The sequence below is a fragment of the Rhinoderma darwinii genome, chromosome 6 (assembly GCF_050947455.1).
Source record: "Rhinoderma darwinii isolate aRhiDar2 chromosome 6, aRhiDar2.hap1, whole genome shotgun sequence".
Lineage (NCBI taxonomy): Eukaryota > Metazoa > Chordata > Amphibia > Anura > Rhinodermatidae > Rhinoderma > Rhinoderma darwinii.
This window is the reverse complement of record NC_134692.1, coordinates 19,492,185-19,564,273: the sequence shown is the minus strand read 5'-3', so window position 1 is coordinate 19,564,273 and position 72,089 is coordinate 19,492,185.

Here is a 72,089-nt window from a genome sequence, read left to right as displayed (position 1 = left end):
CGACCATTATTCAGATATTGGTGGCCTATTCTAAAGATAAACCATCAATTTCTTAAAACTGGAGAACCGCTTTAAGGGGTTATCCGGGATCAAGAAAAAACAAGGGGGAACATGGTTTAAAATAATAAAAAAATGCATTACTTACCCTTTAAATTTCCTTCCGCTTCATCCCAGACAACCCCCTTAACATGTACTTTTTCTTCTGAATGTCACTCTAATCATGATTCATGATGGAGCACAAATTTCACATTGTTTTCACCCAGTTATATACTTTCTCTAGTGCTCAATATCACCCCATGCTGAGTAACAGTATTGTATGTCCTACTAAACAGGAGTATGGGGAGGAAAGTAACAACCGCTCTGAGCATGTCTGCCTTAAAAAAATTGATCGTTACTTTCCAAGCTCATTCAGTCACAGACCAACACTTGCTCTTATAATACTGCCCCCTATAGACAAAAATACAGATTGGATTGCTAGAAGAAATTTCAAGTCCAATTTACGTATATAAAAAAGTTATTATCACTGAAATCAATAAAATGTGTATTCTTACATTAACTCCCTTAATTATTCTACCGCCGTCAAATTAGCCAATACTAATAACCGGAGAGGGAAATGACTAACAATACTATGACCGGCTTATTATACATGCCACTATTATAGCTCAGGTCAGTGTTGTGGATGACTGCGTCGCTATATTCCAACTTTTGCTAAGTTCTTGGTTCCACATTGGTCCTCGGAGTAACTGAGAGCTCAGACACAGTAGGTCCTAACTGAAACCACAAGACATTTCCATTGTTTTTATGTTTACTGCATGAGCTTTTCCTTTCTGTTACAATAACTGCTGATTTCAAGCAGTTTATCCCCTAGCTGCATTTCAGTTTACACTCAAGAGCCAAAACAGCAGGGGAACCAATGGAGCAGTCAAGCAGAGTGGTATTAACAGGAAAATGTGTTAGAAGACGCGGCTCCCTCGGTCCTGTGTAGTTCTCCTGGCATCTCACATTATAAGCCTTTATCCTCTCAAGTGTGGAGCAAAACTCCATGTACAGAGTCTTCCTCTTCCCAGTCACACCCTATGGTCTACACCGTCCAAGGGCTCCGGAGGCGACTTATAATGCACTGCGCGTCGTAATAGGTTTCTTTATAATAAAAATGTGTATGCTGGGAAATCAGACAAAGCGCTCGGAGAAATCATCGTAGCACTGGTTTGTGTCATCTAGACCTGTAACTTTTTATCAAGTCAATGAGTCTGCCTGCAGGCTTACTGATCATATATATTAGGGAATTGCCTAAATACCAATTCCTATAATGTAGTCGTATGGGTCTCTTTAGTCACTGGATTGTAATCCCCTATGCTCACGAGCGTATAATGGCTGCATACAACCTCCGAGCTGTACAGGGCTGTAGTACGGTGCCCATAGAAGTCCATGTGGTCCTTTGTATGCCTCTGAATTTATAGGGAGGCATAAAGAGTTTTTCATCTATCTGATTCCGTAAATCCGGCAAACATGCCCCATTGGATACCGTATAGTGGCGCTATTCTACCCCAGATGTATTGATTCTAGCGGTAAATAATTCTGCTGTATGGCACCTTTCAGGGCACTGTATGGCGGCACACATACTGCATTCTGTAGTACAGTGCGGCAGGGATTGCTTTTGCCGCCATGCAGCCTCCTGCACACGGCTTGAAAGAAAATGATCTGTTGGTGGGCGGTTCAAGGATCTATGATCTAGTTAATGGTTAACAAATAATGATTTGCCCAAAAAAATGACTTCGCTTCTCTTTCCCCAACAGACAAACTTCCTTTTACTGAGCCATATTTTCTTCTTATAGGACAATTTAGGACCCATGCACACGACTCTAAAAATCATCCGTAATTGCGGGCCGCAATTACGAACCCATTCACTTCTATTGTCCATGGACACCTTCCCGTTTATGTACGGGAAGGTGTCCGCGCCGTAGAAGTGTACCGTAAAAGATAGGACATATCCTATCTTTTGCTTTCTACGGGCTGCGCTCCCATACTTTGTATGGGAGCACGAAAATGCGGGCTCACAATCGCGGCCCGTGATTACGGGCATGGGCAAGTGCATGGGGTCTTAGACTGAAATAGGGATCGTATTAACCCCTTTAGCATTGGCTTATTTTTGGCCTTCAGTACTAAGCAGTTGTTTTTTCATCGCCGCAATCCAAGAGCCATAAAGTTTTCATTTTTATTTTTTTACTTTTTCAAAGTTTTAGCTATAATTGGCTCTATTTTGGGGTACATATAATTTAATGTTTAACTTCTATAATTTTTTTTAATAAACATAAATTCTGCCATTGTTGTTTGCGATTTTTTTTCAATACACTGTTTACAGTGCGGTTTAAATAACATGATACATTTTTTTCTGCGGGTCGGTACAATTATGGCAATACTAAATATGTATAGTGTTTTTTTAATGTTTTGCACAATAAAACTTTCCCAGGCTCCTGAATGCCAGCTCTGTTTAGGTATGTAATGATACATGTCCCAACTCTATTGAGCTGCAAAACTCAGATTTGATTTTCATGAACCTGAAATTCTGGGAACTGAAATGCTGTAATTTGGTTGGTTGTTACCCAGCCCTTCCAGAAATAGCTATAATACACAGACACTTGAATAGAATATTTTTCAGTAAAAATTAGAATCCGTTTTTTTTAAATCAAATGTTTCATATAATAAACATTGTTCAGGACTGAAGTCAGGAGTGAGTGCACGGAGCCACATCTACTTTGGCTGAGACTCCTCCAAGTTACAGTGCTAAAGAAATGGTCATTTTCCAGTAAGTTAACCATTAGCAGGGTGAAATGAGTGAGAAAAAAGCATCTGTCTTCTCTCAGTCTTGTATTTGTTCCAGCGTGAGTCTTCCAAAAGGTTCAGAGCCTTGGAAAGAAACAAAACAGGCAGACGGCCAAGCTGCACGTAACATACGGTAACCTGGTCAGCTCCCGCGAATCTACCTTGTAGACAATATTATCAGCAGAAGAAGAAGCCAGCTGTATATTATTATTATTACTATTATTATTATTATTACTATTATTATTATTATTACTATTATTACTATTATTATTATTATTGTTATTATTATTACTATTATTACTATTATTATTATTATTATTATTACTATTATTAGTATTATTATTATTATTATTATTATTATTACTATTACTATTATCAGTAATATCACACTCTTCCCTTTTTTTGCAATTTCTGGTACCAGCAGTCCAGGCTTTTGACCGAGCTGATTTTAATTAAGGAATGTTTCTGCTCTCATTTGGCCACTAGGGGCGCATCTAAAGTTGAGCTCATTCCATCTTTTCACTTGTTGTGGTGCCGTGTGGTGGTGTCCGTTGCTGCACTTGTGGGGTACGTGACCCAGATCCAAGGTTGGCTTGGCCTGGCAGCAGGGGTGCTTCTGGGCCTCTGGGTTGCTCCCTCGGCGGGTGCGGTATTATGGTGGCGAGGGCGCCACCGTGTGGTGCTGCAACCAATAGAGTAGGGACCCACTTAAAGGTGGTCGCCGTGAAGTTGCAAGTGGGCTTATGCAATTTCATCAAAATGTTAACAAAGAACATCATGTTCATGTTTATATATATATATATATATATATATATATATATATATATATATATAAAAAATTTTTTTTTTTTTTTTTAATAAAACAGTGTATCAAAGAGTTTGGTGGAACTTTGTGTTTTATTTTTACTTTTTGAGATACAACTGCTTTGTATCCTGTATCCGCGGAACTGACGGGTTCAGTGACAGCGGGTCCTGTGTGTCTCTGACATGCAAGATCGAGCTGTTACCAATCAGATCTAAGTTCATAACTTAGATGTGATCGATAACAGGTGGATCCTGTGACTCGCTGTCACTGAACCCGCTGTCAGTTTTAAAGGTGTACATAGCCTTTAAGTTGTAAATGGCCCTTTGCAGGGCGTAGTTGGAGGGCATGTGTGCCAGGTTCTAGCTGCCAGGGGTGAATGCGCTAACAAGCCAGGGTATTTATCTACAATGCTAAGGCTCAAATTAAATATTTGCCCCAGGTGAAGGAAAGCCGAGCTAATGTACGACACTGACCCTTCTGGAGTAGCTTTGTAGCCATACAAATAATATGGACATTGGGCAAATATTAGGGGATAAATGGGAGGTTTTTGGCCAGGCACTGAGTGGTATAGGGGAGCTTAGTGTAGGAGCCCTATTTTGGCTTTGTAATCGGGCCCCTTAACTTTTCTCCTCAATTTACACACTTTTCTTGAAGACTTGAATGCAATGCACATTACATCATGCGAGTCGAGTCACCCAGTACTCAAAAACCATGTTACACAATATAAAAATTTGTAATTTACTAGATATTGGGTTTTTTTTCTAACTTTTTCAATAAAAATTAAGAAATGTTGTATTCCACTTGAAAGTTATATTGAATTAAACTGTCATTGAATGCGCTTTAGAAAATTGCCAGAAACTGCCTCTCGAGGTCCCACACTTCTATGTAAAACACAGAGGCTTGATCTTGACATATTAAATAACAAAAAAAGCATAACCAAGAGGTCACAGCCAAGTGAGATACGTACAATGTACGATGTATGGCATAAATGTAAGACAGGATAAAGTAAGATTCTGCTAACACTGGCGTTAGGTCCAGAGTAAACAGAGCTCAAACCTATCTTAGACCTCATTCTCATCTGCGTTTTTGTTTTCCGTTGTTCTGCTCCGTAATAGGAGCAGAACAACGGAAAACCGGAAGTGCCGGATGCGTCGCATGACAGACACTTACAGCGTCAGATGGAAGCAATTAACTTTAATGGGATGTGTCGGGTTTCCATTATGATGTCCTTTTACCGGACAAAAAAGTGCAGCATGCTGTGCTATTATGGTCGCCATTTTTCACCGGATCTGCAATGGAGGCTCCTAATGAAGCCTCGACGTAGAGATGAAAACAGCCTTACATCCTTCTAATCAAGGTGCAACAAGTGTCTATTTATCTACCTATATATCTATCTATATCATATTTCTATCTATCTATCTATCTATCTATCTATCTATCTATCTATCTATCTATCTATCTATCTATCTATCTATCTATCTATCTATCTATCTATCTATCTATCTATCTATCTATCTATCTATCTATCTATCTATCTATCTATCTATCTATCTATCTCATATCTACAGTGAAGGAAATAAGTATTTGATCCCTTGCTGATTTTGTAAGTTTGCCCACTGTCAAAGACATGAACAGTCTAGAATTTTTAGGCTAGGTTAATTTTACCAGTGAGAGATAGATTATATAAAAATTTTAAAAAAACAGAAAATCACATTGTCAAAATTATATACAGTATATTTATTTGCATTGTGCACAGAGAAATAAGTATTTGATCCCTTTGGCAAACAAGACTTAATACTTGGTGGCAAAACCCTTGTTGGCAAGCACAGCAGTCAGACGTTTTTTGTAGTTGATGATGAGGTTTGCACATATGTTAGATGGAATTTTGGCCCACTCCTCTTTGCAGATCATCTGTAAATCATTAAGACTTCGAGGCTGTCGCTTGGCAACTAGGGATCTTCAGCTCCCTTGATAAGTTTTCGATGGGATTAAGGTCTGGAGACTGGCTAGGCCACTCCATGACCTTAATGTGCTTCTTTTTGAGCCACTCCTTTGTTGCCTTGGCTGTATGCTTCGGGTCATTGTCGTGCTGGAAGACCCAGCCACGAGCCATTTTTAATGTTCTGGTGGAGGGAAGGAGGTTGTCACTCAGGATTTGATGGTACATTACTCCATCCATTCTCCCATTGATGCGGTGAAGTAGTCCTGTGCCCTTAGCAGAGAAACACCTCCAAAACATAATGTTTTCACCTCCATGCTTGACAGTGGGGACGGTGTTCTTTGGGTCATAGGCAGCATTTCTCTTCCTCCAAACACGGCAAGTAGAGTTAATGCCAAAGAGCTCAATTTTAGTCTCATCTGACCACAGCACCTTCTCCCAATCACTCTCAGAATCATCCAGATGTTCATTTGCAAACTTCAGACGGGCCTGTACATGTGCCTTCTTGAGCAGGGGGACCTTGCGGGCACTGCAGAATTCTAATCCATTACGGCGTAATGTGTTACCAATGGTTTTCTTGGTGACTGTGGTCCCAGCTGCCTTGAGATCATTAACAAGTTCCCCCGTGTAGTTTTCGGCTGAGCTCTCACCTTCCTCAGGATCAAGGATACCCCACGAGGTGAGATTTTGCATGGAGCCCCAGATCGATGTCGATTGACAGTCATTTTGTATGTCTTCCATTTTCTTACTATTGCACCAACAGTTGTCTCCTTCTCACCCAGCGTCTTACTTATGGTTTTGTAGCACATTCCAGCCTTGTGCAGGTCTATGATCTTGTCCCTGACATCCTTAGAAAGCTCTTTGGTCTTGCCCATGTTGTAGAGGTTAGAGTCAGACTGATTAATTGAGTCTGTGGACAGGAGTCTTTTATACAGATGACCATGTAAGACCGCTGTCTTTAATGCAGGCACCAAGTTGATTTGGAGCGTGTAACTGGTCTGGAGGAGGCTGAACTCTTAATGGTTGGTAGGGGATCAAATACTTATTTCTCTGTGCACAATGCAAATAAATATATATAATTGTGACTATGTGATTTTCAGTTTTTTTTTAAATATAATCTATCTCTCACTGGTAAAATTAACCTAGCCTAAAAATTCTAGACTGTTCATGACTTTGACAGTGGGCAAACTTACAAAATCAGCAAGGGATCAAATACTTATTTCCTTCACTGTATCTATCTATCTATCTATCTATCTATCTATCTATCTATCTATCTATCTATCTATCTATCTATCTATCTATCTATCTATCTATCTATCTATCTATCTATCTATCTATCTATCTATCATCTGTCTGTCCATCTACAGATGTAGCCAAGTCTATCTTGACTGATAACTTTCTGCAGCGTGATATCACAAAACAAAAGCAATTGAAAAGCCATTTTAAAAGTCAAGATAAAGATGGATACATCTGTATATCTATCTATCTATCGATCGATCGATCGATCTATCTATCTATCTATCTATCTATCTATCTATCTATCTATCTATCTATCTATCTATCTATCTATCTATCTATCTCATATCTATCTATCTATCTATCTATCTATCTATCTATCTATCTATCTATCTATCTATCTATCATCTATCTATCTATCTATCTATCTATCTATCTATCTATCTATCTATCTATCTATCTATCTATCTATCTATCTATCTATCTATCTATCTATCTATCATCTATCTATCTATCTATCTATCTATCTATCTATCTATCTATCTATCTATCTATCTATCTATCCAGTGGCGGACACAGACTGCAAAAGGCCCCTGTGCAGATAATGTGCCAGGGCCCCCCCGCCCCCCCCCCAATACCGACAAAGTTACCTAAACATATATATGCATATAAAAATAAACCTTACTAATAAAAATTATGAAGGAAGATTTATATTGTACATTTTATTACCAGTTTAGAACACAAGTAACACATTTTTTTCCGGGTTAAATTCTTATCTAAACTAAGTCCCTAAATGTGGGCAAAGAAAATGAAAAACCTATACTCACCTCCTCCGGCGCCTCCGTTCCCCCTCCGCAGCCCCTATCCCTTTCTGTGTTTACAAAGCTGCTGTGGTGACGCGCGGTCGATGGCACATGACCGCTGCAGCCAATCAATGCCCTCAACAGCGATTTGCTGTGGAACTACTGTCCTCAGCAGCACACCAATGAGGAGTTATTGGCAGCAGCGGTCACGTGCCATCGGCAGCGCGTCACCAGTGCAGCCTTGTACACTTGTAACACAGACCGAGACAGGAGGATGGGGGCTGCGGCGGGTGAACGGAGGCGAGGGAGGAGGTGAGTATAGTTTTTTTATTTTCTTTGCCCACATTTAGAGACTTAGGTTAAATTGAATCATTGAATATAACACAAAGCACTCATGCAACTGAGATGCAATAATTTAGATGATCTTATCATGCTTAGCTTACTGCACTGTTACCTATCAAGCAGGACTGAATCTCAAGATATCTACAGAGGGGGCTGTATGGCGTTATCTACAGGGGGGACTGTATGGCGCTATCAACAGAGGGGGCTGTATGGCGTTATCTACAGGGGGGACTGTATGGCGCTATCTACAGAGGGGTCTGTATGGCGCTATCTACAGGGGGGTCTGTATGGCGCTATCTACAGGGGGGACTGTATGGCGCTATCTACAGGGGGGACTGTATGGCGCTATCTACAGGGGGGACTGTATGGCGCTATCTACAGGGGGGACTGTATGGCGCTATCTACAGGGGGGACTGTATGGCGCTATCTACAGAGGGGGCTGTATGGCGTTATCTACAGGGGGGCTGTATGGCGTTATCTACAGGGGGCTGTATGGTGTTATCTACAGGGGGGACTTTATGGCGTTATCTACAGTGGGGTCTGTATGGCGTTATCTACAGGGGTTCTGTATGGCGTTCCCTACAGGGGGGGTCTGTAGGGAAAGTCATACAGCCCCCCCCTGTAGGGAACGCCATACAGACCCCCCTTTAGGGAACGCCATACAGACCCCCCTGTAGGGAACGCTATACAGCCCCCCCTGTAGGGAACGCTATACAGCCCCCCCTGTAGGGAACGCCTTACAGCCCCCCCCTGTAGGGAACGCTATACAGCCCCCCCCCTGTAGGGAACGCCATACACCCCCAATCACTCAAAAAAATGCGACCTACAGTGTGAAAAGACAAAAGACATGTATCCCCTATCCACAGGATAGGGGATACATGTGTGATCGCTGGCATTGATAGGGAGAGCGGGGGACCGAAAGTCCCCCGAAGTTCTCCATCACTCACCTCTGACTTCCGGTGTCTGCGCAGCTCAAGTGTGACCGGCGCTCCATTCATTTCTACGGAGCTGCCGACACAGACCCCGGAAGTCCGAGGTTTGTGATGGAGAACTTCAGGGGACTTTCGGTCCCCCGTTCTCCCTATCAATGCCAGCGATCACACACGTATCCCCTATCCTGTGGATAGGGGATACATGTCTTATGTTTAATGGCAGAGCGGGGAGATACTCCCTGCTCTGCCGTAGTGTTCCGTGGCATCGCGCTGTAGCAGCCATAGCGGCAGCTAGCGGAGATTCCGGCCAAGGTGGGGGCCCGTGCCGGCAGGTGACGCGGGCCCCCTCATGCCGCGGCCCCGTAGCAGCCGCTACGGCTGCTATAGCAGTAGTTACGCCCCTGTGTTAGGGGGAGTTCACACTGAGGTTTTTTTCGCGAAAAACGTCAGAAAGTGCCTCCCATTGAAATCCATGAAATTTTTCCTGCGAGCAGTAAAAACCGCATGCGGGAAAAAGAAGCGCAATGCCCTTTCTTCGGGCGTTTCTGTCTCTGACTTCCCATTGACAACAATGGCAGGCAGAAAATGCGTTTTTTGCTGCGTTTCCCTGCCCACGGCCCGATGGCCGAAAAACGCCACAAAAAAACGCAATGAAAAACGCGGGAAGTGTTCTACCGGCAGGTCAAAATATGCCTCAAAATTCCGGAAGGAATTATGAGGCAGATTTTTCTACATAAAAACTTCTCCCTTCTGACATGAACTTTTTAACTTCATCTACCTGTCCTCTGCAGTCTGCACGTCCTCCACTCGTCCTGTGTCTGTCCTCCGCTCATCCTATGAGTTCTCCGGCAGTCCTGACTGTACTGTCCAGCCGCCCGAAGTCTTACGTCGCACCGCCCCCTGTCCTCTCCCCTGCCTGAGCGCTCCTCCTACCACCAGCATCGCCGTCCTGTCCTATTCATCTGTGCCAGATTGGCAGTGCAGTGTAGCGGCTATCACCGGGCCCGGGCACCCGCCCCCTCCCTCCCGATTGGTAGTGCAGTGTGGCGGCTATCACCGGGCCCCCGCCCCCTCCCTCCCCTCATGCCTAGTGTTGTGATGCTACTAGGCATGAGGGGGGCCCCGTAGCAGCTGCTACGGCTGCTACTGTGGTAGTTACGCCACTGAACGGGCCCCCTTCCCACGCGGGGCCCTTGTGCAGCTGCACCGGCTGCACATGCGGTATGTCGGCCCCTGTATCTATCTATCTATCTATCTATCTATCTATCTATCTATCTATCTATCTATCTATCTATCTCATATCTATCTATCTATCTATCTATCTATCTATCTATCTATCTATCTATCTATCTATCTATCTATCTATCTATCTATCTATCTATCTATCTATCTATCTATCCATGTCTGTCTATATTATATGTTTATCCCCATGGAAAATCCCAGGAAACACGTGTTTTGTGTATGTATGTATGTATGTATGTATGTATGTATGTATGTATGTATATATATATATATATATATATATATATATATATATATATATATATATATATACAATGTATTACCTGTATCTGTTATACTATGTAATGTCACAGAATATGATGGTGCTATATAAATTAATAATAAAAATAAACCGAAGTAATAATCATTGTGCCAAATAAACACTCAGCTCTGCTTCTTCTGTATATGATGACATTTACTAACTGAACTACCTCCTCCCCAGGAGTCAGTCACGCGCCGTATTGTAACGCTCGGCGTACTATTACCTCACACGATTATTGAAGTGCACTAACCCGTGGAAAGATTGTCAACAATGTCTAATCGCCTGGAAAGCCACTTATTATTTGTACCTGCGGGGCCTTTGTTTGCTTTTATCACAAGGTAAATCTGCTCGGATTACAGGTACTTGACGTTAATTAGCCGTATTACCTGTCGCTCTGTCCTATTCTGCAGCAAATTGCTGCCTTACTACAAAGAGCTAATTGTTGTGTGCACCTTACAAGGTAAAGTGATAGTTGACTCAATGGCAAAGCCACGCGGCCGCTCTTATCTCCTCAGTACGATGAAGAGGTAATTATTACTACAAGTCAGCAGTGTTTACTTTCTTAAGCTCTTGTCAGATGTTATCGAGAGTTGTAATTATACGATTAGACAGCGAAAATGGCGGAAGAAGTGTCTCCAGGAATCAAAGGAGCGACTCAGGTTGTACTTCTGGCTGTTAAACAGGTGAACATCAGGGAAGTAATTTAAAGGAAAACTCCAGAGGTGGGGAGGACGTTCCTCAAGGTCAAAAACACCCCCTCATCGCCATCTCAGAGCACCGCTCTAACCATTTATTTTACCTTGCACTCTTCCATGTAGGTCCCAGTGAAGCCTTCTTTAACAGAAAAGACAAAAAAAGCAAGTTCAGCTTCTATGGTGACCCCGGCTATAGCCTGTAGATCCAAGGGACGCCCTGGTCATCACCCAATATTGCTGGAGAAAATACATGTTTTTCTATAGACCCCATGTATATACAGTAGCTAGTACTATCCTTCAGGTAAGGGTGAGTACCTCTACAATCCAAAAAGTTAGTTCAAAAAGTGATTGGTAGATTATTCCGTATGTTACCCAAGCACAATGGGGTTGTATGTATGAAGTTGGTCATAGATGTGATCTGAATAATATACTGACCTCCAGTGAATCTCTCAAGTTCTTACTAAAAAAAATTAGATTCCTGAGTGACCAATCTGACAAGTAACGCAGTAATATATCCCCTACATCTGCATTGCTGTATATCGAAGCTAGATTGACTCTAGGAAAGGTGGGTGAAAATTTTGTGGAACTGATCATATGACCTAGTGAATGCAGTGTCTATAGCACTATACGTACTAATGTTATAAATGAGTGAGCTATGTTAGATCATTCAATAGAAAAAAGGGAATGTTTTAAAGTTTATTTATAGTTATAATCTACATAAAAAGTGGACTATTTTCTAAATACATTACATTACTTATCTTGTACTCATCCTGATTTGCATTCTAGATTTTACTCCAGAGCTGCATTCACAATTCTGCTTAATGTTGGAAACAGTCAAGACACACCCAAGACACAACCCTAACAGCTACGATAATGCAGGGGGCAGTTAGCATTTCCTAAATCAGATTACTTATAAATCTACACTTACCAGAATACAAATCACCAAAACAAGCACCGTGCAGACATACTAAGATTTTTAGCTCCAAGGCCCACAGAATTCTGAATGCATCTCTGGGCTATAATACAGCCTGTAACTCAGTACAAGATAAGTAAAAGAAATACACTTTTTAGCCATGAAACAAAAACCACCTACCTAATATTTTGTAGATCCCCCTCGCACCACCAAAGTGGCTTGTCAAGGCAAGGGCAAGACCTCTGAAGATTGCAGGGGTATCTGTCACCGAGACATTAGCAGCAGATCCTTTAGGCCCTCTAAGTTGCAAGGTGGGGCCTCCATGGATCAGACTTGTTTTTCCAGCACATCCCACAGATACTTTATCGGACTGAGATCTGGGGAATTTGTAGACCAAGTCAACACTTCAAACTTTTTGTCATGTTCCTCAAACCGTTCCTAAATTTTTTTGCAGTGTGGCGGGGGGTATTATCCTGCTGAAAGAGTTTACTGCTATCACGGAATTATGTTACCATGAAGGGGTGTACTTGTTTGCAATGTTTAGGTAGGTGGTAGGTGTCATAGCAACATTCACATGAATGCTAGGAACCAAGGTTTCCCAGCAGAACATTGCCCAGGGCATCATACTGCCTCTGCTGGATTCCTTCTACCCATACTGCATCCTGGTGCCATCTCTTCCCCAGGTAAGTGACGCACACGCACCTGGCCGTCCACATAAAAAGAAAACATGATTCATCAGACCAGGCCACCTTCTTCCATTGCTCCATGGTCCAGTTCTGATGCTCACGTGCACATTGTAGGCTATTTTGGCAGTGGACAGGGATCAGCATGGGCACTATGACCGGTCTGTGGCTACGCAGCCCCATATACAGCGAGATACAATGTACTGTGTGTTCAGACACCTTTTAATCATAGCTGGCAGTACCTTTTTCAGCAATTTGTACTACAGCATATTTTCTGCGGTATTGGACCAGATGGGCTAGACTTGCAGTAATGAGCCTTGGTCGCCCATGACCCTGTCGCCGGTTCACTGGTTGTCCCTCCATGGCCCACTTTTGGTAAATACTAACTGATGTATACCGGGAACACCCTACAAGACCTACCGTTTTGGAGATGCTCTGACCCAGTCTTCTAAACATCACAATTTGGCTCTTGTCAAAGTCGCTCGGTTCCTTTCACTTACCCACTTTTCCTGCTTCCAACACATCGACTTCGAGAACTAATTGTTCACTTGCTGCCTAATATATTCCACCCACTGTACGCCGTGGTAACCAGATAATTAGTGTTATTCACTTCACCTGTTGGTGGTTTTAATCTTATGTCTGATTGGTGTTTAGTATTTACAAAGTTAGTCAACTTTTTATATAGAATAATTATAGTAAAGTAAATCTATCAATTGAGTTAAATTGTGTTGTTGGGACTTTAAGTAGAGGGGACCCGACCCATACTATGATGCCCTTACATAGGGCAACACATTCAGGTGACAGATCCCCTTTAAATTCACAGAGTATGAGTCTACCGAGTAAATCAAATAGGAAAACTTTTTATTGTTACTATTTACTGGCATTTCGCATCACATGATGTGGGAGTTATTTCGTAACCTTACAACGTTCCCAGGTATTGCATTAGCAGGAAAGTCATTTCTGGCTTTGCAGCTTCCTGAACATAAAGATACGTTCGACCACAAACACCTGGTGTCCCAACAAGAAATGTCCTGGATGATTAGTTATTGTTTGTAAACCATTCGAGCAGGCAGTGTATGGCTTCTGTACATTGAGTGTTTATACATTCCCTTTCCTATATATATATGACTGTTATATCAACAGAAATACACCTGTTTCCTGAGGCTTAAAGCCCACACAAAAACAAATGTAAAAACAGCAGATCCATTCGTGATGTAAAGATAAATGTACTAGAAAATGATACAGAAAAAATCCTTTAATCTGGCATCTGAAAGTTTAGAAATTCAGTGCTGCATAATCGAAAGACTGAGTAATAGAGTCCTCTGTTTCAAAAATAAAGTGTTAGTAGCAGATGTTTTTGGTTTATTTTGGAGGCCCTCAATCCTTACAAATAACATTGTATATACTTTTTCATGATCATATGATAATCCATGACCTATGACCTGGGGCAAACTAACCATTTGGGAGTCAAGGAAATTCCGGAGGCTCCCTGACCCAAAGTTGGCCCATGGCCTGTTTTTCAATTACAATGCTCCTCAATGTTTAAGTATTCCTCAAACCAAGTATATCATGGCTATATGGTTGGTAAGAGCCCCATGATCTTTAATGCCCATTGGCTCGGATCACTCTGTGTTTGCCCCTGCCGGTGGGATCCTGTTTATACCGGATTAAAGGAATTTGACAATATATAATTTACAATGAAATTGGTTTAGTCCCAACAAACACTAAGACAAAACTTCATTGTAATTCTGAATTCAAGTGTAGGTTCACTTGAAATTAACTATTTTGAATGTGTAGGAAATTTCCTAACTGGCAAGTTTATAATGTAATAATGTAATTTTTGGATTAATCCAAGGCAGCCAGCAATATTGATTTCTATTAAACCCAAATATGAGGGGAAACTCCTAATGCCACTATATGGGCTATGACCTAAGATGAGTCTGGACTGTCCCTGATGGATAAACATCCCTGTCAGAAGAATAGATGGGCACGGTTCTCTCACTATGACTGACTGCAAGAGAGACTTGTTAAAGAGAGTGGGAGGAACCTTTGGATGACTGGGTGACTAATAAATTAGCCTCATAAGAGCCAATATGGCTGATATTGGTAGATGTCAAAGTCTGGGACGAATACTGCTAAGTTTACTAGAAAAAAGACTGCTCACAGTTACTACATGTGACCACACAAAGATTCAGGAGCACAGTCACGTTTCTGATTCTACTTAATAAAGAAAATATGTCTTGTTCCAGAACTCTCTTCATTTAATGAAATTTGTTAAAGATTTTTTGGGATATAATAAAACTATAGAGTAATACAATATAAAATATAACATATAAAACAATATAATATAATAATAATAATAATAATGTATGAGATTACAATTAGATATAAATATAATATAATGCAATATATAATACAGTACAATACTAAATTTAGACATAAAAATAATACAATATTCTACAAAATACTATATAAATATACACTATATATACTGTATATATATATATATATGTATATATATATATATATATATATATATATGTATATATATATAAAACACAATACAGTACAGTACCTACAATATATAATACAGCACATAATACAGTATATAATTTAACATAATATAATACAATACATATTACGATATAATAATACATTTAAATATAAATATGATTTTTTTTATATCTATATATATATATATATATATATATATATACACATATGTAGTTAGAATATATACTACAATGTAATATAATTAAATTTGTAATACAGTATAAGATCACTAGATAACTGTGCAGAACTCATAAAGAATTAATGGGCAACAGAAATAGAGGAAAGAAAACAGTTGCCATTGGCCATGATGTGGTTAAATGGATACTCTGACTAATAAAGGACTCATTTCCAATTCTCTAATTTTACATGTACCTATTTCCCCTACTTCCTTTGTCGTCTTCCTTATTCTGATTCAAGTTCATATACAGTATATATACAAATGTATCCTGAAATCCCGGCCTAGTGCTTAATAGTTGCACATTTCAGATCTGTCCTTTACAAGTTACGACACCTCAGATCACAGTCCAGGATATATGAATTTGTCAGTATCCGGAAGAACAAATGCTGTGATTAATGGCAATTTTTGAGTTGTATGAATAACATGAATAGTAATAAGGGGACCATTAGGAGGGAGAAGCAGATGCACTTTACATCAGTAACTTGTCGCAAGTTTCTCTTTGTATTTATTTTTATCACCCACCTCGGGCCGAAGCTCTGTTGCTTTTCTTCCGAGCCCATTTCGAGAACAGAACCGCTCTCTTTCTTTATGGTATTCTTACTTAACATACTTTTTATATGAGACTCCGAAGACCAATATAGAACAGAGATTTTCCCAATTGCAACATGTCCTTATCACTTAATGCAAGTAGGTTATAATATCTATCTGACTAAAACATTACTAATTCCCTTTTTGTAAGGTATTTGTCCTTGAAAAGGTTTTGATCAACTGCACTTATTCTGTAGTGGATGTAGGTTTAATCTAAGATGGGGCCTAACTTTCATTAACTCATATAATTCTATCTATGCTTTATCTCATATCTATCTATCTATCTATCTATCTATCTATCTATCTATCTATCTATCTATCTATCTATCTATCTATCTATCTATCTATCTATCTATCTATCTATCTATCTATCTATCTATCTATCTATCTATCTATCTATCTATCTATCTGTCTATCTGTCTATCTGTCTATCTATCTATCTATCTATCTATCTATCTATCTATCTATCCAAGGAGAAAATTCAGCAGCACTCCAACGATCAAGGTGAAAAAAGTGAAATTTATTGTGCCAACATGGCAATGCAACGTTTCCGTCCCACCTTGGGACCTTTCTCAAGCATAGTGATACATACAAATTCAGTGGTTTATATAGTGTGTATCCAATCAGTGTCGTCAATCTCATTAAGAAAATGAGGTTGGTATATACATCTTAAAACAACGTGATATAAACAAAGAAAGAGTATCGAAGTGACATAAGTCGATACATATGGTGAAAACAATAAGTTGATGTTAAAAACAACATAAAACATACATTACTTATGCAAGAAAATACAAAATTCCATAGATCGCAATATTCACCAGCTGGGTGAAATACGGAGACTGCACGACCACTTAACCAATCAGAATGCAGGTATTGTTGTTAGACGTATAACACTTGTCATTCACAGCCCGTGTCTGTCCGGCTCCACTGCGCATGCGTCGGATCAGTCCGGACCGGATATGACATCTCGTAACTAGGATACCGATCGTTAGTAAACAAAGTCCTCTCAGCATTCAGTTTGGTCGATCAGTATAACCCGGAAATGACATATCGCTTCAAGAGTTAAACATATCGATCCTCCGAAAAGACCATTGCGTATAAAATAGGTAGGAAATATAAATCAAATAAGAATATTGCTCATCTTGTCTTTACACAGCACCTACAGGGTAAATATACCCAAATGTTATACCTGCATGAAAATAGGCAATTTACCGCACATCATAATTAGAGTATCAAAAGCTCATTCATGGTAATATATATAAAAAAAATAACCAATAGAATCCACACGAGGAAGACGGGATCCCGATCACATTCCGTGTACGGCGATCTCCGTCATTCAGGTTCGTGGAAAGAAACGCACACAACATCGTGTACGCGGTCCCAACCATATCGCCTATAACACGTGTAACGGACTCACAATATTTAAAATCATAAAAATAAAAAAAGAAAAAGGAAAAAAGATGTGCCGTAAATACAACCCAATCATGGGAAAGGAAGAAACCAATAAAAAATCAAATATGCTGAGAAACAGACACCTTGAGCAAGAGAATACTTCAACCACCTCTCCATCGCAGACATAGCTAATATTGGTTTATCATAATATCAATGAAGTCGATCTGAAGTGGTCCTGCAGTCCCATGTTTATCTACAATAGAAGAATTTTTTATTAAAAACATGTCGAATTCATGTATCACACATTTTCTTTTTAAAGAGGAGAACATCACCAGAAGTTAAGACAAAACAGAAGGTAACAGATTCAGGGAGCAATTCTAGATACATTAAATTCAACGTTAAGGCCATTAGGTCGCAAAGAATTCAATTGGAAAATCCATTTAAGTTCACATTTATGTAGTGCCCTATGTCGATCACCACCCTTATAGGATAAAGGGATATGGTCAAGGATCATAAATTTCAAATCCTTTTCAGTATGGCCATGATCAGTGAAATGTTTTGCAACAGGTAAGTCACATTTCTTTTTTCTTATTGAGTACCGATGGTTATTCAACCTCGTTTTAAAATCACATGTAGTTTCCCCTACATACAATAAATGGCAGGGGCACCAAAGTACATAAATAACCCAGTCTGTATCACAGGTTACATGATGTTTAATCTTAAATGATTTATGTGTCACAGGATGTTCAAAAATATTACCCCTCTGCATAAGATTGCAGTTGATGCATCTATGGCATGGGAAATTTCCTGGTCTTAAAGACTTTAATAACGCTTGTGTCCCTTTTAGCTGTTGTTCACCAACTCTGGTTCTGACAAGATTGTCCCGCAGATTCTTAGCTCTACGGTAAGACATTAAAGGCGGATTATTAAGTTCACAAATATGGTTATAGCTATTTTTAATGATAGGCCAGTGTCTATTCAAAATGTTGGATACACTACCACTCAACACATTATATGTAGATATGAATGGTAATCTATTATTTTTAATACGCTTACATGGTTTAGTCAATGTTTCCCTCGGGATACTCTTAATCTTCATTTTGTGAGTATATAATAAATGTTTAGGGTATCCCCTTTGAGCAAAATTGGAAATCATGAGGTCTAGGGACGTATCTAAATCATTCGGATCATCCACAATCCGTTTTGCTCTCATCATCTGACTTAATGGCAGAGACCGTATCATGTTCTTAGGATGACAGCTCTCAAATTGTAAAAGGGTGTTACGATCTGTATCCTTCGTATATAACCTAGTGGTTAGGACATTGTCCCTCAGTATTACATTGACATCCAAACACTGTACCATTTCATTGGAATAGGTCATAGTAAATCGGATATTATGATCAATCTGATTAAGGAACTGATGAAAAGACTCCAAATTTGCTACAGTATCTGTCCAGATGAGGAAGACATCGTCTATGTATCTCCACCACCCCAGTACATGGGTGAAGTGGTGGGACACATAGACGTATGTCTCCTCCATCATGTCCATGAAAATATTGGAACAATGCGGAATGGCACAGGAACAATGCGGAATACAGGAACGGTAACAGGGCACGGGTAACAGCTGGAACCTGCAAATTGAATTAGAGTGCTGCCGTTTTTCTACTGGTATCTATCTATCTATCTATCTATCTATCTATCTATCTATCTATCTATCTATCTATCTATCTAGCTATCTATCTAGCTAGCTATCATCTATCTATCTATCTATCTATCTATCTATCTATCTATCTATCTATCTATCTATCTATCTATCTATCTATCTAACTAGCTAGCTATCATCTATCTATCTATCTATCTATCTATCTATCTATCTATCTATCTATCTCATATCTATCTATCTATCTATCTATCTATCTATCTATCTATCTATCTATCTATCTATCTATCTATCTATCTATCTATCTATCTATCTATCTATCTATCTAGCTATCATCTATCTATCTATCTATCTATCTATCTATCTATCTATCTATCTATCTATCTATCTATCTATCTCTCTATCTATCTCATATCTATCTATCTATCTATCTATCTATCTATCTATCTATCTATCTATCTATCTATCTATCTATCTATCTATCTATCTATCTATCTATCTCTCTATCTCTCTAGCTAGCTAGCTATCATCTATCTATCTATCTATCTATCTATCTATCTATCTATCTATCTATCTATCTATCTATCTATCTATCTATCTATCTATCTATCTATCTATCTATCTATCTATCTATCTCTATCTATCTATCTCATATCTATCTATCTATCTATCTATCTATCTATCTATCTATCTATCTATCTATCTATCTATCTATCTATCTATCTATCTATCTATCTATCTATCTATCTATTGTCACGGACACTGGGTTTGTGGACCCACTAGGCTGCTCCGCCGTAGCGGGGAGGCAGCTGACCAGGTCACAGTCTATGTGAAAGTAAGATGGCAGACAGTAATGCTTAGGTACCTGAAATAGTCCGGACGGTGACTGTGGCTTCAGCACGGATGGAGGCAGGTGCGGAAAGTGGCGCCAGACGTGGCGGGAAGTATCCGATGAGCAGATGGCACTTGACGTGGCAGAAGACACTTGACGTGGCAGATGGCACTTGACGTGGCAGATGGCACTTGACGTGGCAGATGGCACTTGAACACGGGTAGGCACAAGAACAATGCGGAATACAGGAACCGTAACATTGCACGGGTAACAGCTGGAACGGGAGACACTAAGGGACCATTTGCGAGACAGACAGGGAAAAACTAACAACGCTCAGGCAAGGATCAGAAGGGCTGGGGCATTCTTATAGAGCAGGAAATCATGTGGGTTAATGATCATTGTTTTCATGTGCGCGCGCTGGCCCTTTAAGAGCGGGCGCGAGCGTGCGCGTGCACCCTACGGGACCCGGCCGGACGGAGCGGAAGTGAGCGCTGGCATCTCCTAGGAGGGAGACGGAGGCCAGCGCTCACAGATCCATGGCTGCGGGCGTCGGGAGGTGAGTGAACCCGACGGCCCGCGGCCATGGGCGCTACAGTATCCCCCCTCTTACACCCCCTCTTCTTGGGACCAGAGTGAGAGAGGAACTTTTTAATAAGAGCAGGAGCACTGAGGTTCTCTTCTGGCTCCCAGGACCTTTCCTCAGGACCAAACCCTCTCCAGTCCACCAGATAGAAAGTCCTTCCTCCTACCCTCTTGCGGTCCAGGATCTCCTTTACCTCGAATACATCAGAAGGACCGCTGGAAGCAACTGTGGAACTAGAGGTCTTCCTGTAGCGGTTCAGGACCACTGGTTTCAGGAGGAAGGTCGCGGGCTGCCAGTTCGTCCTTGATGTGAGAGGACAGTCCCTTCCAGAAGGTCGCCACCAGTGCCTCATTGTTCCATGCCAGCTCGGCTTCTAGGGTACGGAAGGAGATCGCATACTCCCCTACTGTGGAGCCTTCTTGCTTGAGGGTCAGCAGAGTGGCTGCGGCAGAGGATGTTCGACCCGGCTCCTCGAACACGGCACGAAAGGACTGCAGGAACAAGGCTAGGTCCGCGGATACAGGTCCTTGTTGCTCCAAGATTGGGTTCGCCCATGCGAGGGCCTTGCCAGCGAGGAGGGAGATAATGAACGCTACTTTAGCCTCCTCGGAGGGGAAGAGATGAGGCCATAGCCTAAAATGCACCGTGCATTGATTAAGAAATCCTCTGCATGCTCTGGGATCACCGTCGTAGCGAGGAGGAAGAGGCAGAGGGACTGAGGATCCGGAACAAACAGGGGGAGCAACAGGCAGTGGCACGGCAACAGCTTCTGGAGGAAGAACCGGGGGTGGAACAGCGAGTAGATCCAGGCGGACCAGAATAGAATTCACCGCCTCAAGGAGTTGATCCTGACGAGTGCGTAGGTCAAGCATCTCTGTCTGAATCTTCTGTACTGGGGTCTTGGGCTGAGCGTACTGTCACGGACACTGGGTTTGTGGACCCACTAGGCCGCTCCGCCGTAGGAGGCAGCTGACCAGGTCACAGTCTATGTGAAAGTAAGATGGCAGACAGTAATGCTTAGGTACCTAAAATAGTCCGGACGGTGACTGTGGCTTCAGCACGGATGGAGGCAGGTGCGGAAAGTGGCGCCAGACGTGGCGGGCAGTATCCGATGAGCAGATGGCACTTGACGTGGCAGAAGACACTTGACGTGGCAGATGGTAATTGACGTGGCAGATGGCACTTGACGTGGCAGATGGCACTTGACGTGGCAGGTGGCAGATGACACTTGACGTGGCAGATGGCACTTGACGTGGCAGATGGCACTTGATGTGGCAGATGACACTTGACGTGGCAGATGGCACTTGACGTGGCAGATGGCACTTGAACACGGGTAGGCACAGGAACAATGTGGAATACAGGAACGGTAACAGGGCACGGGTAACAGCTGGAACGGGAGACACTAAGGGACCATTTGCGAGACAGACAGGGAAAAACTCAGGCAAGGATCAGAAGGGCTGGGGCATTCTTATAGAGCAGGAAATCATGTGGGTTAATGATCATTGTTTTCATGTGCGCGCGCTGGCCCGGCCGGACGGAGCGGAAGTGAGCGCTGGCATCTCCTAGGAGGGAGACGGAGGCAGATCCATGGCTGCGGGCGTCGGGAGGTGAGTGAACCCTACGGCCCGCGGCCATGGGCGCTACATCTATCTATCTATCTATCTATCTGTCTGTCTGTCTGTCTATCTATCTATCTATCTATCTATCTATCTATCTATCTATCTATCTATCTATCTATCTATCTATCTATCTATCTATCTATCTATCTATCTATCTATCTATCTATCTATCTATCTATCTATCTATCTATCCCATATCTATCTTTAACGTCCGTGGTCGCTGACTATTTATCTACTTTTATTTGTTATATGTACATCTACTTGTGTATTTTATTTTTATTGTCTGGAAGGAAAATAAAAATAAACTTTTCTTAAGAACAAGCATTTAAAATCCCAAAAATTGGCACATGTTCATTGAAGTCGTGATGGGGGTTGTAGTGCTGGAAGCTTTGCCTGAACAACATTGTGAGTGATGTACATACATGATGCACCTACCCAGCAGCAAAGTGTCCTTAGAAATCAAACTCAAATGTTGGCACGTTAGCCAAAGGCGAAAGTTTTTTTCATCTAGTGTACATTTTTTTCAACCTGAAACCTTCTTTAATAATCCATTTTCAAAGGACTCAGCTGGTTGGACATGCTGCAACTTTTAGTACCACAGTTTATGTAAATCTATAGCCTGTCTGTACTGTCTGTTTGATACTTAAAACCATCTCATTACTTTCCATCTATAGTAGATAGATAGATAGATAGATAGATAGATAGATAGATAGATAGATAGATAGATAGATAGATAGATAGATAGATAGATAGATAGATAGATAGATAGTTAGATAGTTAGATAGATAGATAGATAAGATTGATTAGATAGATAGATAGATAAGATTGATTAGATAGATAGACTCTAGTGGCAATTCAAAATGCATCCATATATATTAACTACATTTTTTTTTTTTTACGGTTTTTCCCCTTTTATTAAGTGACTTCTATAGTAATATATCATTTTTACACATTATGTTTTGCAGATTTATTTGCCTGTGATTTCTATTCTTTCGTATTTTTATTTAATAATCTTCAAACATTCATTTTTGTCATCATCATAAAACTTTCGGAACAATCATCTGAAGACAGCATTTTGGAGGACATCGCATGCCTGGGGGTCGTATTTATTTGCATCAAATCAATCTTCTCCCCTGACTGTGTTTTCCCAGGCTGATGACTATTAAAATGGTTTAGAATTTTATCAATTGCTTTTTGTCACAATAAAAAAGGTGCTCATAAATACGGTGATCGATACTTTGTCCCAAGATTTTCTTCAGGTTCTTATCTCTTGGCGTGTGTGCCTAAGAACTCTGGCTAAAGACAGTTTAGACTAAGTTTGTTTATTGGGTAACTTACCCTAAAAAAGCAAGTTTTGCCATCATCTCTCTTATATCATCATCTCTCTTTGCCATCATCTCTCTATGTATTACAGCTGACACCCGGGACTAACGGTCAGGAACAGGGATCGCAGCATCTAAGATGTTAAAAAGAGGGGGCCGCCCCCTCTGACAGCTCATTGGTGATTGCAGCCCAGGGGCCTAGAGAAGGGCCCCAGGGCTGCCTTTCTTCATCTCCCGTTAAGCCCTATCTCTGGCAGGGCTTAACAGGAGCCTATAAAAATGACAATATACTGCAATACACTAGTATTTCAGTGTATTGTACCAGTGATCCAAAGATCGCTGGTTCAAGTCCCCTAGGGGGACTAATAAAATGTGTAATAAAAAGTTTACTAAAGTTTTAGTAGTGTAAAATAAATAAAAAATATTAAAAGTTAAAAAAAAAACTTTTCCCATTTTTCTTCTAAAGTAATGTAAAATATAACGTTTTTTAAGAAAATTGGTATCGCCGCATCCGTAAAAGTCCAAACTATTACAATATACCATTATTTAACCCACACAGTCATTGCCCTGAAAAATAAAACAACTTAAATGACAGAATCGCTGTGTTTTGGTCACTTCATATCCCAGAAAAAATGGAATGAAAAGTGATCAAAAAGTCTCATGTAGCCCAATATGGTACCAATAAAAACTACAGCTCGCCCCACAAAAATAAGCCCTCATACCACTCAATCGACGGAAAAATTAAAAAGTTATCGCTCTGAATGTGGCGACAAAACACAAATGTTATTTTTTAACAATTACAAGTTTCTTTCTTGTAAAACTATTAAAACGTATAAAAATCTATATAAATTTGGTAACGCCGTAATCGTATTGACCGGTAGAATAAAGTTAACATGCCATTTTTACCATACGCTGAAAGCCGTAAAAACGAAACCCCTCAAAAGATTGAGGAATTGTTGTTTTTTTCTTATTCCACCCTACAATTAATTTTTTTTCCGTTTCCTAATACATTATATGGTACAATAAATGGTGCCGTGAAAAACTACAACTTGTCCCGCAAAAAAAAAGCCCTCATATGGCTTTATAGATGGAAAAATAAAAAAATTATGTCTTTTTGGAAAATGAGGAGGAAAAAATGAAAACGAAGATCCCAAAAATGGCTGTGACGGGAAGGGGTCACGCTGATTCCGAATCTGTAATTTTTATTTTACTAGACCCTATTCCCCCACTGAAAGCCTGCAAATGGGCCGTGCGCTGCATGCTGATGACAAGTCCAAGTAGTCTTCTACATTATATCGCCGAGCTTAGGCGTCTATATGCATCAGCATGCAGCGCAGAATTTGCGGATTTACAGTGGAGGAAGGCAAGTGAGTAGTGAGACAAAAATTGCAGATTACAAATCAGCGTCTTTTAAGCTATTTACTGTAGTTTCGTTTTTTTTTCGGAGGGGACAAAGTCTCTTTAAGACAGTCCAATCCTTTGATTTTGCATGGGAAAGAAGAATCCGTTCACTACATGGAATTCCCATGCTGTATCTCTCTCCCACCAAGGCTCAATCTTGAGAGTCGGCAACAAAGGAGCACTTTACACCTGCAGACAAGTGAGCTGTGAAATGTAGCGGAAAGTAGAGAGTCTGCTGGAAGCCCAAGTGAACATGGTGAGAACAACTGAGCTACCCACTGTGAACCACCCATGTGCCAAACCCAACCTGACCACTTTTCATGGTGTAGCAGTTTGTTTTTTTATCAGCGGCTGACACAGACAGCCTCCGTGCATGAGGAGTATATGGGCCCCTTGATCTCCGATTGCACACTATAGCGTACCCCATTATGTATGTCTAACAATCCACCAACAACTGTGAGCCACCCTCTTTAGCTCAGTCCCATACATGCAGTGGCGGATTATCATTAGGGCGGTTGGGGCGGCCACCTGGGGCCCAAGGCTCCCGGGGGGGCCCATGGCCGGCCGACCCACACATGATCGCACGGCCCCCCTCATGCCCGGTGGGGCGTCGCTAGCACCCGAGGGGGCCTTGGTGCTAGCGGCAGCCGCATTCACACATCAATGAAAAATTACTATAGTAACTGGGGCCTATGTAATAAACTACACGCGCCCCTGTTACTATAGTAACTGACAGTACTTACCCCTCCTCTTCCTGGAGCGCATCGGAGGCTATGACATCACAGCGCTGTGCGCAGCTCATAACGTCACGATACTTGATGGAGTGAGGACCTGCGGCCGAAGAGGAGGTAAGTTTAATTCTAGTGTCTTGCTGAAGCTGATGGGTTGGGGTCCGACACCCGGGACCCCCGCCAATCAGCTGTTTTGAAGGGGTTGCAGCCGCTCGTACGAGTGCTGCTTCCCCTTCATTCCAGTCACTTTCTCACACTGAATCGCCGACACGGACGTGTCAGCGATTCACAGTGTGAGCAAGTGAGGGAAATGAAGGGGAAGCAGCACTCGTACGAGCGGCTGCAACCCCTTCAAAACAGCTGATTGGCGGGGGTCCCGGGTGTCTGACCCCAACCCATCAGCTATTGATGGCCTATACTGAAGATAGGCCATCAATGTTTAGGGACTGGACAACCTTTAAAGCCTACCATGTGTTAGGCTTAGATACAGGGCCCCAGCTAATACTGCATAAGAATACCGTCTGCTGGACCCTGTATCTAAGCCTACCTTAGGCTTAGATACAGGGTCTAAAAAACAGTATCACACATGCACATGGGCCCTCTTCACATGATTGCTGCCCTTCCGTTGAGGGGTTCCGTCTGGTTAACCCCTCAACGGAAAGGCAAATGGAAACCTTAGCTTTCGTTTGCATCACCATTGATCTCAACGGTGATGGAAGCTTTGCTAAAGATTTCCGCTTGGGGGGATAGTCATTTGTATCTATAGGAGGCTGTGTGAGACGCTCTCTATGGGGGGGGTGTGTGATATCTACAGGGGGCTGTGTGTGGCACATTCTATGGGGGTGTTTAATATCCACAGGGGCTGTGTGTGGTGGCACTATGTACAGGGAGCTGTGTGTGGCACTATCTATGGGGGTGTGTAATATCTACAGAGGCTGTGTGTGGCACTATGTACAGGGGGCTGTGTGTGGCACATTCTATGGGGGTGTGTAATATCCACAGGGGCTGTGTGTGGCACTATGTACAGGGGGCTGTGTGTGGCACATTCTATGGGTGTGTGTAATATCTACAGGGGCTGTGTGTGGCACTATGTACAGGGGGCTGTGTGTGGCACTATGTACAGGGGTCTGTGTGTGGCACTATGTACAGGGGGCTGTGTAAGTGGTGTTTTACAGTGTGTGGTATTATTATATTCAGGCGCGCAGTGTTTGGTGCTATTATATTTAGGGGTACAGTATGTGGCACCATGATAACTTTATTTTCATTTACAGGTGTGGAAATGTTGGAAAAGTGAGGAGTTGAAGACATCTGAGTGGCAAAAACTGCAGAAATGGGTCATGGCCAGGCGAAGTCGTCATGTGCTCTGGACCGGATGGAGAAGAAAAGAGGAAAAAAAATTACTAGAATCTGAGACGTCGTCACCTGTGAGTCACGAGATTTATAGAGAATCTGTCACCTCTCCTGACATGTTTATTACAGGAAATTCTTGTATTTCACAAAAAGTCTTTCTGCAGTCCAGGACTGATAGACAATTCCCCTTGTCAGGGGGATGTGTCCCTGCACAGTGTGATACTGTCAGGATGTAGGGACACAGCCCTGTGACAAGAGGAATCCGTAACACCCATTTGTTAATGCTTGCCCAAAAAGGTAGTGTTAAAAATAGTTACAGCGCGGCAGGGCGGCAGTGCGCAAGGGGGGCCCAAGTTTGGGTAACAGCCCAGGGCCCATCGTCTACTTAATCCGCCACTGCATACATGCACCTTAATAGATAGTAAGAAGCTGCTTTAAAGGTGCCAGTGGGCCCCAAACCTACTGAGCCTCTGTGCAGCTGCACAGATTGCACATATGTTGATTTATATGTATGCCCTACGTCAACCCCATCCCTTATCATTTAGGCCAAACCAAACCTATGTATAACTTCAGAACAGTCCTGTGACCTGAGCTAGGGACACCCCTGAATTGTTCCAAATATTCGTATCCACAACAGACTGTCTCCATATTAGGGTCCACAATACCTACGTAATAGCGTCACCTTACAGCTCTTCCCACTGTTGTGCCTATAAAGTGGTGTAAGACAAATGGTGTGCCAGTGACATAACAGTGCCAGAAATCCAGGACTGCTACACTGAATCCTGGACACCTATTAAGGGTTGGTTATTCAGTAGCCACATGAAATAGACCTTCTAGACATCTTGAGCTCTTGAGGCCACATTGTGGCCAACCTGCGTATATAAACAAATATATGAGAAAACTTAACCCCTGGTTGTATTGTTTCATTGAAGCAATTGTAATCACTCTTTAATGCCCAACAGATGTTTTTGTATCGAGAGAGAAGAGGCAACCAGACACATCTGATGCTGCTTATCCAGGGGAAACAAAGGGTTGTGTGGGATAAAATCGAATCAAATAGATGGCAGGGGAATTTCTCCATACAGTAGGCATGAGATTGTCTGGGGATCCCGTAAAAAACAGCGAAATCTGCCAACAAAAAATTGCTATGTTTGGATCAGTCAATCTTAACCCAAATACCACTTTCCCCTTAGGAACAGTGGCCAACATGGGCCATAAGGATAAAAAATTTTGACCATGCCTGACAATACCATCCGTGACATGTATCTCCGAGAACTCATCTGTACTTTTTAAACTACCACAAAAACTTAAAGATAAAGATTTTCTCCATTGAAACATCACAGTGAGGTATTTGTTGATTATTATATCTTGAATGCTTCGAGCACACCTAGGGAAATGGTAAAGCTTCTCATTTTTGTTATGTCTTTTTGTTACTATCTATACACATACACACATGGATTCCTCTTGGTTCACGATTGATTTTTCGGGATAAACAAATGGTTTTAAGCTATTGCTTGCCTGGAGCAAAAACATCATATTCTGCATTTCAAAGTAAGAGTACATATCTTTATAGTGATAGTTTCAGATCCCCAGAAGGCATCGCATAGATAAATCATTCTTTTAAAAGTATTTTGCTCACCTTTGTAGAAGAGGAACTTAGGGTTTATTTCGTGTAGAAGGCTCCATTCCCATAGTAACCACGGCTCCAGTGATATTGATCAGTCGAGTCAAAGGCATTACTGACTGACAGGAATACATAACGACATTTCAGATCCTCGGAAGGGAGCTCCTTCCATGCCGTTCCTGTAGGTAATACAAATATTGTTCATTTGTTGTAAGAATATCTGTTCTTCCGTTTGTCTCCATTTAGATGCCTTGCGGGTCCTTAACTGGGGACTTGCTGTATGAATCAAACTGTTTGCGGTCTCCTCTCGTTAAGAATTTCAAGTAGAAACTGATGAAAAGTCGCGGAGCAGGAAAGTGATCACAGAGGTTTTGTCTTTAGATGAAGAGAATTCTGCCCATGTATAAGACCGCATACTCCCAAATTTTTTTTATACATATATATATATGTATAAATTCTTTCTGAATTGAACAGGCCATGGCTGTATATAACCAAGATGGCTGCAGTGATAGGTGGTGATTAGTGAGATTATGTCTAGGCAATCACATTGACCTGAGATATGGAGGACTGCAGACTCCACTGAAATCAGATAATATCCATCATGCCTCATGTGTGTCAGATGGGGAACCTCTATGAATGTTTTTTTACTTACCAATGTACATTTTTTAATAGGAGTCTGTCACTAGACAGATCTCTCGGTGCAGATGCTCCAGAGTCCACGATTGCTATGCGCGGCACCTGTTAGGGTAGGTCTACACGTAGCTTAAATACTGCGTATTTTCCGCAACGGATTTTATTGCAGAAAATCCACAGCGTAATACAGTAGCAGCAGAGTGGATGAGATTTAAACAAATCTTATCCACACGCAGCGTAAAAAAGTCCCAGAAAAAAGCGTTCATAAATTTACCTGCGATGAGTTTTTTTTATTCCGTACCATGTCAATTAATGCTGCGGAATCGCTTTTTTTTCTATTGCGGGTTTTCCTCTTGAATTCACTGTAGAGGTATAACCCGAACAAATAGCAGATGTTGCAATTTTGGCGGTGGAAAAGCTGCTATTCTGCTGCAAAAATCGCAGCTCAGTAAAATAAAAGCCTATACTTATTGTCACGATCTGTGGGTATGTGGACCCTCTGGGCCATACCACCATAGCGGGATAGCACCTGGCCAAACAGGGTACAACGTCAATGCCTATTGTTCGGATAAAGGTACCTGTGGCAATACAGACAGTAGCGATGGTTTAGGCTCGGATGGAACTCTGGCAGCAGGCAGACAACTCTGGGTATAGTAGCCGGCACAGCACGACTCCAACTCTGTACAGCACAGGAACACAGAAGCACGGGATACAGGATACAGGTAGCAGGAACAGGAACACTGGGAACTGGAGAACACTCAAGAGACAATTTGCAAGACTAACACGGGTACGAACAAACAACGCTCAGGCAATAAAGGAAGGGGGAGGGCCCTTCTTATAGTCCGGGGTGATCTGGGAGCAATCAGCTCAATCTCACACATGTGTGCGCTCTGTCTCTTTAAGATGGGACTGAGCTCGCGTGCGCAACCTAGTGGTCACTGCGGGACAGGACAGCCGCATGTGCTGGCATCTCTGGAAAGAAAGGCATCGGCAGGATGAGAGGAATTTGTGGTCAGAAACCGCGGACGTTATACTTATCCAGATCCTATGCTCCTGCCCGGCCTCCAGTGATGACGTTTCATCCGATGTAACTGCTGCAGGACGTCAGAGGGACGCATCGCCAATGCTACGAGTAAGTATAGACTTTATTTTTACATGCTGTTTTCCGCAGAGGACATTTCGGCAGAAAAATTGCACCACAATTTTTAGCGTTTTTTTAACCGGAATTCCATGTGGTTTCCAGGGTGAATATGCTGTGTACCGTTACGCCACGTATATGCCCTGTGTGACCATACCCTTAGGCCCCATGCACACGACCGTATTTTTCATCTGTAATTCATTTCTATGGGCTACAGACACCTTTCCAAGATTTTTATGGATTGGTGTCTGTGACGTAGAAATGATAGAATATGTATTTGTTTTGTCCGTAATTGTGGCACGGACTCCCCAAAGTCTATGGGCGCTTCCATAATTATGGATGGCTGCAGATATGCATCCGTAGCTGTCCGTAATTACGGAAGCATTGCTATGCAACGCCAGGGGATTACTCCATGTTTTTTTGCGGTTCTGTAAACGGGGATGATTTACGGATGCTTTAAAATTATTACGGATCCGTATTTACGGACAGTATTTACGGTTGGATGAAGAATACGGTCGTGGGCATTGGGCCTTACTGTTTCAAATTAATTCTTTTATTTTTTAGGGTATTTAAAGCTGATTTTGGGGCTCCTAGTTGCCATACCCCATGGTCAGTTTGTCTCCTAAAGATCAACAGACTCCAAAAGGTTCTGCAAATACCTTGTCTAAGCCATTTTAAGACAACATTTACTAACATTGGTGGATGGTGGGCTCGCAGTTTGTAGGATTCTCAGTCACGCATTGTTATTCTTTTTTACTGAAGGAGGTTTTTACCATATTCGTCTGTTTTTTTTTCAATTTTTTTAAGTTTTTTATTCTCAGTTCGCTCTATGCGATGATATTTTGCATGTCTTTTGATAGCAATGAAAAGGTTAAAATATTTCCCACATGAAAATGAAATAATATCAACACATTTTCCCTGTAATCCTTTGAGTCCTTAATGTTTTATCCATCGCTTCAAATACACCACGCTCATTATGTTTTATCCTTATCATAAAATTTGTTAAAATGAAACACCTATTTTTTTAATGTCCTGGGCTCTATTATGCAGGCCTATACCTGCACCAACAGCAGGATCCCTTTCTCACCTCATATTGCCTCTTGCCGGAGAAAAGAACTCCTGGGGAGTATTTGAAACGTAAAATTTTACAGAAAATAAGTCTATGGCCGGGGAAATGAATACAAATTTATATTTCATCTTTATTTTGATTCATCTCAGTCACTGCATAGAACTTTAATTTATAGGTGGAATTAGTGTCCTAATGTTGTTACTCGGCAAAATCTTTTGTGAAGTTCCAGATTTTATATTCTTTAAAGTTGTTATATTTAAAAGGTTACCTCTGTGGTGGAACAAACTTTTATCTTGTAATTTGGAGATTGTCTATAGATGGTGGATAATTAATTGAAATGCCATATAAAAGTTACCCAATGAATACCTAAAATACTCAATTTCTAACCTATTGGTTTTCCAATATTTTTTCTTTCCTGTGCCCAAATTTTGCTTTTATCACCCAAAGTTTACTCTCCGTTTAAATGTTGCCCGCTATTTATTTTGATGTTGGCCTCTATTCGGAACAAGGGGGCATCCATTTTTAGTTTATTTTAGTCTATAGTTCCATTAGATCCTGATCAAATATTTACTTAAATGTTTTATCTCCAAGAAATTGGATTGATTTATAAATTTACAATAACTTTTCGTACAATTTTTTAAATTTTAAAAATTGTAATTAGAAAAAAAAAATCTAAAAAAAATCACATATAGCCATGTATTACCTACAATTTATATTATATATGTAGCGGATTTACTGCCTGTTCAGCCATCCCAGCTCCACAGGACTCTCGATGGGATAAGGGCCATCCCAGCCATGTTATTGGGGGTAGTGTTAAATACAACATGGCACCTAGGTTTGTAGGGAGTGGGCTTGGTTTGAACAGCTGTGGTACCTTTTTCCCTGCGGGATTCTTCTTGCGATGGGTCAATACTAACAAAAAGTTGTTAAGTATTCACAGCAGTGAATTGTGAACAACATATGTGAGTGAGTGAGTGAGTGAGTAGCTTGTCTGTGCGATGTGTGTCCAACATCTGAGTCATATATTTGCTTTATGTGAGTGTCTCATGTGTGTGTGTGTATAACATGTGCCTGATATATGTGTGGCTTGTGTCTGATTTGTGTGCCACGTGTGTGTGATGTGTGTCTGATTTGTGTGCCACGTGTGTGTGATGTGCGTCTGATTTGTGTGCCACGTGTGTGTGATGTGTGTCTGATTTGTGGGCCACGTGTGTGTGATGTATGTCTGATGTATATTCCATATGTGTGAAGTTGTGTGTCTGATATGTGTACAGCTTGTGTCTAATTTGTGCAATGTGTGTCTGATATCTGTGTGACGTGTGTCTAACATCCGTGCAATTTGTGTCTTATGCGCATGGGCCATATGTCCTATGTATGTGTCTGACATGTGCACAACATGCGTGTGACCCGCACTCAAAATGTGTGTGTCGCCTGTACTCAACTTATGCGCAATGTGTGCCTGACGTGTGCTCAATGCGTGTGCAACCTGTGTGTGACGTGTTTGCAACCTTTGTGAGTAGCTTGTCTGTACGATGTGTGTCCCATGTGTGTGCGTGATGCATGTCATTGAAGGGAGGAGGACCCACGGATCATACCGTATAACTCTTAACATACAATCTTTTTTGTTCCTGCTCTTTTCCCACCCTGTCTTGCATGTTTTTGTCCTGTAGCTTTATGATTTCCTGTGTAATTATCTCATGTTTCCTGCTCCCCCAGTGGGAGGGGCCTAAAACAAGTCTGTGTAGAGTGCATAGGCAGTATAATGTATAGCAGATAGAACTTTCAGTGCCAATATCTCTTCATATAACTACATGAGATGAAATTGTGATAGTCCAGACAGCAAGACAAGTGGTTGCTAAGCAACTTAAGATAGCATACTTACATTATAAACTAAGATGTGACTTCAAGTAGGTAAATCAAGGTTGATTATGCCACGATATGGAATATCATTTAAAACTATCACCATGCAGTAAAAGCAGTGAAAATTCCACAGTATCTCCTAACATAAATGCCGAACATATAGCCCCAATGTATACAACCATTTGCCATACAGGTGCATATGTTGCCCCATTGACTCCAAATGTAAAAAAAAACAACCATATACCCATGTGGGATGCCCTTGTATTAAAAAGAGGAGTCAATTATGATTTTTCTATATAGTTAATTAAAGGGTTTGCTGACACATAATCCCAGGCCGTGTGCCAAAGGGACACTGTTTTGGCATATTTTGGCCCCTTATATCCTACGGACACTTTTGCCGTATATTTCGGGGGATTTTCCCAGCATGATCATTCCATGTATCGATGTGGGTTTTAATACAAATTTGTCCACCAGATGTTTGTTGACCTGTAGATCTGTACAACTACACATCAATGCTTTTCTCGGTCTATTTTGTGATTTACTCACGTTTATGCATCAATACAGATTTGCTTAAACAAGACCAAAATCAGCTTGTTCTTTGCCAGTTGATGACCCAAAATACTTAGTGATTCTAAATTTATTAATTCCACTTTGTAAATAGATGTTGGAACAAAACTCAATACATTTACTGTGTCAACAGTTGCTCAGCGGCATAATGAGACACAAATTCATATACAATCATATGTATGTATGAAAGATGGTCAGTTAACCAAATGTTCTGGGTTATTGGATACTCTTAGAAACGTCTATAGAACATAAGATATTGAAGGTGTTGTCCCCTTTGGATATTCCCATTTTGTTAGTGTTGTTCACCAGCAATAAGCCGACAACAGGGGACCGCAAACGACCAGCTTTAATCTGTGCGGTAATTCAGCAGTGTTATATTCCCCTACAGCGCCACCACAGGATAAATAAATCACTACATGGTGCCCATTGAAATGAAAGTGTAAGTAAACTTTTAAAAACTTTTGATATGTAATAGTAACATGACAGAAGTTTTGATCGGTGGGGGTCCGAGCACTGAGACCCCCATCGATTGCTAAAACAATGCGGCAGAAGAACTCGGGTGAGTGCGGTGCCACTTCGTTTCTAATCAACTTTCCTCGAAAAGTCGAGCAATCGGTGTACGGCCTCATAGACTTTCTGTTGAGCCTGTACACTGCTTAGAGGAAAGCCAATGAGAAATTAGGCAGCACAGCGCTCATCCGAGCTCTTCTGCAGCTTAGTTTTAGCTATCATTGGGGTCTTAGTGATCGGACCCCCACCGATCATATTTTATGACATGTCACAATTTTTCCAAAAATGTTCTGTCTGTATGATGCATGGACTGGCTGCCTCCAGTAAAAGAAGAACGCTTTCATAGCCACTCTTTACTTCCGGAGTCCCCAATGAGGAATTTTCCTTTATTAATTCAGAATGCCCATTTCTAATTTAGACAATTCCTTTAATACACGACTATCAGTATGTGTGGATGATCAGATGGCAAAATAAAATAATTCTATTGTATATATCTTTTCTCTTCACCATACGAGTTGATATTCATTTACTTCATCCTCTAACCCATTAATAACCATTGTCAAAATTCTGTAGTTCTGTATAGGCTCTAGCAGTCTTTGGCTTATATATATAATTGCTACAGTATGTTTGGGATTTCTGGTTAACTTGTCTGGTCATCCATTTAACAAAACCACTAAACCCCAACAAGTCAATAAATACCTGAAGGGAAGACCTTTCAAGAATAAAATGAATCATGAATCACTACCTTATCAATCTGTTTGAGGTTGCTAAAGACTATACTCTCACTTTTTGGATTGCATCCAAGTTGTATATTATAAGATATGATATATAAAGCTGAAAGTGTGTTACAATTGTATCCATTCTAGACAATCCTCTGTGAGCTAAATAGCAACACAAATCTTTCTCTTGTCTTGATAGCTTGCTACAAATGTAAGAGTTAAAGTAACATATACATGCCTGCAGTCCAGAATTGTGCATAAAAGATACAATTGTAGCAAACCCTCAGCAGCAGGAAACATTAGGTCTCTACAGGTTTTCAGCATTTGGATACCAGCAAGAATGTTGCCATTTACTGACAGTGATCCTAAAAATGGTGAGAAGTTGAAACACAAAGTGTGTTAGAAAGTTACAAAACTTTTGATTATAAAAACGATTAAGAGGTTTATCCCATCACTAGTAAATAACATCACTGACTAACCTACAGACAGTAGAATAGGGACAGAGGGAGTGGATCTGTTAACTTCTGCACCATTGTTTTTGTTTTTCTAGTCATAGGAACAGAAAAATGAAAATAACGGAGATGACGGATCCATCACATGACGGAAACCATCAATGCCCAAGGCTTCATTCAAATCTGCGTCAGGGCTCCTTTCATGGGTTCCTTCTGAGCTTTCTGTCAGGGGGAATCCAAACTGAAACAAACGGAAACCGTAGGTTTCTGTTTGCATCACCACTGATTTCAATGGTGACGGATCGGGTGCTAATGGTTTCCGTTTGTCACCGTTGTGTAAGGGTTCTGTCGTTTTGACGGAATCAATGCCGTAGTTGACTGCGCTATTCATGCCATCAAAACTACGGAACCCTTACACAACGAAGACAAACAGAAACCATTTTGTAAAGGATCTACCAGACACAGCTTCTGTGTCGACGCCCGTGGGTAATCAGTCTGCACCTGCTCCTAAGTCTGAGAGAGTGACACGATCTTCTACCAGTCAGGCTGGGTGGCTGAGGAGTGGGAGAGCCTATCACAGCCTGGCCAGACAGAGCTAGCTCCCGTCCTCTGTCTATTTATACCTGCATTTCCTGCTCCTCCTTTGCCTGTGATTCTTTTCTGTTTGCTGGCTCTGCTGCTCCTGCTATTATTATTGACCTTGCTTCATTTTGACCCTGGCTTTACTGACTACGCTCCTGCTCTGCGATTGGTACCTCATACACTCCTGGTTTGACTCGGCTCATTCACTACTCTTGTTGCTCACGGTGTTGCCGTGGTCAACTGTCCCATTTCCCTTAGCTTCTGTGTACCCTTGTCTGTTTGTCTGTCGTGCACTTATTGAGCGTAGGGACCGTCGCCCAGTTGTAAGTAGGCAGGGACTGAGTGGCGGGTAAATTAGGGCTCACCTGTTTGTCTCCCTACCCCATCATAACACATTTGCACTGGATCCGTCACAATTGAAATCAATGGTAATGCAAAGGGAAACCTATGGTTTCCGTTTGTTTCAGTTTGGATTCCGTTCATGGGTTCCCCTGATGGAATGGTCTGATGGAACCCATGAACTGAGCCCCGATGCAGATGTGAACAAAGCCTTAATCGTTAACTTTCATGGATTCTGTTGGATTTCTGTCATTTGCATGCAGCACTATTTTGTCTGGGATATTTGGTGGACTCTACAGAGCCTCCAGCACATATGTGAATGAAGCCTGATACATAAATGCAAGATCAGTCTAAACACAGTTTAATTCCAAGTTTGTAACCATGAAAACACATAGATCAGTATAAAAGCTGCATACACAAAACAGTAGATTTTTTTTCAACTATTTGCAAAGTTGCTTTATTTTTTATTTTAGATGCATTGACACAATAGAAATGGTTGCAAAAGTGGACCTTCCCTTTAAACTGAAATAAAATTTACACTAAAAAGATTGTAAGATCTTCAATATGTTGGTTCTTCAGTAGTTGGAGGTCAATCAAATTCTTTCTTTGATCTGCCTTCAAAAATAATATCCTCGTACAAATATGGCAGAGAAACACAGAAATCGTTTTTTCCTGGACATTAAATTTTTTTTTTATAATAAAATGTTTTCAATTCTAAACTAAGATACGGTAAAATAAATATTGTTATTATTATTATTATTATTATTATTATTATTATTATTATTATTATTATTATTATTATTATTATTATCATCATTACTACTGCTATTATTACTACTGGTAGGATTATTATTACTGTTCTAATTATTTTTATTATTGTTGTTTTTTATTATTACTACTGCTGCTATTATTATTACCTCCATTAAATAACACTCCGCAGGGCAAGAGAAACTAACGCATGCGCAGTGTCCTGCAGAGTGTTATTCAATGAAGGCCGTTGATGACGTATTTGGTCACCTGCCGCTCCATCAGCGGCCATGTTTACTATGGGAGCACTGTATAGTCCTTGGAGAAGGCTGTACTGACAAGAACAGCGCTTTATAGAGGAAAACTTAGGCGCTGATCTTCTAATAACTATATATTAGTAAGGGGCACATAATTCTATTTCCTACACATTAGTAAAATTAAACATAAAGTGGCCATCCCCTTTAAAGCCAAGCCAGGTTTTCGCAGATGACTGCCATTATGCCACGATTTGTGCACCGCAAACTTCAAACGTTTTGGATTACTCCAAATACTTAATTTTTGGGAAATTCGGCCTGAATTCGATTTGTGTAGGATCAATTAGCTCATCTCTAATTTGTTACTATTGTTTATTATTATTAGTATTGTTGTTGTTATTTTTATTGTTTTGTTATTATTATTATTTTTATTACTATTACTATTGTTATAACTGTTGTTGTTATTATTATTTCTAATATTTGTTACTTTCCTCATTTTTGCCGATTTGAATAGAATTTTAATGTCTGATGTTTTGGTTTTTTTCGTTTTACATATGCACCTTTTGCAGAGCAGAATCGTTCAGATTTGTCCTTCCATCTTACTCAACATCCCCCTATTATCACATGGTGTGTTGCACATGATAAGCTATTCATTAAAGCATTGCCTACTGTTATTTTCTTGCTCAACACCAGCTAGTACATGATCTGTCTCTGCATGAAGACATTGGACCTCTGACCTCTTTTGTAGCTGTTTCTGGCAGCGGCACCAAACAAGGTTCACTGGGTTCCTGTAAAACTCTGATTGTGTGTATACAAATCCTAAGCATTAATGTTACAGAAGAGGCTCAAACATCTGCCCAAAAGTAGGATATTTGGCACAAAGCTTTTCTGTAATTGTTGTGATGGGTGCATAAGGCACATGAGGATATGAATGCAGCTTGCCTGCTGAGAATGCACCATATAGAAATATATACATTGTTGTAGATTTGACATAGAAAAAGCCATTAATGTAAATAAATATGGGGGGTTTATAATATCTAAAGTAAATATTTCAGTAAATAAAAATTTAATGTGATACAGAGTTAGGGCTGAATGATTGTTGGTGGGGCACCCATCGCAACTCTGGAACTTGGACCCCTGACCCCATATAGAACTCACATATAGGAGAGGTCACCACTCATGTTTGCAGGGTCATAACTAGAAAATGCTGGGCCCATAGCAAACTGTTACATTTTGGGGCCCTTTTAAATTTTGCTACAGGCATTCCCTCCCCAATGTAGGTCCCCAGGTTATAAATGACAGCTTAAAAGGTCATTGAATTTAATAGATATATAATTACATATCAGGGATAGATAGATAGATAGATAGATAGATAGATAGATAGATAGATAGATAGATAGATAGATAGATAGATAGATAGATAGATAGATAGATAGATAGAACCAGCCTGGACAGGGACTGTGGGTCGTGGAGGCCATGGTGCCCCTTGTGCCCTCTCTGTGATCTAGCCCTGTACAGAATATATGGACTCATTAGGATTTGATGCCCAAATAGGTTTTTCTATACAGTAATCGTATCAATAAGTCTTATAGGGGTTGTCTGGTATTTGTTTTGTATTTTTAGGGAACATGGGAACACATTGAAAAAAAACAAAAAAAAACATTCCATGCTTATAGCCCTTTGTCCAGTGCCACTGCTTTCCGTCACTTCCATACATTCTCTAGGCCCCCGTGATGCATAATCCTTGTGACATTGCTACATCCTCTAATGCCCTTCTGGTCTGCGGCTGTTTTAAAAACCATTATTTTTCGTGTCCAAATAATACCACCATAAACAATGCACACAATAAAGCCACCAAAACATGCCTATAATATGTTGCCTATATAACGTTTCCTATATAATGCCCCGTTAACATTGCTCTGGACCTGGGTTTCCGAGCATCACAGACTTGTAATTGCAATGAGCTGTCCTGAAGATGCTAGTGGAGGCTCCTAGATGAGTGAGACCTCAGGGCATTTTCCCCCTTTTTCCCTCCTTAGAAACTTGCCCTGTTCCTGATATGTCATTGAGGAATGCAAAAATCTATCATCATTACTGGCTCATGAGCTAAAAACCCCACCAGTAGCTAGAATGAAGAGGTCTGTGGCACTCTTGCAAATATTGTGCCCCATAAGCTTTTAGCTTGGATATTTCCCGATCTACCAGCCTTATTGACGACACCACCATTAAATGAGTGGGACTCAAATACGCATTGCAGTCCCATTCATTTGATAGTCCCCCTCACCCATGATGTCTCAATGACAGGTCCGTAGATGTGTAATGGTAAACTTCAAGTTGACGTTGTTGACTGTAGGATAGCGCTGCCACTGACCCGGTACTATAGTGACCCCATGCACAGAACTGCCACGCTGCAAAATTCACTAGTGCCGAACAGTCACATCCAACCGGATCTGGAGCTGTCAATCACTTAAAGGACTTCTCTCTAGTAAAATCCCTTATTTTTTACGTTTCATATATTGGAGTAGTATGTCTGGAGGCATCATGTATTGTATTTGTAGAAACTCATTTATTTCCCGTGAAACACTTACGGGAACACCTGATTGTGTCTTCCTGGCCATGCTCCTCGATTTTATCAGTGTGCGGAATAGCACAAAATTCCTTTAGCGTAATTTTCCATCTACTTGAGCTGTCAGTTTTGGATGAGATCATGATTGATGGTAATATTACAGTATGTCACAGTGTAATGCTATACTGTGATGTAGAATGGAGTATCGCCACTGTTGTTTTATCCTGTTTTCCGCCATATGACAGGGTTTATTGTGCATTGTGTTGCAGCTTATTCCTCTACTCACACTGTGTACTGAAGTGTAATTATGACTTGTCTAATGTGTAAGACAGAGCTGAACTGAAAGAAATTCTGCAAGTGCATTTGATTTATGAGGGCACATTCCGATTTGTATTCTTAATCTACCTTTTCATTTTCGCCCCAGGAAAAATTCCTCTATTGCAGTTTTTTTTTTTTGTTTTTGATGAGTCCCGACGAGCAGACAGCTACCTTGCTAAGGTTGTTATACACCATTCACATCAAGATTTTTTTTTCCTACCAAATGAAATGTACAAGCTGTAAAATATATCATTTTAGTGATTTATGGAAAACGGAAGAAATAAAAATTCATGCTGGAAACATCACTAAAGATCTTATTTTACGCATTGAAAGTAACGGCATCCACTTATTATGCCTTGTGATGTTTACTGGGATAAAATACAAAGGAGGTTTCTTTCCCTTTATAAACATCATTGCAGAGAAAATCACATTGTAACATATAGCAACCAATGGTCTTTATTTAATATTTACTGCTGGGATATCTTAAAGGGATTCATGTAGACAACTCTGTCCCATGTGTGCTAGTAGAACAATCGGAGGTCACAGTGGTTCATCCTTTGCTCAGGACCCCCCTCTATTAGCCAAAGCTAAGAGCCGCTAACTAAGCAGCTGTCACCCGGCTAGACTATGCCCATCCATGTGTTATAAAAACAACCATTTATTTGAATGTTCGGAAAGTGTCTTCTGAACAACCCATTTCCGTGTCACCAAGTAGATCAATTGGAAGTCAAAATAGTACGTCCCCTGCTCAGGACCCCCTCTCTATAGCCAAAGTAAAGAGTCTCCAGCAAAGTAGCTCTCAATCTGGTAGACCAAGCTCCGCTTATGTGTTATAAGGACAACCATTTATTTGAAAGTTTGGCATGTACGGTAATGCGACATTCTCGGCTTGGATTTCTCAAGTCGGCCACAAGATGATCCACTGACCATCAGGCAGCTTCAATCTGCAAAGGAGTTGTCTAGAATCTAGATAAGAGGTGGACATAGACAGCAAAGGGCCCCTGTGTAGAACTGTATATTGGCCCCTTGGACTCCAACAGGCATTTGGCAAGGATTAAAGTGCTGATTGTTGTTCTCGCCCTTGTTAGCTCTCTCGAAAAACCCTCACCAATTTTGTTAATGGGCTGCAGATTATGAGTAACAATGGAGATAATTATTGAAGTTCTTTACCTGCAAACTAATAGCATGCACAGTATATATATAGTGGGCTCCCTTGCCTACAGGGCTACTGTGCAGCTGCACATATGATATGTCCACCCCTGGTCTTGATGACACAACCCCTTTAAGTAGTACTTCCATATTTTAAAGCGTACCTGACTTTTCATTAAAAAGTTCAAAATCATCATGCTACTCAGTCTCCAACGATGTTATGACGTTCCACATGCATTTTACCGTTTTCACATTTATTTTTCACCTCCTATTAACCCTCTATAAGCTGCCCCGCTATTCTCTGTTCTCTATAGTTGGGGGTCGTTTCACTGATATGCAAATCTGCCAGCACAGTAGAGGTGGGACTGCCTGCCCACACCTCCAAGAATACCTTTACGCAAAAGGCTGGCTTTCATTTTATATATATATATATATATATATATATATATATATATATATATATATATATATATATATATATATATTCTCTCTTTATATAAACAGCCGGTTCATCGCTCCTGGGACACATTTAAGTTCTCTTTTTAGTACTGCTTTCTCAAGCTTTCCTTGCAGTAGCTGCTTGTGTCTCCCTGTCTACTTTGTTACAGTGATGTTCCACTTCAGCAAGTCATTGTTCTTGTTTCTTAGTCTATTTCATACATACCCACCACTTTCTCTTCAATATCGTTCTTATAATGTCCATTTCTCTATTGCCTGCCATGTCCCTGCATTTCTATGACTCCATGTGCACTTTACCCTATAATGTCTAATGTTTGCAGGAAGTATCTCTCAATGATAACTAAAGTGCTGCATGTAAGCGCTAATGTTGGGTTCTCACGTCACGCTAAATATGCATGTTCGCCATTTTGAAACAATTTTTGCATTGACCAGGCAAAATGGCGTGGTTTTGTAACGGCGACGTGAGAGCCCAGCTAATGCTAGATCAAAGCCTTTAGACGAGTGAAAAGTGATCGTGTAGGTGGAAATTTACTGCATGGGATAGAGGGTACTGCCTATTTTCCCTACATGCCAGTTCACAATTACAAATAACTAAAAATGTTCTATAGTTTTATCTCTTTTTTTTCCTATAAATTAACAATATCGTTATAATAGAGGGAAACATTGTACCAAATAATGAAATTATTTTGATACATTTAAATATTTTTAAAAAAACAAACAAACCTGTATATAAAGGTAGTGACCTACATGAAATAATAAACATAATTCATAATCATCTGTCGTCTCTTTCTAGCAAATGAGTTACCCTTAAAAAAATAGACACATTTTTACTGAATGTGGAATGTTTATGTGAATAAATATTATGTACCTTCCCGAGTTATGTGAAATGAAGTGAATATTCTCAATATGTTGTCACATGTGCACGGAGCCTGTAGCATTTAGAACAGGTGTTGTAGAATTGAACTTGACAAGAAGGTCATGAATAACGTTCAATACCTAAAATACACTTTAACTAAAACCTTTCATGTGTCTGGGTGATTATGCTGTATTTTTATAGATTCAAAAAAAGAGAATCATAAAGAATATCTTGTTCAGTTATGGCCTTCTGCATATGACCATCAGTGTGTCTGATCAGGTTGTGTTCTTTCCAGTAAAGCTGAAATAGGATTTTTTTTCTCTTTTACCTACTTGTTATATTGAGCACTATTTTGTTTTTGTAATCTAAAAAGATCTAAAATTCAGTGCTGATTGATATCTTTATAGTGGAGGGAGCTCCACTTTTCGGTTAACATAGCTTTTAAATCCTTTCTATGAACATAGAGTTAAAATTATAAAATTCTGCCTGGCTTTAGCCACCACTAGGGGGTGCTTAGGAGCTTACTGTTTACTGTACAGGAAAAAGCATGAAAAACCAAAAACTGCAACTAATCAGAGCTCCATTTTCATTTTATCAGAGCAGTTTAAGAAATTATTGATGCCCATCATATTCTTCCCTGCCAGTTAAGTGTCACTCTTTCCTAAGGACAGTAGTGTTGTGCGTGAGTGTGTCCAACATGCCGTTTTCGATTCAACAAAGAATTGCGATAGTTGAGGCCTATGTATGCACAGGCTCATTCAAAGAAATGCATGGCTAGTCAATTTCCCGACCTTCCCGTTCCAGCATAAAGCAGTGTACATGCTTTGGTATGGAAGTGGCAGGATCTGGGCTGATGGCAAAAAAGATAGCCAATCATGTGTCCGGACACCCGTCGTCGTTGTAGACATCCAGGAGAGGATTATGAGAAGTCCTCGGAAATCGAAGCGAAAATTATCGCAGCATGGCAGGAGAACAACATGCCGATGTGTACTGAAATCGATTCACCTGAAACGTTACCGAGTGTCAGTTGTGTAAGAGTTAAAGCGGCAGTCCCAGAATCGACAATTATCACCTATTAAAAATAACAATAATAATTCGGATTATTATTTCAATGATTGTTTATTATCATTGTTATAATTATTAATTAGTATTATCAATAACAATTGTTTCAATTATTGTTATAATTTGCATTATTTAACTTATTATTGTTATTATTATTATTATTATTATTTATTAGCACTAATATTATTATTACTATTATTAGTAATAATTACTACAATTTGTAATTAAATTACAATTATAAATATTATTAGCATTGTATTATGATGGCACTTAGTATTTTGTATTTTTATTTTACTTTTTTTATTATTTACTAATATTATGTACTAGGTTTTTTCAGTACAGGAAAACAATGAGCATAAAACAAACCATAACCCAATTAAATAAACAAAAAACTATGCTTCTTTTTGAGGCATTATGGATTTATGGGTGTGAAATTTAGATTAATTTTTATTTATTTTTTAAATGAAATGTCTCTGATTTAAGAATACTGTCTGTATCCCTAATATTAAAATCAGTTGTGACTGGATGGAAAAGCTCTTTACATTTTACACTTAACCCAGATACAATGTGTCCTCTATTTGGATCTCTTTTGGTATAAAAATGTAATACTTTGTTGTTCTGGATAAAATTCAGAAATGCTCTTGAATTTGCACTGAGGCGACACTGTAATTTTCTGCAGTATTAGCAGGGGTAACTAATGATGGCTAATTTTTGCCTGTAGTGTCTCCCTCAATCTGCTTGTACAGTTTGAACGATTCTGGCAGAAGCAGCATTTGTGCATTTTCTGGTCAGTAAACACTCAAGTACAATTGTAAGTGATCAGTTTGTAGTTGGACAGTATTATAGGAAAGAATATTCAGATTGGATGAAAAAGCGCTTGCCTTTCCACATAGCGGGGATAGAGACTACATGTCTCAATTGCATTATGTTGCTCCTTATGGTGCAACCGGGGAAATAAGGTTGCCAGATCAATTCCAGAAATACATTTTGTATTCATTTGTCTTAATGAAGCTGTTACTGGGAGGAAGCCCAGTAACCGCAATATTATAATCTACAGCAAAAGGGTAAGCGGAACGACTACTTGGAAAGAACGGGAGGACATGGATGAAAAGCCAGAAGAATAATATGTTGATATTGTTGAGACTACGCGCTATTGTACTGGTGCTCTAAATGTTATAGTAGCACATCGGTTGTCACAACTCTCCTGAATCATTGGGGCTGCAGGTTCGAATCCAACCAGAGGAGTTATAACGGATGCCGGCTACTTTACTGTCCCTCTTTGCCACAGCTTGTTTCCTGGCCGGCACTCGGCTCCTTCTAAGGTTGAGAATTTTAGAATTTCTAACTATTTAAACCTTCCCCAAAAAGTTTCAACGCGGGCTCCATGCGTCATAGACTAGGATTCACAGACTACAATAGATCCACGAGTTAGTTGCCTCTACACTGTGCTGTAATAGGAGAATCAACAACTAATATCTGATGTTGGCAATGTAGAGGCGCTAAAGTGGCTCTAGAATAAAATGAATCAGTGATTGTATATAGTCGGATGATTGGCATAGCTGCCATCAGGGAAGACTGGACCACTGCTACTGAAGGTCTAGTGCAGAACCCAATGTTCACCAAGTTGTCTCTTGCAGAAGGAACAGTTTGGCATTGCTCCGTTTAACTTCTATTTCACAGCAACAATAGCTATTGTAATCTTCGGAGAAAGTAGTGGAAGCTGAGTTGGACTAGACCAGGGGTCTCAAACTCGGCCGGGTAAGTGGGCTGCATATAGAAAAAATGGGAAGTTGACGGGCCGCATTACTTTCAAATTTGATACAATACAAAATTATTGTTAATCAATTAGTTATTTGAACTACTATAACACTATATTACTATAATAATACCGCTAGGTTTAAAATTTGAGATATTTGTCCACGTGCTTATTTCAACAATCCAGCTTTCCAGTTTAAGTGTCGCTAAATGGAGATGCTGCCGCAGAGTCCTCCGTAGATGCTGTCGCAGAGTCCTCCGTAGATGCTGCCGCAGAGTCCTCCGCAGATGCTGCTGCAGAGCCCTCCGCAGATGCTGCCGCAGAGTCCTCCGCAGATGCTGCCGCAGAGTCCTCCGCAGATGCTGCCGCAGAGTCCTCCGTAGATGCTGCCGCAGTGTGCCCTCCGTAGATGCTGCCGCAGTGTGCCCTCCGTAGATGCTGCCGCAGTGTGCCCTCCGTAGATGCTGCCGCAGTGTGCCCTCCGTAGATGCTGCCGCAGTGTGCCCTCCGTTGATGCTGCCGCAGTGTGCCCTCCGCTGATGCTGCCGCAGTGTGCCCTCCGTTAATGCTGCCGCAGTGCCCTCCGCAGATGCTGCCACAGTGCCGTCAGGGGCTTGCCTAGAGCTGGCGTCCCGGAGCAGAGCCGCTTCTGGCACTCTGCCTGGGATTCCAGCTCTGCTCCTGACATCACTGTCCATATATAGACAGAGATTTCAGGGGCAACCCCAGAGCTGGAGTCCCGGGCAGAGCACTAGTAGGCTCTTCCTGGGACTCCAGCTGGGCTCCTGACATCACTGGGACTCCTGTCTGGGGAAGCCCCTGACATCATTGTCGATGTATGGACTGCGATGTCAGAGGCTTCTCCAGAGTCCCGGAGCAGAGCCGATAATTGAGCTCTGCCCGGGACTCCGCTCTGGGGAAGACCCTGACACACTGTCCACATATGGGCAGCGATGTCAGGGAATTCCACAGAGTCCCGGAGCAGAGCCAACACCAGCGCTCTGCTCGGGATTCGGCTCTGGGGAAGCCCCAGACATCGCTGTTCATATGTGGACAGCGATGTCAGGGAATTCCACAGAGTCCCGGAGCAGAGCCGACACCAGCGCTCTGCTCGGGACTCCGGCTCTGGGGAAGCCCCAGACATCGCTGTTCATATGTGGACAGCGATGTCAGGGAATTCCACAGAGTCCAGGAGCAGAGCCGACACCAGCGCTCTGCTCCGCTCTGGGGAAGACCCTGACACACTGTCTATATATGGGCAGCGATGTCAGGGAATTCCACAGAGTCCCGGAGCAGAGCCTGACACACTGTCTATATATGGGCAGCGATGTCAGGGAATTCCACAGAGTCCCGGAGCAGAGCCTGTACTAGCGCTCTGCCCGGGACTCCGGCTCTGGGGAAGCCCCAGACATCGCTGTTCATATGTGGACAGCGATGTCAGGGAATTCCAGAGTCTCGGAGCAGAGCCGATACTAGCGGCTCTGTGTCCCGCGGGCCGCAGATGACAGCCCCAGGGGCCGCATGCTTGAGACCCCTGGACTAGACCATGAGTGGAGGGTCAAGATAGGACAAAATATTTGTCCCTAAGGTCCAACAAAGACAACCCCATTTGGAGCCAATCACTTACCGCCAGGGTCTATTTCTTATGAGTTGATCACAAATAACCTATTAGATCTTATTGATGATATGTCCTGTGTGTACAACAAAGATTGCAATGCAATTAAAGGTGAACGTACACATGTTCTGTATAGATAGAGATGTGCTACCAATAGTGTGGCTTTTTGAAGGTCTATGCCAGTAGGGGGCACCACTATGATTTCATGATGATCTTTGGTGACCTCCACAGGCCCTGGTGTTCTAGAATGATTGATATAAAATGAATCATTAGGTAAAATGGGGAAAAAAATCTTTATGTCTATGGCTACCATTAGTTGAAAATGTGTATGTGAAACCGAATCTTCTTTTGTCATGGACTTTTTGGTTTTAAGAAGAAGTTTAGATGGTATTTCAGTCTAAACGTAGCTTGCTCAAGAGGTAGAGATTCAGAATTAAATAAAAGAATCTGGCAACTTTTAATAAAAACCTTGGGCCATCATCTTGGCAGTCTTGTTGAGCTTGTAGGATTTTGTCCAAGAACAAACTGGCTTTAAAATAAGCTAATGAAAAAGTATCCATTCTATCAGTATATTCAAAATAAATATCTGAGGATATTAAGAGTAACCTCCGGCCCTGTAATATTATCGGCCATTATGATCAGCTGTTGGCCCGGAGAGTTGACGTTCTCATATTTCGTATATGCTCAGTCATCAGCTGAGTTCTGAATCCTTTTAATGTTTTCCCCTCAGAAAAGGAAGAACAATTTCATACAAAGTCAAAAAACGTTATATGTGCTCTGGATGCACACACAATCTTTCCTGAAATGTTGGTAGATAATATGGTCACTGAGTTTTCACTAATGCAGATGATTTGGAAGCCCTGAGGAGCATTCTTCCTGATGACTTCCACCCTATACCATCCTGCCTCCAGCTACTAAGTGTTTACTCCATACTTAATACGCCTGACCTGAACGCATCTGAACTTAACAGGATCAGAATACCTGAAGCAGAATGGTAAAACATCTTCAGAGGCTTGTTCCTCAGAGCCCCCATCTATACCTCTGCTACATTTGAATCTTTGAAGACAGGCTTGCTATTTCTTGGTAATACGTGGAACCATTATTGTATATCTCAGCGAGGCTGCATAGCAATTATCACATCAGATAAAGAACTGATAACATCTTGATAGCGTGGAGTTCGAATAGTCTTAAAAAATGATTTATCTGCGCTGCAAGACGGTATTCTGTCTGTTCAAGTTATTTCCTAATAGCTGGCTCGTTTGTTGCTTTCCAACGTGACCATTTTATTAAGCATTTATAACTAGCTTATAGCCATTAGAGAAGAATCAAATATGGGTTCACTAATGTTTTCTTCCTTACTATCTTGGCTATTGTAGCTGAAAAGAAAAACATTGTTACCTTTGGAATGGCACAGACATGGCAAGAAGCGTGGGGTCGCTTTCTCTTACCCCCATATAGGGGTTTTCATACTCATGACATTGGGGTTTCTCATCCGCACTAAAGGTAAACTAATCTACAAAGAGCTAATTTATGCTTTTACTTTTACTTTAAGTTTTTATGTTTTTTTTAAATATTTCTACCATTATAATCCATGGGATTAATCGGTTTATTCGATTTCTGGTTCGTTTTTAACAGCAGAAAGTAAGTAATTGGCAACTGAGAAAAACTTGAGGATCAAATAGCCTATTGGTAATGGCCGCGGTCACGGATGCCGCCTCCCATTACCTGCTGACGGCCGCAGACCCCTCTCATCATGCCGACGTCTCCCTCTCCAGAGATGCCGGCACATGCGGCTGTCCTGCCGTGCAGTGACCACTAGGATGAGCGTGTCAGCTCATTCGTGGCCGTTAAGGGCTAGCACGCGCACATGTAAAGAATTAACTAACTATCCCCAAATCACCCTGGACTATAAAAAGGGCTCTGGCCTCCCACTCCTAGCCTGAGCGTTGTTTATATGCCTCTGTTAGTCTTGCAAATGGTTCCTTAGTCATATCCTGTTCCCTGTATTCCCGTGCCCTGCTACCTGTATCCTGTATCCTGTGCTATATTTGTTCTTGTGCCCCTTCTAGTGTTGGAGTCATGTTGTGCCGTCTGCTATGCCTGCTGTCTTACACCACGTCTGGTCTCATCTGCCATGCCTGATACCTCCTGCCACCTTTGGCATCACCTGTCATCAAAGTACCATCTGTGCCTAAGATGCTGCTACGGTCTGGACTATTACAGCTACTCTTGTGCATGGACTTTGTATAGACTTGGTACACTGTTGTTTGGCTGGCTGCTGCTCCGGTGTGGCCTAGTGGGTCCACATAGGCACAGATCGTGACACTATTGTTCATGACACCTCTCTTTATCAGTTTCACCATCTTTCTACCTATGTCTGTTGCACCACTAGCACTACAAACATGTAATCCTTCACTTTTCTAAAGGATCACATGATCTAAAAAATGCCCAACATGGTGAAAATCCTTCACTTCTCATCATCAGAATTGATGACATTGTACCAACATATTAAACTGTTCATGGTCAGAAAGTCTCCACGCTTATTCATTGACTATCACTATGTTTCTACTTTCAGTCAATATCATGAGAATAACTACTGGTGACCATACAAATTATCCCTATTGCACGTGTAGACATTTCTGTCACTGAAACAGGAAATTATGGACAACCATGTGTTAAAGTGCTGAGTTGCAGGGTTTATTATATACCATGCTGTACTTTATGGGGCTGGTGTGGGTATTGTGACGCACCGTGCCATACAGGTACCACACTGTGATTGCATGAGAAATCTGGTCAAGGACTTATAACCCCCGGTGTAAAGGATCTGCCAGACACAACTTCTGTGTCGACGCCCATAGGTAATCAGTCTGCACCTGCTTCTATGTCTGTGAGACTGACTCCATCTTCCACCACCCAGGATGGCAGGCTTAGGAGTGGGAGAGCCTATCACAGCCTGGCCAGATGGAGCTAGCTCCCGCCCACTGTCTATTTATACCTGCCTTTCCTGTTCCTCCTGTGCTTGTGATTTCTTCTCTGTTGGTTTCCTGGCCCTGCTGCAGCTTCTTGAACTACTGATCCTCTGCTTGTGATATACCTTGGCTTTACTGACCACTCTTCTGCTCTGCGTTTTTGTACCTCGCTCATCTCCTGGTTTGACTCGACTCGTTTACTTCGCTTGTTGCTCACGGTGTCCCCGTGGGCAACTTCCCCATTTCCCTGGCTTCTTTGTACCCTTGTCTGTTTGTCTGTCGTGCACCTATTGAGTGTAGGGACTGTCGCCCAGTTGTACCCCGTCGCCTAGGGTGGGTCGTTGCAAGTAGGCAGGGACTGAGTGGCGGGTAGATTAGGGCTCACTTGTCTGTTTCCCTACCCCGACATTACATAATCACAAGCTCATATACCTAGTCTACCCTGTCCCTGACACTACTATGGACCCCCTTGTGACCCTGGCTCAGCAAATGCAGGGCCTCTCCCTACAGGTCCAGGCCCTGGCTCAGAGGGACAACCAGCCTGATGCTACCCTGGTAGTGCCCCTCCCCTCACCTCTTGAACCCCACCTCAAGTTGCCTGACCGGTTCTCAGGGTACCGGAAGACTTTTTTCTCCTTTCGGGAGAGTTGTAGGCTCTGTTTTTGCTTAAAGCCCCACTCCTCTGGTTCTCAGAGCCAGCGGGTGGGTATAATTATGTCCCGGCTCCAGGACGGGCCCCAAGAATGGGCCTTCTCCTTGGCTCCTGACGCCCCTGAACTTTCCTCCGTTGCTCTTTTCTTTTCTGCTCTCGGGCTCATTTATGACGAGACTGACAAGACTGCCTTTGCAGAGAGTCAGCTGGTGACCTTACGTCAGGGTAAGAGACCCGTTGAGGAGTACTGTTCTGACTTTAGGAAGTGGTGCGTAGCTTCTCCGTGGAATGACCCTGCCTTAAGGTGCCAGTTTAGATTGGGTCTGTCGAACGCCCTGAAAGACCTGCTAATTAGCTATCCCTCTTCTGACTCCCTAGATCAGGTTATGGCTTTAGAGGTACGACTTGACCGACGTCTCAGGGAATGACGACTTGAACGTGTTTGTGTTTTCCCCTCTGACTCCCCCATGATGCCTCCCGAGGTTCCGTGGCTTCGTTCTTCCACGGAAGACTCGGAGGTACCTATGCAACTCGGGGCCTCCGTGTCCCCCCAACAACGTAGAGAGTTCCGCAGGAAGAATGGTCTCTGCTTCTACTGTGGGGATGACAAGCATCAAGTGAACAACTGTCCTAGGCGTAAGAATAAGCAGCCGGAAGAACTTCCGCGCCTAAGTGACCATCGGGGAGGTCACTTGGGCGCACAGGTATTTCCCGTAAATATGAAACGTAATAAAATCTTGCTTCCCTTTCAGGTGTCTTTTGGTGGTAGGTCTGCTACCGGCAGTGCCTTCATTGATTCAGGGTCTTCTGCTAATATTATGTCTGTGGAATTTGCTATGTCTCTAGCTATGCCATTGATTGATTTCCCTAAACCTGTCCCGGTAGTGGGTATCGACTCCACTCCTCTTGCTAATGGTTATTTTACACAGCATACCCCTGTGTTTGAACTCCTTGTTGGCTCCATGCATTTGGAGCAGTGCTCTGTACTGGTAATGCAGGGATTATCGTCCGATTTGGTTTTAGGCCTTCCCTGGTTGCTGTTGCATAATTCCACGATTGACTGGAATACTGGGGATCTTACCAAATGGGGTAATGAATGCATGACGTCATGTTTTTCTGTTAATTCTATTTCTCTCCCTGAGGAGGTGAACACTCTACCTGAGTTTGTTCAGGAATTCGCTGATGTTTTCTCTAAAGAGGTCTCTGAAGTGTTACCACCTCATAGAGAATACGATTGCGCAATTGATTTGGTACCAGGAGCTAAGCTCCCTAAGGGTAGGATATTTACTCTCTCTTGTCCCGAACGTGAAGCCATGAGAAAGTATATCCAGGAATGCCTGGCCAAGGGTTACATTCGCCCCTCTACTTCTCCGGTAGGTGCTGGCTTCTTCTTCGTAGGGAAGAAGGATGGTGGTCTTAGGCCATGCATTGACTACCGAAACTTGAATAAGGTCACTGTCAGGATTCTGTTGTTGTACTGCAAAATTACCACTAGTGGCCGCTGTTTTACACTTTGAAGAATTGTGCTGCACCTTTACTCCTTACCACTGGAGGCTGCTGTTTTGCCCTTAAACTTGCCCTTAACCAAGATGGCAAATGTTGCATCGTGTGAACCATCTTGTTTCCTGTTTGGGCCTACTTCAGACCACATGGAATACCAAACAGTGCTTGAGTATTGTGTCTTGTTCCAGTCTCCTGCTCCTGAGAACTGTCTTTGCCAGACTGTTCCTACTTCCTTGCTGCTACTACTACTACTCGTGTTCCACCCGCCAAGCACTGTTCCTGGGGACGTCTCACCGGGTTCTGCACTGTGCTCCGCTCGCTACTTCTGACCATAGGATTCCAGCGGTGTTCGCCAGTATCGTAACAGTCACTGTAAGGAACCAGTATCCCCTTCCTTTGATTCCTGATCTCTTCAATCAGGTTCAGGGGGCCCAATGGTTCTCTAAGTTTGATCTACGGGGGGCTTATAACCTTATCCGCATCAAAGAGGGGGATGAGTGGAAGACTTCGTTTAACACGCCCGAAGGTCATTTAGAATACCTCGTCATGCTGTAAAGGATCTGCCAGGCACAACTTATGTGTATACTCCCATAGGTAATCAGTCTGCACCTGAGTCTATGTCTCTGAGACTGTCTCCATCTTCCACCACTCAGGATGGCAGGCTTAGAAGTGGGAGAACCTATCGCAGCCTGGCCAGACGGAGCTAGCTCCCGCCCTCTGTCTATTTATACCTGCCTTTCCTGTTCCTCCTTTGCTTGTGATTCTTCTCGTGTGGTTTCCTGGCCCAGCTACAGCTCCTAACTATTTGATCCTGCTCCATACTGACCCTGGCTTACTGACTACTCTCCTGCTCTGCGTTTGGTACCTCGTGCACTCCTGGTTTGACTCGGCTCGTTCACCACTATTGTTGCTCACGGTGTTGCCGTGGGCAACTGCCCCTTTCCCTTTGCTTTGTGTTCCCTTGTATGTTTGTCTCGTGCACTTACTGAGCGTAGGGACCGCCGCCCAGTTGTACCTCGCCGCCTAGGGTGGGTCGTTGCAAGTAGGCAGGGACAGAGTGGCGGGTAGATTAGGGCTCAGTTGTCCGTTTCCCTACCCCCGTCATTACATAATCACAAGCCAGTAGACCTAGTCTGCCCTGCTCCCTGACACTACTATGGACCCCCTTGAGACCCTGGCCCAGCAAATGCAGGGTCTCTCCCTACAGGTCCAGGCCCTGGCTCAGAGGGTCAACCAACCTGACGCTGCCATGGTAGTGCCCCTCACCTCACCTCTTGAACCCCACCTCAAGTTGCCTGACCGGTTCTCAGGGGACCGGGGGACTTTCCTCTCCTTTCGGGAGAGTTGTAGGCTCTGAGAGCCAGCGGGTGGGTATAATTATGTCCCGGCTCCAGGAAGGGCCCCAAGAGTGGGCCTTCTCCTTGGCTCCTGACGCCCCTGAACTTTCCTCCGTTGATCGTTTCTTTTCTGCTCTCGGACTCATTTATGACGAGACTGACAGAACTGCCTTTGCCGAGAGTCAGCTGGTGACCTTACGTCAGGGTAAGAGACCTGTTGAGGAGTATTGTTCTGACTTTAGGAAGTGGTGCGTAGCTTCTCGGTGGAATGACCCTGCCTTAAGGTGCCAGTTTAGGTTGCGTCTGTCGAACGCCCTGAAAGACCTGCTAGTTAGCTATCCCTCTTCTGACTCCCTAGATCAGGTTATGGCTTTAGCGGTACGACTTGACCGACGTCTCAGGGAACGACAGCTTGAACGTTTTTGTGTTTTCCCCTCTGACTCCCCCATGATGCCTTCCGAGGACCCGTTGCTTCGCTCTTCCACGGAAGATTCGGAGGTACCTATGCAACTCGGGGCCTCCGTGTCCCCCCAACAACGTAGAGAGTTCCGCAGGAAGAATGGTCTCTGCTTCTATTGTGGGGATGACAAGCATCAAGTGAACACCTGTCCTAGGCGTAAGAATAAGCAGCCGGAAAACTTCCGCACCTAAGTGATCATCGGGGAGGTCACTTGGGCGCACAGGTATTTCCGGTAAATATGAAACGTAATAAAATCTTGCTTCCCTTTCAGGTGTCTTTTGGTGGTAGGTCTGCTACCGGCAGTGCCTTCGTGGATTTAGGGTCTTCTGCTAATATCATGTCTGTGGAATTTGCTATGTCTCTAGCTATGCCTTTGATTGATTTGCCTAAACCTGTCCCGGTAGTGGGTCTCGACTCCACTCCTCTTGCTAATGGTTATTTTACACAGCATACCCCTGTTTTCGAACTCGTTGTTGGCTCCATGCATTTGGAGCAGTGCTCTGTACTGTTGATGCAGGGATTATCGTCCGATTTGGTTTTAGGCCTTCCCTGGTTGCAGTTGCATAATCCCACGTTTGACTGGAATACTAGGGAGCTTACCAAATGGGGTAATGAATGCTTGACGTCATGTTTTTCTGTTAATTCTATTTCTCCCCCTGAGGAGGTGAACACGCTACCTGAGTTTGTTCAGGAATTCGCTGATGTTTTCTCTAAGGAGGCCTCCGAAGTGTTACCTCCTCATAGAGAATACGATTGCGCTATCGAATTGGTACCAGGAGCTAAGCTTCCTAAGCGTAGGATATTTAATCTTTCTTGTCCCGAACGTGAAGCCATGAGAGAGTATATCCAGGAATGCCTGGCCAAGGGTTACATTCGCCCCTCTACTTCTCCGGTAGGTGCTGGCTTCTTCTTTGTAGGGAAGAAGGATGGTGGTCTTAGGCCATGCATTGACTACCGTAACTTGAATAAGGTCACTGTAAGGAACCAGTATCCCCTTCCTTTGATTCCTGATCTCTTTAATCAGGTTCAGGGGGCCCAATGGTTCTCTAAGTTTGATCTACGGGGGACGTATAACCTTATCCGCATCAAAGAGGGGGATGAGTGGAAGACTGCGTTTAACACGCCCGAAGGTTATTTCGAATACCTCGTCATGCCCTTTGGGTTGTGTAATGCTCCTGCGGTCTTTCAGAATTTCATAAATGAGATTTTGAGAGATTACCTGGGGGTATTTCTTGTAGTGTACCTTGATGACATACTGGTGTTTTCCAAGGACTGGCCCTCCCACATTGAGCATGTCAGGAGGGTGCTCCAGGTCCTTCGGGAAAACAAACTGTTTGCGAAAACCGAAAAATGTGTGTTTGGGGTACAGGAGATAACATTTTTGGGTCAAATCCTCACTCCTCATGAATTCCGCATGGACCCCGCCAAGGTCCATGCTGTGGCGGAATGGGTCCAACCTGCCTCCCTGAAGGCGTTACAGTGTTTTTTGGGGTTCGCTAATTATTACAGGAGATTTATTGCTAGCTTCTCGGTCATCGCTAAGCCTCTTACGGACCTCACTCGCAAAGGTGCTGATCTCCTCCACTGGCCTCCTGAGGCTGTCCAGGCTTTTGAGGTCCTTAAGAAATGCTTTATCTCGGCCCCGGTGCTTGTTCAGCCCAACCAAATGGAGCCATTTATCGTGGAAGTTGACGCATCCGAGGTGGGAGTGGGGGCTGTCTTGTCCCAGGGTACCAGGTCCCTCACCCATCTCCGTCCCTGTGCCTACTTCTCCAGGAAGTTTTCGCCCACTGAGAGTAACTATGATATTGGCAACCGCAAACTCTTAGCCATTAAATGGGCATTTGAAGAGTGGCGCCACTTCCTGGAGGGGGCGAGGCACCAGGTAACGGTCCTTACCGACCACAAGAATCTGGTTTTCCTAGAATCTGCCTGGAGGCTAAACCCGAGACAAGCTCGATGGGCGCTATTTTTTACCAGATTCAACTTTTTGGTTACCTATAGGGCTGGGTCTAAAAATATTAAGGCCGATGCACTGTCGCGTAGCTTCATGGCCAGCCCTCCTTCGGAGGAAGATCCTGCTTGTATTTTGACTCCTGGTATAATCATTTCTTCTATTGATTCTGATTTAGTCTCTGAAATTGCGGCTGATCAAGGTTCAGCTCCCGGGAACCTTCCTGAGGACAAGCTGTTTGTTCCCCTCCAATACCGGCTAAGGGTACTTAGGGAAAATCATGACTCCGCACTATCTGGTCATCCAGGCATCCTGGGTACCAAACACCTCATTGCCAGAAACTATTGGTGGCCTGGGTTGCCTAAAGACGTTAAGGTCCACGTCGCCGCTTGTGAGGTTTGTGCTAGGTCCAAGACTCCCAGGTCCCGACCAGCGGGCTTACTACGTTCTTTGCCTATTCCCCAGAGACCTTGGACCCATATCTCCATGGATTTTATCACCGATTTGCCTCCATCTCAAGGCAAGTCGGTGGTGTGGGTGGTAGTAGACTGCTTCAGTAAGATGTGCCACTTTGTGCCCCTCAAGAAACTACCCAACACTAAGACGTTAGCTACCTTGTTTGTCAAACACATCCTGCGTCTCCATGGGGTCCCTGTCAATAATGTTTCGGACAGAGGGGTACAATTTGTTTCTTTGCTTTGGAGAGCCTTCTGTAAAAAGTTGGAGATTGATCTGTCCTTCTCCTCTGCCTTCCATCCTGAAACTAATGGCCAAACTGAGAGGACTAATCAATATCTAGAACAATATTTAAGGTGTTTTATCTCTGACTGTCAATATGATTGGGTCTCATTCATTCCCCTCGCCGAATTTTCCCTTAATAACCGGGTCAGTAACTCGTCAGGGGTCTCCCGCTTTTTCTGTAATTTTGGGTTTAATCCACGGTTCTCCTCCATTTCACCTGGTAGTTCCAACAATCCCGAGGTAGAGGTCGTTCATCGGGAACTGTGCACAGTCTGGGCCCAGGTTCAGAAGAACCTAGAGGCGTCCCAGAGCGTACGAAAAACTCAGGCTGATAGAAGACGTTCTGCTAACCCCTTGTTTATGGTCGGGGATCTGGTGTGGTTATCGTCTAGGAACTTGCGCCTTAAGGTCCCGTCCAAGAAGTTTGCTCCCCGGTTTATTGGGCCATATAAGGTCATTGAAGTCCTCAATCCTGTCTCCTTCCGACTGGAGTTGCCCCCATCTTTTCGAGTACACGACGTGTTTCATGCCTCCCTCCTTAAACGCTGCTCCCCGTCCTTGGCTCCCTCGAGGAAACCTCCGGTCCCTGTTCTCACCCCTGAGGGGGTAGAATTCGAGGTGGCCAAGATTGTGGACAGCAGGATGGTCCAAGGCTCCCTCCAGTACCTGGTCCATTGGAGGGGATACGGACCTGAGGAGAGGACTTGGGTACCCGCCCGGGATGTTCACGCTGGGGTATTGCTCAGGAGGTTCCACCTTCGTTTCCCCAATAAACCAGGTCCACCTAGAAAGGGTCCGGTGGCCCCTCATAAAAGGGGGGGTACTGTAAAGGATCTGCCAGACACAACTTCTGTGTCGACGCCCATAGGTAATCAGTCTGCACCTGCTTCTATGTCTGTGAGACTGACTCCATCTTCCACCACCCAGGATGGCAGGCTTAGGAGTGGGAGAGCCTATCACAGCCTGGCCAGACGGAGCTACCTCCTGCCCTCTGTCTATTTATACCTGCCTTTCCTGTTCCTCCTTTGCTTGTGGTTCTTCTCTGTCGGTTTCCTGGCCCTGCTGCAGCTTCTTGAACTACTGATCCTCTGCTTGTGATATACCTTGGCTTTACTGACCACTCTTCTGCTCTGCGTTTTTGTACCTCCCTCATCTCCTGGTTTGACTCGGCTCGTTTACTTTGCTTGTTGCTCACGGTGTCCCCGTGGGCAACTTCCCCATTTCCCTGGCTTCTTTGTACCCTTGTCTGTTTGTCTGTCGTGCGCCTATTGAGTGTAGGGACCGTCGCCCAGTTGTACCCCGTCGCCTAGGGCGGGTCGTTGCAAGTAGGCAGGGACTGAGTGGCGGGTAGATTAGGGCTCACTTGTTTGTTTCCATATCCCGACATTACACCCGGATTACCATTAACAGCAGACTTTTTAGTGACATGGCCAAATATAGATAGTCAGAAACCCAAGGCTGTCTGTCAAAATGGTATATTGCCTTATACAACTGCGTCAATGAAGAGATGAAAAAAAGATAGACGTCTAAATACATGGGGGCAAAAATAAAAATAATAATTTTGTGTCCTGAAGACCAAAATTGACTGTCTTTTTTAATAGGTATTCGCATCTTATAAAGTGATGACGTATTGCTAGGATATCTTTGAGACCCCCAACGACCCTGAGAATAAAGGGGCCGCAACACTGCTTTAGTGTGGAGAAACGTTTACTGTTTTCTTCACAGAGCACTGCCCCAGCCACCAGTTGTACAGGGAATTGCAGCGCGGCCCAAGTCAAGTGAAGTTCCCTGCACAGCCGGGTGGCCAGGTGCGCCGTTGTACAAGGAAAACAATAAAGGGGCCGCAGCGCTGCAGCCCATTTATACTCAGGATCGGTTGGGGTCACAGAGGTTGTACCCCCACGATGATAAAGTGATGCATATCCTTGAGATATGTATCACTTTTACAAATGTCAATAATCCTTTAAGGGGTTAAGATACACAAGTCATAATTAGAATACAACGAAATCCCCTAATAAGCTCTGTCCACATCAGCTAACCTGCATGGGCAATTTTTCCAGATAAAGAAACATTTTCTATTCTCTACAGGGTAAAAACAAATTAAAAATAAGTGAAAACATGGGGAAAAAAAATTGAAATTCAATTTTAGAAAAATTAAAATTTTTACTTATGACTAGCCAATGCTAGTCACGGAAAAACGTATATTCCACAGCCTATACTCTATATTACCTCGTTTGGTATTTTTGTATTCCCCCAAAAATTTTCTACCTCCATGTTTACTATTCTACGCATCGCTAATATATAAAATGATGAGAAAGCGTGCGACAATGAGAAAAATATAAAACAGCCCAACAATTAGTACAAACAGCCGCCTTTTAATTTCCTGCAAAACAGATGCGAATTCTGTACCACGTTGGAGCACATTTCATCAGTTAAGCCCTGAGTCCAATCTGTGCATTAGCTCTCGCGACTGATCTCATGCAGGTATGTCTAATTGTATAAAGCGGACTGTTATTTTCCCTGCATTACGCCGCCCGACTCCCCAACATGAATGCACAGAGAGGCAGTAATTTTCACTGATCTGCCCCACTCCGGTCCTGCTGCTACAAACAGCCATTGATTATTATACTGTAGTGTTATTGACTGTCACAATGAAAGCTAACCTTATTCCATTTTTTAAATAACACTGTATAGATTAATTTGCTATGAAGACATTGCACTTAAAAGTATTTCAGCTAGCCCACAGCTATGGCAAGTCATTACTTTCCTTCATGATAATGTTCGCATTACAGAAATGGCAAGTAATCAGCGTCACACAGATACAAAAAAGAGGAAAGTGAAAAGACATTTTACAGAGATCTGGTAAAAAGTTACGTTTGATGGAAATATATGCATCTTATAGATATGAGAAATGAAATTCACCACCTAATCATGTGTGCTGATAAAAAAAAAAAAAATTTTTAAGATCAATTAACGTACTACATGTCATTTTCCGGCTGATTTATATAAAATCACTTATGCGCACCAGGCAGAGAGGATCACTAAAAAAAAACATCAGTTTCGAAAAATATTCTCTTATTAGGCAGATAAAAGAGAAATATGTGTTCAATTTCAATAGAACATTTGAATGTTTTTGGATATTTTTTCTACATCCGTACGATTATTTTCTACTTTTAAAGACAAATGCATTTATGGATTCTGTTATATAAAATTTATATAATCTGATATATCTATATACATATAGCCCCAGTGCTATCTACTATGTTAAAGGGGTTCTCCGGAATTATAGCATTGATGACCTATCCTTGGGATAGGTCATCAGTTTTTAATTAGTAGAAATTTTGACTCCTGCTGATCAGTAAGTGAAGGGGCTGCGGTTATCATGCTCATCGATTTATTGTTAACATAGGGACAGACGCTCATCTGTACTAGTGGCTGTGTCTGGTACTGCGGTTTATCCAATTCACTTGACATCATGTGCCTTCATTATGCTGATCAGTGGGGATCGCCCACCGATCAAAGGACTCCAACCGATCAAACATTAAGGGTCTTTGCTAAATATAGCCCATCGATGTTCTAGTCCCAAAGAACTCCTCTAACCTAATTATTTATCAGACATTGTGATTTTTTTTTAAATTTAATTTGTTGATGATGGGTTTTTAATTTAAAGAAAAACTCCTCTCTTGAATGACATTTTACAATATTCAACAGTTTAATGCTCATGAGTGTGCTGAGTTGCACATAGCATTAATACGGCGCCCCTAGGCTACTATGGGACACTACCGAACCGCTGTTTGCCTCTAATTTCATATGGAGGCATACGGAGGTTAGTTTCTACCAGGCTCCATTATATGTTGTATTACAGAGGTAATCTCTTTTACAAGCATTGCTTCTAGGTGATAATATTTTTGAAATACAGCACCATACGGAGCATCATACGGAGACACATGGATTGTCTTTGGCTCCATAGTACAGATCCGCAGGTACCCCGTGTAACTCCATACAGCTTCAGTGTGCAAGCTGTTAGGTCACATGAATGTGAATGGATCTAAACCACTATCTTGTCCAAAGAAAACCGGGAGATTTTTTTGAGTGAGTTTTAAATGCAGCTATGAATATAAAACAACAGAAAATAGCTTTTATATATATATATATATATATATATATATATATATATATATATATATATATATATATATAAAGTAAATTAAAGTATTTACAAAAGTCACTCAAATTTTGTACTATTGTAGTTTTGCAAAGTTTCCATGGCAAATTGGAGAAGTTTTTTTTTTAGCAATAATTATTACACATGGAGTTGCATACTAACTACAATACGAAGATCTCCTTTTACATTTATTATTTCTTTATTGATTGCACATTAATTATATAGTGCAGAAACCAACTGTATTGTCTCACATCTGTCCCTCACAAAGCGTCAACACTGGTGTAAATTTTTAAAGCTATATGGTAAACTCTATTTATTACTATTTGACTTTTTACGTTTTGCTTGGAGTCAAGGATCCTGATCAGTAGCGTAATTATAAGGGTGAAGACTGCAATAAAATCTGGGTTCCATGGAATAGGAAATCCAAAGGGCCTTTTGCTGCGCTGCATGTTGGTACTCTAAAGGCAAAATAAAATAAGTCAATAGCAATTATATAAACCCTTATAAGTATATAAAGAGCCTTCAACTATTATTATTATTATTACTATTATTATTATTATAGCATAGCACAGCATCAACAAGAAGGATTTGGAGGCAAAAACTTGCCAAGACTACTCAAGCTTTAATCTTATCCAATGGTAATTGTTGGCTGTAGCCATTTTCAAGCCTTTTTATATGGGGAGAAAGGCCCCATGCACACGGCCATAGTTTTCATCCATAATTATGGAAGAAATTGCGGACCCATTCATTTCTATCGGCCACGAATACCTTTCCGTATATTTATGGATGTGTGTCCGGGCCGTAGAAATAATCCGCAACATATAGAACATGTCCTATTCTTGTCCGCAATTGCGGCACAGACTCGTCCATAGAAGTCTACGGGCGCTTCCACAATTGCCGACGGCTATGGATGTGTATCTGTAGCCCTGGATCTATATTTGCGGACAGTAAAAACCCTTACGGTCGTGTGCATGAGGCTATAGGGTCTATCTCTTGAGGGAGAACAGCTCTATAGGGTGTAATATGCAAGTTGTATTACCCTTTGTTCTATATTGATATTGTATACATCAGCATGGGACAACATTGTCAATAAGGTGAGGGATCTATTTTACAGACGCATCCAAGAGGGACGCAGAAGCTTCAAGCTACAGATCTAGTCCTATTTTTATACATTTTGTGATGCTTTCAGGATATAATAAGGCATCTTACCGGCAAGTGTCACTTCATCATCTTTATTGATTGAGCCTTAAGGAGTTGTCAGCCCTGGGTACACGCTCGTATTATACAGTTAGGAAATCCTGCCGTTTTCTGTTAACCAATCCTATATCAAACCTCTTTGGTGTAATATCAGTTCCATGATCAATGAAGTCAATTACCTCAGAATATAAGGTAAAAAATGTCTTCACTGAACTGAAACGCAACCTGAAAATAATGTCTGACCAGAAAATCAAAAAGTAGTAAAAAAACAATAAAAACATTTTTTTTTTTTTTAAGTAATGGCATTAACTAATAATTATTTAACATTAAATAGGTAGATTATTCCTTTTTGTTAGAAGGGTCCCCCAAAAATAAATAGGGTGGTCACTGAGACCCTCAGTAAACAGCTATAATCTGCATATCAAGCATTTTCGTTGCAATTTATGATGGAGTTTTTAGATAATGCCCCTTCCCAACTAAGTGTGATTTGTTAAAGGGGGTAATGTTTGGCCAGACCCAGCTTCCCCCTCAGCCCCTGAGCCTTACCTTATCTGCAAAAGGTTGTAGTTGAGCTAAAATAAATATATAATCTCTGCTGCTGACCATCTTCCCAGAAGCAAAGAATAACCCAAAGAGCTAACACTTTTCGGTCTTGTCTGCGGAAGCATAGACGGAGCTGCAGAATGAGAAATGTTTTATCTAGAAGTACAGTGTTGCTCTAGGAAAGCTTAGATATAACCTGTGAAAAATACATTTTGTATTCACATTATGCAGAATTTGAAATGAGATAAGCTGTTTACCTGCTAGAGGTTAATTGAACCCAGGGGAAAAGACATTTGCGCTAATTGAAGACAAAAACAAGGCAGAAAATGAATTTCTAATGAAAGAAGGAAATGTTAATCATAGGAGAGAAAACTAGGAGAAGCCATATCATACTTTATTTATTGTTACCCATACCTAACATTACATTTTATACCAGCATCACAGAGGGATCGGGTGTTTTCCAATTACAATATAACAAAAAAAAACAAAAACAAAAAAAACAAAAAAAAAAAAACACAATTAAAGTATTGTCACAAGGTTATTCATTGCAGTGGTGTACATAGAAGAGAGTGGGCCCTATAGCAGAGGGCAAAATGGCCCTCGCTATGGTGCTGGGTTTTGCCACCCATGACTCATAGACAAATTCCCTACCACATTCCTTGTTTACAGTTCATCTAGAAAGGGGAGTCCTGCACAGGTTCTCAGCCCCCAGTAGCAACAGGGATGGGTCCAGCCAGGACTGGGTCCACTCTCACAAAAGGGCCCCATCGCATGTGCATGGTTTTTCTCTATGATAATTATTCCCTTGATCCAGAGAATATAGTTTTTATACCCGGACCCCGCACAAATCAGCTGATCCGGCTGCCTCCAGGCACCGGAAGTTATGCAGTGGTCGATGCCACAAGCAGAAGGCTCCGGTCACAGCATAGTGGCCATGATGCAGTATTGCAGCTCTGCTCTTGTTCAAGTGAATTGGAGGAGAGCTGCAGTAACCCAGCATGGCCACTATACTGTGACGGGAGTCATCTGCTCCCGGCACCAACCACTGCATAACTTCCGGTGCCTGGAGGCAGCCGGATCAGCTGATCTGTGCGAGGTCCGGGTGTTGGACCCCCACCAATCATTTACTGATAACCTATCCTGTGGATAGGTCATCAGTATGAAAAACTGCCCCATGACCAGACAACCCCTTTAACTGATCATGTTAATTTTACAGGATCCAAGCCAGAGGAGTAATTATATGGGGTGCAGAGGGAGCAGTTACACCTAGGTCCTGGTGCCTAAGGAGGCTCGAAAGGCCCCTCTGCTACATAAGAAGACACTAGTATTATAAATGGCACATGGTAGGTAGGGAACTCTGTTACAGTTTTTGCATTTGGGCACATGAACTTCAAGTGACGCTTCTGATCCGAACCATCAATTTGAATCAGTTTAGTTACAGGACCCAAATATTATTCTTCTCCTGTAAAAAAACAAATAAACAAAAACAGAAAAAAAGTTGTGGTCGATGATGTGTTGGGTGAAAGGGACATGGCAGTGATCCTAAGGATAGGCCATTAATGTTGGTTTCAGTAAAAGCCCTTTGAAGAACCCCTTCAGTAGGGGGGATATGTCTCTCCATTGTCTCCAACCTCTAATCAGACACAAAAAATATGGTGACCAGTGGCTAACTTGGTGGCGTCCATCAATACATGGAGATCAAGCAACATCGCCCACTGGTGGTAGCCTGCTGCCAGACAGCTGCCTGACCTTATTTAGTCACTAGCAAAGTTGTTGCTGAAGTTATGGGGTTGTGTTGTCCTAGTCATTGGTCTCTTCACATATACTCTAGACAGTAATTACAACATGAATTTGTTGATGTGACATAAGCTTATAATCTATACATTCCCACGCTCTCTCTTCCTGTAGTCGATACATTAAAAGTTTGCCTAACCCTATGTTACATAGTTGAACAGATGCAGTCTACGATTGGTTTATGAAAATGACTACCAGTACTTAACAATGGGTAATTTGGCCATTTTTAGACAATCACCTCATAACCTTGTTTTAGTACACCTTTAAAGGAATTAAAGTTCAAAGACTTGACCTAAAAAAAAAAACGAAAAAAAAATTCTTCCCCTTTTGCCATGACTCATTTAAAGTAATTGGTCTTATCTGATGCAGTTTTTGAAGTGAGGAAGTAGTGCTTTATTACTACAATGAGATACAGGTTTTCAGCCGAGGAAATGGAGCTCCCCCCACACAGATGCACTGGAGATGTCTGCTCGATAAGGTAGAGAGCAGACACATGTGTTACTGCTGCCATGCAGAATACACCGAGGGAGCGGAGAAAACAATACACAATGGTGAAAAAGCCAGGAAATCTTTTAAATCCTGTGTGCTTACAAGGAAAATGGCCAAGTGATGAAATATTTAGTGTATAGGATGATCCATGGTACAGATGTAGCCAAGTTTATCTTGACTCTGATCACTTGTTGCAGCGTCATATCACACAACAAATGCCATGGAAAAGTTATTGAAAAAGTCAAGTTAAAGTTTCTTGCCACTGTGTATTTAATGCGTTGAGTCAAGATAAAGATGGCTACATCTGCATAAGGATCAATGATTCTCCAGGCACTGTACGTCCAGTCAAGTCGACTATTCAAGTGACTAGACAAGAAAATACATAACATAGAGGCAAAAAGGCAATTGCTATGGGGCGAAGGTTGATCCTATCCGCCCTAGAATGGCCATAGGTTTATGCCCCAAATCTGTCCTACAAGGAATAGGATGGGGGATGACAACAAATACTAGGCACTCCTGTTCTAGGACGATACGGGGTTGTGGCATAAACAAGCAACAGCAAAGGGGCTTTTTTTTTTATATTTCCCTATATATGTACGTCTCTGACCGCAGACATAACAATTTAGCCCCAATCAGATGTATGTTCCGATAGATATTCATTTATATAGCAGTCTTCCTTAAAGAGGAGCAGGCAGCTCTTCTGACATGTGTGTTTTTGTATATACTTGTACAGCCCAGAACTCTGTATTGTGCCATTCCTCTGTTATTCCTCCTGGTAATGTAAAAAACATACTAACAAAAAAAAAAAGGATGTTACCCTTCCCCTTTTCAATAGGTTGTGTCCATACACAGTCTGACACAGACTGATATTGTATATCTATCTATCTATCTATCTATCTATCTATCTATCTATCTATCTATCTATCTATCTATCTATCTATCTATCTATCTATCTATCTATCTATCATCTATCTATCTATCTATCTATCTATCTATCTATCTATCTATCTATCTATCTATCTATCTATCTATCTATCTATTCCATATCTATCTATCTGTCTGTCTGTCTGTCCGTCCGTCCGTCTATCTATCTATCTATCTATCTATCTATCTATCTATCTATCTATCTATCTATCTATCTATCTATCTATCTATCTATCTATCTATCTATCTATCTATCTATCTATCTATCTATCTATCTATCTATCATCTCTATACATATCAAATTATCTATAAACCTAATTCTTTATTCTATTCTGTTATATACAAAAATGAATAAAACAAATAAAAGAAAAGCCTGCTGAGAAAAATGTGTTTTTAATAGCATACATTAAGTAATGTTATGCAAGCTGGACCGCCTTACTTGTGTGGGGTCCCCTGGGGTTGTCAGTGGGTTTGCTTTCATAGTCACCCCCACAGAGTGTTAATTAACACAGGTGTACGTGCCTTTTCCCTATTAAAATCACCTGAATTCCAGCATCTGAATCTCTCCTGGGAAGATGTCTGCTTATAATTTCCTCCCACCGAGCAGTTTATAATAACTTGTCTTTACTTACTCACTGGAGGAAAAAAAAAAAAAAGATATAAAAACGAAATAAACATCTTAAAATCAAAAATACTAGTAAAAAATATAAATTGAAATATTATTGAAAAAAAATCTAAAATATTCCTAAAATTTTCAATATTTAAAAAACAAACAAAAACGTAACGTTAATGAATCTAGTAGAATGACTGCAGATTGGCTGAGACAATTCAAGCATTTCCTATAGAGGGAAAGTATGGAAGAAGTACAGAACGGCAGGGAATTGTTCCGGAAACACGTTCTTTACTCTTTCTTTTTGCAATTCCCACAACAAATGTTCCCACTTTTTTTTTCCCAGGAATTTCCACAACTTGACAATTATTGTTTCCTGAGAAAGACCTATGGGTTCTCAGCTAGGAAGAATAACATTGTAGCTTTTCAAATGTTTCCAGATGGGCTTTATAAATCTATGGGGATCAATAAAAAATGACCTTTCTAATAAGAATCCACTTACACTTCTCATTTGGATACATACATAGAAATTAACCTATTGCTCCCCCCCTCTCGAAATGTCTTTTTAACAAATCAATCCTGTATTTCTTTATTCATATGAATCTATAGAGTCTTTCGCTGCTCGGAGTTTGTACAGAAAAATTGTTACATTTCTTCAAAAAAAGGAAACATTTTTGTTTTTCTTGTACGGGTGTATCTCTACACAGTTCAGGAAAAAAAAAAAAGAAGAAAAAATGGAATCGGTTTCCACAGATGTATTTGTATACTTGTTATGCCAAGATGAGACAGATGTGGTTCAATTCACTGTGGGACAGGTGCGGAGGAAGCACAGATAAAACATTTGCAGGAACTATAAGCAAATGCATCTCTGTTGTTGGATAAATAAGCTTTCTGCCAAAAAAAAGTTTGTGATTATTTTTTTTACATTTTTTTTTATTGAGAAGGTTTATTTTAGGCTAAATGTAATTCAATTTTATTCAAGAAATTGATGTTCTAAGTAATTTTTTTTAGGTGCATGTAAATACCATTCAATAGTTTTACAGTAGAACTTTTTTTGTCAACTTGGGCTAAACATATCCAGCCCAACTTATGTCGATTTATATAGACAAAATTGTTAGTTTTTTTTTTAATTTGGCGCAATAAAACTTTTATCGATTCTGTTTCTAAATGTGCAGGAATAAAATATCATAATTAGTTTTATATAACAAATCTCTGGGTATGTAACATATTAAAAAAATAATCCTAATTGCAAGGCCAGGATAAGGGTTAGACAGAGTAGGGAGCTGCCTATGGTGAAATGATGGGCTCATGTATATGGGCATAGTATGGATTGGGTCATACAGCCTCTATGTACTGCTATACAGGCCACATAGGGTGTCATATGTATCGAATTCTAGGGGAGAATACCTATATACCTAACTCATTCAATGGAACATACCACAATTTATTTTTGGTACGATTTGTCTGGAATCCAACAGAAAAAAAGTCTGTATTACTCTGTAAATATGAAATCAGACAAAATTGGGGCCCCATGCACCTCTATGCAAGCCCTATTTAGGCTCCTAACAAAGCTGAGTTGTAAGACGACCATATGCATAAGCCGTAAGGAATAAAAGTTATGATAAGAAAAAAAAAAAAGAAACTTTCTTTTAATTTCTTTGTACAGTGTATTGCGCACTGTGACTGAGCTGGTGATAATTCTGTAGGTGTCGGAGTATGATAAACGCTCCCATTTTATTTGACAGGGGGGCAATTAAATTAATGATTGGCCAACGAATCGTTGGCCAATCATGCTGGACCAAGGAAGAGAAGGGGCACATTCCGAATATTCTTCCTTAGGCACCAAGAGAGCTGGTCTTGCCCATGCTTTATTGTAAGGTGCATTGAACGAAACATTGGATCACTAACACGTTAAGTGGGAGGTGATTATAGCAGGCACCAGGCGTACAGATGGAGGTGTTACACACCTTATTGTTAACTATTTATCAGTAGGGATCGATAAGTATTGGTATCACTGGTCTTATCCTAAGTGTGCCCAATTAAGTCAATGGAGAAACCATACAAAGATCATTAAAACATTTGACCAATAGTACAAAACGCACTTTGATTTTTTAATTTCAAAAAATCCCATTGACCAAGGGTCAACATCTGGTTCCTGGTAAAATTAGTATTCTGATTCATTTTTCAGCTTCAAAACCAGCCCTCCTTTCCAGTAAGGAGAAAGAATTTGGTACATATACCTGTTAATACACAGATCCGTCTCCATTGACTTCTGTGCAGTAAATCAGCACCGTTACGACAATAGGTGGAACTATTTAATTTTTAGATGTAAAGCTGTTTTTACAAAAAATACGTAAAACTCTATAAGACAATGTTGCATATATGACAACTTGGTATAATTTGGAATTTGTAAGAAGCCATAATATTGTTGTGTGCATGAGGCCTTAGGCCAGCAGTGTCCCTATAGGGCCTCCATATGGTATCGTATTACAGTGATATTCTCCCATAGAAGCAGAATACCTCGCGATACGGCCTCCAAAGGAACATGGCACAAATTTTTGTTTGTTTTGTTTCCGTCACAATAGTAGGTTTTATCGCTAGGGGAAGTCATGTCCGCCCCTGTAATGCAAGAACAGGTCAGGTCCACCAGAGCAGGAGCTGCATGAACTAAGTGTCTCTCTGTCCAGATTATAGGGAGTGGTCCTAAATTGGGGACCCCCTCTATGACATCAGTATGCTCCAATAGGGTATATAGACATGGGTTGTCTCCTTTAACCATTACAATCAATCACATAAAACTTTCTATGGACCATTACTAGTTATTCTCTTAGTTTAAGCAAGCTTGTCTTGGCACATTTAAAGGCAGTAGCAATGATAGCACAGGGCATTTATTCCTTGTTCCATCACTTAAAGCGCATTACTTTGTATGGTGTCTTGTACTTAACATCTAACTTGCATATAGAAATGGGCATAATGTCTCCATAAACCCTTAAAATGACTTCAGTTTAAGAGACCTCTTTCTTTTCCTTTGTTCCTCCGGGGAATATTCTAAATGAAGTAGCACTCTAGTCTAAGAGAACGAAAATCACACACTAGCAGAAATTTTTAATATAAATTGAACACATTAAAAATTAATTTTGCATGACCACTTTGCATTGCAGTGCCAATATACTGTATATTTAGGATAAAATTCTCTTTGTTGTTTAAATAAAATGATGATGTCTTCTTTCCTTATCTTATCTGCCTATAATTATTTTCATTAATCAGAAATTGTAGCTTTCCTCTCCGCAAGGCATACTGAAATTCCATTTCGTCCGACTTATCCTTAGGGGAGTGAAGCCAAAACTTGGAGTGAAATTGCTTCTGTAGAGAAAAAGTTTGACAACTGACTTACGAATTATTGGAGTCTTTTCTATCTTGGTAACACTTATGCCCAGGAAAAAAAAAAGGTCAAAAAGCCAATGTAACCGTTCATTGGTAACAAAGCCTTGACAACAACTACTATAAAATTATCAAATTCCTTTTCTTACAAAAATAAACCTAAAAAATGAATAAAAAGAAAATATAAACGGTTTAATTATAATAAAACAAAAATATTTCCCAGGTCTCTTGCACAAGGCAGAGCACATAGTTTGTACATGAGCACACAGGGGCTGTATGGCCTCCCGGTGCCGCCCTACCGGGTTCATTCGGGTGCCGAATATAAGGAGCTGTTCTTTCCTAGAATGCAATGTAGGATCATGTCCCAATTTTCTTTACTGTTGGATTCATATAAGTAGAATCCAACAGAAAAACCTCCATATGCCTCCGTAGGAAATCTGGGGCATATGGAGGTACAGTAAGGGTTCATGCACTAATAGGGGCACTGTATAATGGCGTCGTACAGCTCAGAGTTTTTACGGAGCCACAATACTGATGTGTCGATGAGGTCTTTTAAAAAAAACTTTTTTCTCCAAGATGGTAGGAGATCGAAACCCTTATTTCCTTGCTATTAACCTTTCCTGGGTCACTAAATTATTTGTGACTATTCCATGATGACTAAGTGGTTTAACACCTTCCTGCCACGCGCCACCAGCAGCGGGCCTCAGTTGTAAGCCCTTAGTCAAGCGACCGAGCGACAGCGGAATTTAAGTGGTTTCAGGGCTCCCTCCCTGTTTTTTAACAAATATTCTTTAAGTGGACAGTATATTACCAAACTAAATACATCGTCCAACACTTTCACAGACTTTTCCAGATTTCCTATTTTAATATTCTACCTATGTCTCTATCATGTTCTATCACATAGTGGTATTGCCATTTATTAAAAGTTTATATTCACAAAAATTGTAGTTGACTTTTTTTTTTAAATAAAACATGAAGAATTTTTAATTAAGTACCTTTAGCTATCGTTTAGCTTTTCCACCAGAAGAAAGAAATGTCATTTCTGTGGAAAATCTGATTTTCTGTACGGTGAGATGGGAATAACACAATGATTTACGAACACAAGCGGAGAGTAAATGATGGTGTAATCACATTTCCCTTGGGCCAAGCAAAATCATGGAGAAAAAATGCAACAAGTTTTGTATTCCCAACAGCAAAAATCGACAGAAAAATATGGTGTAATTTTAGTATGAGAATAAGTAATTGTACATTGTGTTTTCCCATGAAAAATAATAAACTTTTAAAGGAAGTTTTTAAATATTAAAAATGTAGTATATAGTAGATCGTTTAGTGAGATAGAGATATACAAGTGACATCTCTTATTTATTACAGTTAGCAATACAAAATAGCTCTTCTTCAGAAAGAAGAAAACTGTCTCCCTAGTGGCAACTATAGGTGGATGCAATGTATGCGTGGGAAGAAAATTATGCAAATGCTGGAGCACAGATGTCTCCCTAAGCTTCGTTGAAGGGAAGCCACTGGTTCCCAGATCCTTCAGGGCATTAAGGTTTTTGAGGGTTGGGTTTTTCTTTTTTGAGTTTTTTTGGTGGCTCGCTACAAATTCTTTGTAGTACTTTGGGTGAAGAAAGCTTTCAATAAAAACAAAAAACATCTGTTCTTATCAGTGGCTGCTGGATGGTAATGGATGGGTACATTATGCACATGGAAGTTTAGACCTCGGTGTACACAGGTTGGCCCAATGGCTACCTGTTGGTCCCCCTGATTGACGTCGTTAGTTTGAGTGGTTTGAAAACCTGAGGTGCAAAGTGCCTGTGGAGTGGTTACCCAGTGGACACCTAAAAATCACTTGGAGATATTAAAACCACTTGGTGTGAAGGTGTACTTGCACTTACCTTTATTTTAGCCTAGCCCTTTGACTAAGGAATTTTCAGTACCTTCTAACATCAGTCAGAAATATAAGATGATACAGCAAAATAATTAAGTTCTGACAAATGACAAGACCATCTTCATAATTGTAGACCAGATGTTACTCAGTCAAGGATACAAAATGACTGCAAGGCTATGGCTGTTGCTATCTGTGTTTAGATAGATTGATTGGTACCCAACACTAGGAGCGGAGTGGAGCATAGATGGGGAGCAAGCCCCCCCCCCAGGCTAAAAGAGGTCAAAATC